The sequence below is a fragment of the Stylophora pistillata genome, chromosome 7, assembly GCF_964205215.1.
Source record: "Stylophora pistillata chromosome 7, jaStyPist1.2, whole genome shotgun sequence".
NCBI lineage: Eukaryota > Metazoa > Cnidaria > Anthozoa > Scleractinia > Pocilloporidae > Stylophora > Stylophora pistillata.
Window position 1 is genome coordinate 17,494,395 of NC_142525.1, and position 71,600 is coordinate 17,565,994.

Consider the following 71,600-nt stretch of genomic DNA (forward strand, 5'->3'; position numbering starts at 1 on the left):
GTCATCATCAGAGTCAAGTGAGTGATTGTTGTCAGTAGAATGTTCTTATTCCAGTTCGTGTGAAATGATCGGTTGGTTTTGCCGTGATGTTATTGGCTGTAAGACTCAAGTGACGTAAGTCGTTCGTGATTGGTCTGTTTCGGTCTGTCGGTAAAGCTAGGTTGTTCTTTTTCGGTCGTAAACGTAAACTCAACAGTAAACTACTGACACTCAAGAAAACGAACGCCTTTGACAACCAACGGTACTATCGACTGAGGTGCTCGGTACCACAGCCACCGAAACTCTACGGTTTGCCGAAACTACACAAACCTGGTTTCCCGATGCGACCTATTGTTTCTTTCTGTGGCTCTCCCACATACCAACTATCCAAGTACCTGACGACAATACTACAACCGCTAACCGACAAATCCAGACATAAACTACAATCCACTGAAGACTTCATTAACGCTACCAAGACTGTTCAGATACCTGACGACTACAAACTAGTGTCATTTGATGTGAAATCACTGTTCACAAGTATTCCACTTCAATTAGCATTACAATGCACTGAGACTGCAATCCGAAAATCTACCGAACCACTACCGCTACCGACAGACGACATCATGGACTTGCTAAACATTTGCCTAACGTCTACTTACTTTCAGTACAACGGTAAACACTACAAACAGTTACACGGCACTGCCATGGGGTCTCCAGTTTCTGTTGTTATAGCAGAAATTGTGATGCAGAACATCGAGGAACGCGCCCTTTCGACTTGCCGACAAACGATACCGCTTTGGTTACGTTACGTTGACGACACATTCACCGCCGTTCGACACGACGAAATTGACGCATTCCACAACCACCTTAACGAACAAAACACTGACATACAGTTTACCAGAGAAGTCGAAGAAAATGGCAAACTTCCTTTTCTAGACTGCCTGGTAAGCCACAACGACAACTCATTACGAACGACAGTTTACAGGAAACCGACACACACCGACAGATTACTAGACGAGTCATCCTACAACCCTACATCACACAAAGCCACAACTATCAGAACTCTAACACGACGCGCACAACTAGTATGTGACTCGACAGACAGCTTATCCGACGAGAACAAATACCTTCACCGTGTTTTTACGAAGAACAACTACAACAACGACTTCATCCGACGAAACACTCACCGACCCACTACCACTACCGAAACAAACGACACCGCAACCCCTACGACTACAGCAACCATACCGTACATAAAAGGTATGTCTGAAAACATCTCGCGCATCTTACTACCCTTCAATATCCGCGTCGCCCACAAACCCATCACCACACTACGTCAGTTAATAACCAACGTTAAAGACAAAGACGAACCGAGGAACAGACAGGGAACGATTTATAAGATCAATTGTTCCGACTGCCAAGCCTCCTACATCGGTGAGACTGGCAGAAACCTCACAACAAGACTGACTGAACACAGACGGGCGACGAGGAAAGGTGATGTCAGCAATCACATTGCTGAACACCATCGACTTACCAACCACAACATTGACTGGGACTCTGCGCAATGCCTAACCTACAGCACTGACTATTTTCAACGACTGACTCTGGAAAGCTGGTTTACTAACTTAGAACAGACTTCCCTAAACAGATGTCAACAACTACCCGCCCCATACAAACGACTCATTCACGACATAAACATCACAAACGACCGAAAAAGAACAACCTAGCTTTACCGACAGACCGAAACAGACCAATCACGAACGACTTACGTCACTTGAGTCTTACAGCCAATAACATCACGGCAAAACCAACCGATCATTTCACACGAACTGGAATAAGAACATTCTACTGACAACAATCACTCACTTGACTCTGATGATGACTTCCGCACAGGTTGTCGAAACGTCAGTCACTGCCACCGACAACAGTCCTTCTCAGGACTACACTCACCCGGACGATCAGACTACACCTTCACAAGTTATCGAAATGTTTGCCACCCAAAAGAACCCGAATGATTTCGGGCGACAATTACGAGTGTAATTAGGGGAAGATCTTTCCTAAACTGAACAGTTATCTAGCGAGTAGATGATAAAGAAAACAGAGGGATTTTTTAATTGTATGAAGACAGAGGCTTCACCGAAACATTTTTATTCACGTAATAGTAAAGGTAACTTAAAAGACTTTCAAGCAAACGTTGAAACATTTTTTTTTGAAAAGTATCTGTCATGATCTGACATCTGTCAATAGGAGAGGGGGAAAAAGCGCATGTACAAGAACGACTTAAATGACCTCCGCGACTATCTTCTCCCATTAAAAAAATGCCAACACCTACCAAAATGTACCCCGCATGTCAGCTAAGACAGTCAAAAATAAAGTTAACACAGCCTGGAAGAAGATCTGCCTACAAAATACCACAAAATATCCAACAACGCTTCCTTGCGTCAAACACAGACCTGCCCAGATTCTGCCATCTAGTCAAGACCCACAAAGCAGGCTCCGATATTAAAATACGACCTATCGTATCCAAAATCAATGGACCCACCCAACGCATTTCTTGGCTTCTTGCCAACGCCCTCAAACCGATGCTAAAAAAATGTCCCAACCCATTTAGAAAGCGTTCTCCAACTCATTAGATGTATCCAAGCCGGCGATCTCACCACAAACGAAGCGCTACCATGTCTATGCAGCCTCGATGTGGTATCCCTATACACCACGATACCAATACAAGAAGCCATCACCAACGCTACAGATAGAATCCAGAACCCAACACTCCGCCTCTCCAAACAAGACATCTCAGACCTACTCCAAGTCACGTGTAATTCTCCCTCAGAGATCGAGTTTTTCGCAAAAGAGAAGGGGGGTTCTAACATTTCAGGTATACTGGCCATCCTGTTCATGGACAAACTAGAAACCATCGCCCTCGCCTCACACCTAATGATAAGCCCTTACAAGAAATATGTTGACGACATTTACCTCCAAACAACCAATGAAGAAACAGCACACCAATTTCACCATATAATAAGCAATGTACACCCTAATTTGAAAAACCAGAAACAACACCTAGTGGCATGTCATTATCATTACTCGATTTGAAAGTCACCATGTCCAAGGATGGCAACAGCTCTTTCGAATTCTACAGAAAACCATCCAAGAAACCACTATTCGTCTACCATCAATCAGCTGTCGCCACCAAATCCAAGCTCAACTTCATCCGTAACGAACGAAAACGCATCGAGGACAGATGCTCCTCGCATATATCTGCAAAACAACACCTAAACACATTCGACGACATCCTTCGCCTTAACGGTTACCCAGAGAACAGTCTAGAACAATCAAAACGCTCACAACACCCCCAAAGAAACTCTCAACCTGTCAATACAAAATGGTCAAGCCTCAAGATCCTGTTCATTTCTGAGGAACTCAATTACAAGATCACTAACATCTTTAGAAAAGAAAACATCCCGGTACGCATTTCCCACAAATCCTACACGCTCAGACAAGCCTTATCCCACACCCCTAAAGTGCGCAAATGCACCAGAAACAAATGCCCCATCTCTAACACCGGACTATGTTTACGGTTAAATGCGGTATACCGGCTCACATGTGACGAGCCCAAAGAACGTCTGCGAAGGAGGCTAGTTTGCATGTTGCCATGTCTAGTTTAACTTTTTTGCGGAAGTTTTTCTCGTTTTTTTTTTAATGAAAAAGGCTGAAGTCACTCACAAGATAATTTTTTTTCGCGAGGCATTTGTTTGCCGACGTCACCAGCGTGCACAATGGAAAATTGAAGCACGCTCGCGCTATTGAATTTGATTGCACGAATTTACAAGTTATGTTATAAAAATTCTTTACAGTAAAATTGCTAGTATAGAGTTTCATACCGAGTAAGTTGTTTAGACAACAAAAAAGACCGTCAAAGGAAAATGACAGCTTTATTTTGAAACCGTGGAAGAGGAACAAACAACCCCGAGATCTTTTTTTATTTCCATACGCCATCTAAAATGTCCGGGACTTTTAAAAACTAAAAACCTATCTCCCTGTCCAAACATTCCCAATTTTAGGACTAATTATCAACCGTCTGGCTGGTGTGTACTGAAAAAAACAGTCCTCACCTCAGAATCTGTCGATAGTGGGGGCTATTCTCTCAGTTCACGGGCACAGATTCTTCCAGCAATGACAGTATTGAACCACCTAAATTGTTTCCTGAAGCTACAGCTTATTTAATCGATGCCTATTTAAACATCTTGCCAATGATTCTGAGTTCACACTTAGCTCTTAGTCTCTCTCCTCACCTAGGATAACAAACACCCACATCCCATCAACACTTATGTAAATACTTTTTATCCTCTTTTGTAGAGGCCGTGCAAGCTGTAGATGTGCTGTTGATCGTCGTTGTCAAGCTGTCGATATTTCTAAACTTTTTTTTTTTCGGTTACACTGCCCAAACAGGACATCCTACGAGTCTAGGTGCAGCTATTGGTGCTGGGGCTATCAGTGTCAACAAAGTACATTGTTTCTTCTAAGTCGCAATTCACAGCTATGACACAGACAATGCACGGAAGGATAAACCCTGATTTGACCCTATCTAGTTGTTAATACTTGTGGGAAACGACAGACGAAACTTTAACGTTTTAATACCAAAACTACATTGTGTCATGGAACAAAACAAAAAGAGCAAAAACATCGCACTGATTTTCTTACGTGCTTTGTTTAAAGGATTCCTTTTAACTATCTTTCCCTTACTGCAATTTTCATTAGTTACTATAAGAGGTCGTCAATATTTGCGTACAAATTGTTGTCGTATTCTTCCATATTGACGTAAGTCTGCAAGACAAACAAAAAATGTGGATGAAATATTCCGATGAAACAAATGTCGATGATGTTGTAGACAAAATGTGTTTCTTTAAAGAGCGGAACGGCATTTGACATATAACTGACAAAGGAAAGCATGTAATACCCATCTTTTTCTTTTTTATCTTAAAGCAGTCCGATACAATAACATAGAGATAGAAGGTTATAGTATTATTACATAACAAACTTACCGTCTCGTTTTGTATCAACTTTTTGAGGGTGTCTGCAAGATTGGAGAATGTTGGTCGAAGGTTTGGATCCTCTTGCCAACACTGGAACATGATCTGGTAACTAGAGATATATCTTCAGTTATATTAACAACATTAACTAACAGCACTATAAAAACTATCAAAGAAATGTTATTGCTATCAAGACCCCAATTTTTTTTCATTTAGAATCTCGAACTCTTCAACCTGTTTCTTTTCCTTTATCTTGGTCGGTAGTGGATATATTCAAAGACTTAACCGATAACTTTTGAGAACTTGGTCTTGGCCAGGATGGCGATCAAATGAATGAGTTTCCAGTAACCGGAACCTTGCGTTTGCGGAGAGATTTCTGGGATCGACCGTCGGGGTAAACATTGCGGCCCGCTAGTAAGAAATGTTTGGCGAAAGGCAGTTTCGGTGTTCAAAAAAACCATTTTTGAGAGAGATCAACGCTTTTTCGCCGGAGTTTTATCATAGAAGGATTAAGATAATTTTATTACAAGGTAGGTATAAGTTTAGGTGGGAATAACCCCGAAATATATTATAAAATAAACCGATAAACTTTTCTCCTTGCAAAAGGCGGGTCTGTTGTGAAATCGTCATCGCGTAATGTCTCTACTCATCATCGTAGAAGAAAAGGTTCAGTGTTAAGCCGAATATCAACGCTGGTTCGTTCTCCTACGTAACAAAAAATAAGCAACGTAGGTGTTAAATAACTTTAATGTATCACGATAATATTTAATGCTCAAACACACCATTTCAATCTCGTGCCATTTCGAGCTAGCTGTTTCAGCGCTCGTTTGTTTTACAACGCCAAGAAAATGGCTAGAGGTACACTTAACACAATAAAACAAAACTGAAAAGGCTTTCCATAACAATTATTTCTAAGTAGAGTAGGTATAAATGAGTCGCTTAAGGAGCGATGCACAACTGAATATATGTCTTCAGTTTCTGCCGGAGATCCCGTGATCTTGCCATTTCAGACAGATCCTCCAGGGAGCTCGAGGAGAAGTGACAGCTCAAAAACGGTTGGATTTTGCTCAAACTAACTATCGCTTGACCCAGGGGTTTCTTCGTGTTTTTCATCGCTTATTCCATCGTTTCAAAAAGCAACAGCTCGGTTAAAAAACATTCCCATCACGCTAACAACGACTCTCTCCCTTGAGGAGCTATATTTTCAGACGTCGCAAGTTGTACATTTAATAAGTCGACAAGTATGAAGACAAGTTCTACATAAAAAATATAACAGATAGGACTTAAATGAGTTGTTTCGTAGCGATGTATGGCTAATTTTGTGACAAGTCAAGACCATTACGCGATGACGATTTCACAATAGATCTTACGCAAAGAGAGAAGTTTACCGGTATCATATTCTATAACATATTACGGGGTAATTCCCACCAAAACTTACACCTAACTTGCACTAGAATTATCCTAATCCATCTATGATAAAACTGCGGCGAAAAAGCGTTCATCTCTCTCAACAATCGTGTTTTTTGAACATCGAAACTGCTTTTCGTTTTTCTTTCTAGCGGGCTGCAATGTTTGCCCCCGTGGCGATACCAGAGATCTTTGCGCACACGCGAGGATTCGGTCGCTAATAACTCATTTATTGAACCTTTTATGTTTTATGATGCGCCACTTAAATATCAGGTGGCAATCCCTTTCCAAATCGCTAAGAGCTTTGTTCAATGTGAACTCAAAACAAGGAATACTCAGACGATAACGTGATATGCAATGGCGACTAAGTAAGACTTCTCACTATTACCAATTAAAATCTGCGGTAAACAGACACCATCTGGAATAGGGAAGTGTTCCTCACAAGGTTGGAAATGTCGAAATGTTGTTTATCAGATGGCCGCGAGTATCACACATTATTTTTTTCTCAGTTCGTGAGCGGGCGGTATTCTACAAATCGTGCAATCTGATTGGTTGCTCGAGGTAAGTCTTTGGAGATTAATCGTCGTTGGAAATAAACAATACTTTACGTAAGATCTCTGAGTGTTTTCTTTTTTACGAGAAGATCGTCCCATAGTCATTTAACTCGTGCGTGTTTGTCATACCAATGCTGTTATTTATTCAAACGCGTACGCTTTTTTCCTCATCAATTGACAGGTGTCACATCCTGACAGTTACTTATGAAAAAAATGTTTCAAATTTTACTCAGAAGCCTTTTAAGTTACCTTTACAAATAAAAATGTTTCGGTGAAAGCTTTCTCTTTAATTTGGATAATGTCTGTTTTCTTCATCATCCACTCGCTAACAAATTGTTGAGTTTATGGAGGATTTTACCGTAATTAAACTCGTAATTGTGGCCCTAAATCATTTGGGTTCTTATGGCAATCATTTTTTTTAATGTATTAGAAAAAAGTAAAAATGTTATTGACCAGCATAGGTCGGTCCTTATTGGGAAAAACTGTGCCCGCTGTCTTGAGTACCGTCCGAGGCCTATCCAAGACCTTGGGCACAGTTTTTCCCAATACGGACAGACCTATGCTGGTCAATAACATATATATAGTATATCGCTATTAGAAGTTTTCTTTTCAAGATCTCATTCTTTGTTGTTTAAATGCATAAAAAAATGGTAAAAAGCCTGACAACATTTTCAAAGACAAATTCGAAAACACTCACAGTTGTTCATCTACATGTTTTGGTTTCTGCATGCGGTATCCCTTCTGAAGTTTGTCTGCAATTTCACGTCCTTTAATCCCTGGGTACGGTGATCCGCCTATGAAAATCATAACAAAGCAATTTCAAATTGCGATGTTGGGGCAGAGAGTCAAAATTTAAGGGCTACCAAGAGACTAATCTCTTGGAGCCACTCCAATGAAAAAACGTTGTTCTTGTTCTCTCTCGGTTCCGAGTTTCTGTCTCGTAAAATACACTTTGTTGATTATTTCTACACAATACAGTTTCAAGTAAGAACTTGACCTGTTGTTTTCGCAATGTATCGTTTAAGCGACAGTATTTATCGGATTGGGCTCCGGAAGAAATTCTTGAGAAGACTGGATCGAAACTGAAAGGTAGAGGAAGCGAGAGAATAACCTCACTTTCGAGTTAAATGACGTCTTTCTCTCCTCTTGATCCAGCTCCCTCGATGTGAATGTATTATATTCTGGTAAAGGCAAAACTTTTAATGGAAGGAGGAGATCTAGATAAACAAAACTATTTAAAAAACGGTTAATGTGGTACCAATATTGGGAGATGTAAAAATCGAAATCTAACGAATAGAAAGAGAACAAAACTTAATCTTGTAGCACTTTGCTTTGCTCTGTAAACAAAAGAAAAAAAAAAAAAAAGGAAAGGAAAACCGGACTTGAACCAACCTATAGTGAATATCTCATATAGAACAACACCAAAACTCCACCTGGATATAAAGACACATTTGTAAGAATAAGGTAATTTTAGTAAATCCTGCTTTCTAATATTCATTGCCTCTCTCACTAGCTGATGTACATAAAATATGTGTACTTACAACATAAAAGTTATTAATGAAGGTGGATACCCCCCGACAGAAAAACGCATAAAATATTTTGTGGAGTTCCAGATTATAAGGTACTTAATTGCACCAAGCTCAGCTATTCTAATTGCTCCTAGGAGCGTCCTATTATGTAACTGACAACAGCCAATTCGAACGAATGTGTCAACCACTTAAGTGTGCGGTTGTGGTCACCAAATATGGCGGCCAGAGGTTTCATTAGAATGATTCTTGTCTAAGTGATATCATAGCTTATCATTTTCCAAAGGCAATATTTACACGTCACTTTGAGTCGTATATGTCCCGTAAAGCAACCCTTCATATGCTGTCCACTTTACTGGTAGGCGACCCTACACAAAGCAAAACACAGCAATGGTTACTTAAGAATTACAAAAAATTATAAATTAATTATTACAGAATCAAGGAAGAATTATAGAAGAGAATTAAAGTCCTGCTGGTGTTTAGTAATTGGTACTTGACAATGATTCCTATAAGGCTACACATTAATTTTGGAAAACCTTCAGCCGATTTCAGTTAAGAGAAAACTAAAGTATTGGCTATTTAAACTTCTAATAAGTATTGCCTGTGCTCTTTCTATTTCATAGGCTTTTAAAACCTTCCTCACCCCGCTACGCCTGGTGTAGATATCATCCTGGCCAACATTCCTCGCCATTCCAAAATCTGTCACTTTACAGCCTTCTCCTTCACCAACAAGAACATTTCTGGCCGCTAAGTCACGATGAATGATCTAAGCAGAAACTACAAGATTACTTACTTATCCGTTATTCACTCCTTTAAGAGTACCAAAAATAATGAGTTGGGCCTGGCTTTTTATCGCAACACGAAATAAAAAAAAAGTTGGGAAGATGGCTTAGTGACCAGGCATCTTATACTTAAGAGGCAAACTGTCTCTCACGGAGTTCCTCCGCAATCACCACATTACAACTCGATGACAAATTCCTTTACTCGTAAGTTGTGCGGGGTGCGACTGGACTGTTCTGTTTCCCAGATCTGAAAACCCACATAAAAGGCAGCTATAGTGGGATTTACAATTGCTGTTTATAAAACGCAGCCTACACAGTTTTTTCCTCACCTTCTTTGAAGATAGGTATTTCATTCCATCCGCAATCTGCCACGCAAATCGCACCAGTTGTTCTGAGGTAAGGTTCGTCTCAGGTTTAACATCCGGGTCTTTAAAATATGTGTCATTTAGGCCACGACTCTTTCTCAGGTAACCCAACAGATCACCATAAGGTATGTGCTCAATCAAAACAAGTAAAGGATCTACAAAGAAAAGGTGTAGTGTACCCTTATTTATTCATCTTTTTAAACGTGAGCTTATTTTTTAGTTTCTTTTTCCAGATCCATGTCAGTATCTGAGTAGCTGTGCACCCATCCCTCTCCTAACCCAACAACAGTCAACTGATAACAAGTTAAGATTAATTTTGGGTTAGGGAGGGGTAGGTGCACAGTTGTTCAAATACTGGCATAGACCCCATGTTTCTTACCAGAGTTGGTGATGCATCCCATCAGTTTAATAACATGAGGATGGGGCTTTAGTTTCTTCATTAATTCAAGCTCTGACAGGAGATCCTTTCTGTCTGATTCTGGAGCATTTTCTTCACAAAAAGACGCAAAGTATTCTACGATCACTGCTTAGCAATAGATAACAGCAGAAAGAAATTGCAAAATCTATTTTTTTTTTCAATTACTTTTATGGCTGCTATACTTTAAAAAAACTAATCAATCACTGCACTTTGGAATTCTTTGCATGATTCTAAAACTGGCGTGGATACTACGTTGGAGAATGGCTACTTTTTTTCTGAAACAACTTGAGCGGCAACAATAAGTAGAATAATGAAAGATAAGAATCGTTTAAATAGCCGTGCCTCAAATTGCACTGCGAAAAAGCACGACAAACACACACCTTGGGAAAAAAATGACTTTATAACATCAATTTGAAATCACTAGTGATCCTTCCAATCTGATTTTCTCTCATTGGTGCGATTTATTCACGAATTACACCATTTTAGTTCTAAATCGCATCTTTTTCCTAGCCAATGAGAAACCTTTACTAATACACAACCATCAATCAGATTTCAAGGCTTGTTTAAAGTAACCGATCAAGTTAAAGGAAAATGAAAGACAAATTTTCACCAACCAGCTCAGTACTGGGTCAATAAAATCTTCATAAGTGCTAAAAAATCATGTGTTTGGTGGATTCAATAATAGAGTGCCAATTGAATTTCGTGTTGTGCAAGTTTAGTCTGAAATTATGTGATTTCAAATGAAACTGGCACTGACTCACGTTCAATTTTGAAATCACTCATATGATTTCAGACCCAAATTGCACTCCGCTCGGTTCAATTACCAATTTAATTTCGCGTACCTTTTAGCATTTTTACTGCTACAGTTATCTGTCCTTCTGTTCCATTGATATTTAAAAAAGCTACCGCCTTTGCAACCTGGGAAAAAGCACCCTTTCCAATCATTTCCATTATGTGAACTTGTTCCCGTCTTATTTCCCAGATTCGAGATTTTGTTGCTTGATTAAGCGGCATGTACTCCGAGGAAACCAGAATTTGCTCGTAAGTTGGGTTTCCAGAGCTCTGTGACTGCAAAGTGGGAGACCGCTCATCATTTAACATCAAATCTACCCCAACGTTTGTACATCTTGTGTGCTGATTTTCTTGTGGACATTCTTGAACCTGAAAGACGTTGCGATAAAAACTTCGATATTACCATGTTTCGAGGAGCAAATATTTCTTATAACTGGTACTGTAAAACGAATTTCGCCTAATGTAATTTCCAACAGATAATGTTCAAAGACGGTGCAAATCAATCAACAAGAACCTTTCTGTTTCAATAACCCATTAACTTAGTCAAACCTAAAGGAATACTGGGCTTTTATCATCAAAAACAACAGCGTTCGACTATACTCATATGGAAGCAAGATAGATGTGTTGATAATCAAAGCTCACCACTGCACAAGTTTTTTAAAAATACCCAATTATGTTTGAAAAGTGTTATTTGACCAGGACCGCACGGTACCGGATAAATACATTTATTGCAGCAACTGATAACTACGACGAATTACAACAGAGTACTCTTGGCCATCGATCATCTGTGAAAGAACAGCACCGAGGGCAACATCCGAAGCATCTGCTGAGACAACGGTGAGTGCACGAGTCGAAGTGCACCATGATAGGAGGAGATGCAATCTTCCATTTAAGGGTGGCAAACGCTGCCGATTGTGCCTCTGCCCAAACATAAGGAACATCCTTGCGAAGAACAGGCGAAGAGGATCAGCAAGTTGGACGTAATTTGGGACAAACTCAGGAAAGAAGTCAGTTCCATCGTATTCTTGGGTTTAGGAAGATCTAAAATGGCCTTTACATTTGACTTTAGAGGGCGTACTCCAACCACAGACACGCTGTAGCCGAAGAAATCCACTTCAGTTGCATAGAAAACACATTTACCAGTGTTCCGAGACAGATGATGTTCATTAAGAAGAGAGAGAATTTCATTAAGACGTTCATCATGCTGCTCAAAGTCTTTGCAGAGGACAATTAAATCATGAATGATACTAAAAGCACCTTTAACACCTGACAAGATGGACGAAAGAATCTTTTGGAACGCACTCGGAGCGGATGACAGACCATACGACATGCGCTTGTATTGTAACACACCATCGTGAGTGATGAATGCAGTTAGGTGTTTGCTATCCTCATGTAAAAGAATTTGCAGATAGCTCTTACGCAGGTTCAACTTGGAGAAGATGGTGGAAAGCAAAACTCTGTCATAAGTTCTTCCTGTAAAGAGAGAGGGTATTTGTCAGGAATGAGGGCTTTGTTAAAATCCCGCAAGTTAACACAACGACAAAATTCCTTGGAGGGGCGGCGTGCAACTACCAGATTTCTGATCAACGGTGATTAGTAACTCTTCGATAGCATCAATCTCCTCCAGGTCTCGAAGTTCCTTCGAAACTTCTTCGCATAACGTCAGGGGTAGACGCCACCGCTTCTGTGTAACTGGTTTTACTGTGGTGTCTAAATAAGGACAGTGATTATACCGATAACTTTACCGAACTCTCAAAATGCTTCGGGAAACCTTGAAGCTAGTAAGACGGATTGAAATGGCACTCCGTTATGGGTGACTTGGAACCCGAGTCTGTTGAAAAGATCGATTCCCATAAGAGTGGTTACGCGCGAGGTAACATAACGAAAAACTCTCCACGCGTTGTTTGTAGTGTTGTGAGGTGAATTGGAAGTTGTTGTTTTGAGACTTTTCTAGTTAAGCCTTTTGTTTTGTTCAGCTTTGCCTTTTGCGCCTACGCGTTGTTTTGGTAGATTTATATTTTTTTGGCTCAGCTCACGGATTTCCTTGTTACCGTGTTAGACATTTAGACATTTACACAGTTTTAGAGGTGGTCGTGTTTGCGTTGGTAAAGATGACCTTGAGTTCTACCCACACTGAAGTTCCTGTTGGTGTGCGCAATTCCTGTGCGCAGCTGTTAGCGTTCAATTGGTTCGTGTGCGCAATTCCTGTGCGCAGCTGTTAGCGTTCAATTGGTTCCTTGGCGCTCGACAGGTGCTTCGGTGAGGGCCAACCAGTTTCCCCCTTTTTGCAAAATAAAGGGATACACTACAAAAACTCTCACGGTCAGCTAACCCAAAAATGTCTGTGATATTTGAATTTAGTAACGTGGGCACTCCTCGCTGAGTAGTAGAAGAAGAAAAGATCTGAAGAGTTGTAGTAGGAGAGAGTAAAAAAAGAGAAGAGTCCAGGGTCTCAGTACATCTCGTTAAAAACTAAGCGAGTGGTAAAACCCCCAACAGCTGTGCTGTACTGACAACTTTACCACCCCGAGAACCTCAATTTCCTCGTTGTTGTAACAGACCAGACGCTGACTTAAGACTGTCAAGCTTTTGTGAGGAAAAGTGTTCCATGAACAGCCACTCATTGATGATAGACACCTTTGCACCCAAATCAATCAGGAGATCCAACTCCACATCCTGGATGTTGACCTGGCAAAACTTGTACCCCGATTCGTGTATCTCACTTCAGAGGCTAAATACCGTTTCGGACTCCTTCACGTCCTTCTTGGGATCTTGAGCAACTTGTTTCACTGCAGCTGGTTTTGAACGACACCATTTCGCAAAATAATTTGCTTTACCACAAAATCGACACTGCACCGCACGGGCGGGACAGGCCTTGTCATGCATGTCATGTAGATCACAACCACAATTTGTGCTCCGTTTTTCTGAAGAGCAGCCACTACGCTCTGAAGATGGCTTAGCTGCTAAAAGGGGATAGCGTTTCGTTTCTCCGTGAGCACGGAGAGGTTTCCGCGTGACGTATTGAACTTGGCACGGTTGCAATGAGCTTCCAACATGGCCGTTTCCACTTGAAGAGCGAGCTGAATTGCACGATCCACTGTTAGGGAGTCCGGTTCCAATAGCAGACGTTCTCGGATCCGGTTCACGCATGTCTTCTCAATCAATTGATCTCGTATTATTTCCTCACAAAGGCCTCCAAAATCGCAGAGCGTTGCGAGTTCTCTTAACGGCGCGACGAACTGTATCACCGATTCGCCAGCTTGTTGCCTTATTTGGTGAAACTTATACCAAGACTATCTTTGGGCCCGAAATTTCGGTGGCGGGCGGCATATTTAGCCAAAAAATTACAAGACAACCTACGACATAAACCCTATACACAAAAGTTCCGTAATCGGTGCACGCCTCGCCTCAACTTACGTCTCGACATTAGCATGCGTAATTACGTTGTCACAAGTATTTGACGAGTACATGACATTTTCACAAGTTTGCCACACCCTTCCTCGTGTGTTACATGAATATTTGTATTTTGAAGAATTGTTGCATGCAGTATGAAAAGGAGGTTAACGCAATGTTAAACAAATCTTTCCTCACTATCGAACTATATTACCTGGATTTCAATTCGGTCTTCTCGGCGATGATGCCGCAGGTTCCTAAAATTTGAACATAAGAACAGAGTTAACTCTGATAAGAATACCTGGTAAGGCGAGACAAATCTGGATTTCAGTTGCTAATGAAAGTGAGACCCAGAAAGTTCATTCATTTTTCACCGCTGCATGATACCAGAACTATTATGGAAAATGGTGTTCAATTCAAATTATATTAGGGACTGGTTGACGAAGTATCTGCAAAGTAAAGCCAGAAACCGAAAGGCAATTTGAAGATGTAATTATCATAAGCATGCTTGTATAAATTATATAAACCAAGACCACAAGGAAATGAGCAGCCAGGGTTACTGGCGATTGCTGCCAGGTGTCAGAACAGTAGCTAATACTGTACTTACCCAAGGTAACCACCAACTTCACTGTATTTTTTCCTACCACCTTAAAAATTCCGAAAAACTGGAAGTTATCCAATCAAAGGATCAATCAAGTGACCATACATATGGTAACAGTAATGGCAATGTAAGATAAAAGAGGATGTGCACCTTTGGTGCATGTTGTGGTTTGATGCATAAAAATTAAACAGCCTTATAGATTTTTGTCATACACAAATAAATTGTTTTGCTTACCTTTTGAAGCACCCCCACCTTTATTCTTCCTACAGTAAATAGAGGACACTACAATAATGATGAGGACTACAAGAACAAATGCAATGCATCCTCCAATGATACCCCACAATTCGCTTTGTGTCAAGCCTGAGAAGGGAGCATTATTTGAAGGTTGATCTGGTTCTTCTGACGTTGTTGAAAAAAGGGAGACAGGTGGTGGAGTAGCTGTTGAAAAAAGGGAGGCGGGTGGTGGAGTAGCTGTGGAGAGAACATTTTAATTTCATCAAAACTGAAACAATTTTTTGCTGAAGAAAAGGTGGTAGGGAGGTTTTTGTTGTAAATGTACACAGCACATTGAACATGGTGCAGCAGACCATCCTTAACAAGATTTAAGACTCCTGTTGATGGTCTCACCAGAGTACCCCGGCCTTTGAAAACTTACAAGAAAAACAAGGCTTCCACTACTATTTAGCAAAATATACATGTAGATATCCAATATGACTGGTATCAAAAGCATTACGCTTCTAATCAATCAGTACAAGATTCTACTGTATATTTTTTCACTAAAAATAACCATTACTTTAAGAACTGAACATGGCCCCCTGGGCAATTGCTGATGTACATTGTGGTAATAAAGAAATGACTGGTATTCTTTTCCTGAATACCAGTCATTTTTAAATTAGTAATTGTTACCTATAATATGTGAGAGTACAGAAACACAGCTGATTTTGAATAAGAAAACAGTTTCCAGTCTAATCAATACTTGCCAAAAGTTTTCCAATTCCAAGCCATCTAAAAGCAAGGACTAAAAAATTAGTTCTCTCACTCTTAAGAAGTACATGCATGGTAACTTTATTTTAACAAAACTAAATCTTGAAACAGTACAGAGAAATTTTGTAGCTTTCCATAAACATGACAAAATAAAATCTACTTGTGAAGCAGACCAGGCCTTACTTATATTCAAATCAAGTTTACAGTTAACTGTGAATGCCCCAAGCTTTCCATCTTTGATGTCATCTTCCAGTGGTTTCAAAGGGTCAGTAACAGATTTTCCAAACTTCATCTCAACTTCAGCAACAACACTACCAGATCTATTATAGTAAAAAAAGGAATACTTTCCTCACTTTCTGAAATAACCAAAGAGTACTGGTATGTTGTACTCAATTAATTCTACATTCTTCTTTCAAACAAAAAAAAGGCATTAAAATATGCATACACTGAGCATTCTAAAATTAATTACCTGAAAGCAACAAGATCTATACTGTACATTTTTTTCCCGGGATTTTTAGCATAAACCTTGGAGATCTTAAATACAAGAAAGAAAGTTACTTTATTTTACATGGAACAAAAATGCTTAAACGGCACAAATTATTCAAAAGTATACCTTTTACATGTATGCAGAACACCAAAATATCATTGGTCTGCTTGTCTGTGAGCAAATTTTAGCTTGCTTCAACTTCACTTGGTGTAAAATTTAAATTGTTAAATTTCAAGTATGGCACACCACCATTGGTCCTGAAAACACATTATTTTATAGCCATGTTTAAATGATTCACTCCCCCAAACTAAACTGTACAACTTCAGCGCGGTTTAAATGTGTACCCACATTTTGTGGGTCGATTTAGTATTCATATATGCACTCTATTGTTTTTCTAATTGAATATTCATTAAGGCCTGGCTAAACTAGTAAACTTTGTTGCAGAAACATTTTTGCGGAGGCAAATGTTTCCCAGTTTAGCTGCGCGGGAAACATATGTTGCGAAAACAAATTTTGCTCCTCGGAAACAAAATTTTGTATTTACCGGCATATAAAAACATTCTTGTTTCCTGGACACAAATTTTGCGTCCGAACCATGTTTCCCAGATTAGCCACCATGAAAACAATGTTGATTAGTTTCCAGTGCCGCTCGCACATTGAAAAATGTTTCATTGCAAAAGCGAGCAGACAACAATTAAAATGGCTGATTGCGAAGAAATTCAAGCTGGTCACGCTCAAAGAAAGGGAAAGGGAAGGGAAAGGAATTGGAAAGATGAAGAAATTTAAATGCTAATTACGCTGTATGAGGAAAGGCCTTTTCTCTGGGACGTGGGTCATAAGGACTACTTGAACAGGGACAGTAAGGAGGTGGCATATTCGCAAATCGATCTACTGATTACAGAAAAATATATCAGCCGGGAGGATTACAAGAGCAAGTGGAAAACTATCAGGTCACAATTTATGAGGGAACAGGCCCTGGAAAGAAAAAAGAAGTCCAGTCAACAAACAAGCGATGTGTACTACTCTCTTGGAAGTGGTACAAGATGCTGAAGTTCCTTATTATTGTGCGGAATGCCACAGAGGGCTTTGATACAATGAAAATGTGAACATTCTATGATCCCCAGACCTCCTCGAAGTCAGTTTATTCATACACGCATGCGTAGCTTATTTGTTTTCCGAAACAATGTTTGCTCGTTTAGCCACTGGGGCGGCAAAACATTTTGTTTGTTTCCCGCTAATTTAGCCACCCCGGGAAACATAACAGGAATCAATGTTTCCACAACAAAGTTTCCTAGCTTAGCCAGGCCCTTATTTACGGCACGAACAATTTCCGAAAACGTAGCGAGCTTGCACGATCGCAAGTGCTTTGATGTTAGGTGCGATATATTTCTTTTGTTTCCAGTTTCACGTTCGAATGATGTTTTGACACACTATTGTTTCGTTAAAATTAACTTTATAATTAAAATAAAGTGGAAAGGCGGAACTTATATCACGCTAAAAGTGTAAGATGATGATGCCATAGCCATTTCGTCGAACCGCGATTGACACCTCCAAGTCTGCTTTGAAAATTGCACATTTTTAAACGTCCATTCTCTGTAAACTAATAAAAATGTTTCGCTACTGAAGAACAGTTCCCACTAAAAAAAGATCTCTCTCTCTTTTGTACATTGGAAAGCTTACTGAAGTTTCCATTGTTGCTAAAGAAACCTCATACATAAGAAGTAAACCGATTGGCGTTTGCGAATCGGAACATAGCGTTTCAAACTAACAGGTGGAACATTTCAGCATTATTGAAGCCGATACGACACTGCCCTTTAAGGTTTGAGCTAACATCGGCGACGCACTAATGAATTGAATAAAGCGTAGGTACTTGACTATCCTCTAAGAGGGGGTGAATAGGCTGACGGATCGGCGGATTCTGAGAGTTATTTTGCCCGGATTTGGGATTTAGAGCGAAATTTTAACGGATTTGCGGATCCTGAAATTGCAATGGTTCGCGGTTTCATCGATTTTTTAGGTCCGGATTTTGGATTTTGCTTGTGAGGAAGTTCGGATCGTGGATCTGAACGATCGTCAGGAATGCGTTGTTTCTGAGTATGTGTATTTATTTGTCACGGACGAGACTCTCTGCATGTCACACATCAGGGAAATAGTAACGCACTGGGACGTCTGGTGTGTTCTCGCCGCTATCCGTGACACTGTATCCCACTGATTGCGATTCGCTCGATAGGAAAGCCACGGTCTCTGGCGCTGTTATTATCCAGTTTTCTGGGGAGTTTTTCACAGAAGATATTTGGTAAGTGATCTGAAGTACATTTTCAAAGCAGTGTTTGCCGACCTTTGAACGAAACCCCGTGATACATGCTGGTATATTGTAGAAGAGGTCACTGGTTGAAGAGACTGAGACGGGAAGTTCAAACAAGAAGTCGAAACCTGCAGAAGGCTCTGACGTTGACAACTCAGATAGAGAAATAGAGTAACTGATAAACCATTGTCTTCCAGTCAAACGATACTAAAATACACGTGTGAGGGACACGTACACCACATCATTTATATTACTGAGGAAAAAAAAGTAATAGCGTCAAACAGTTGGTTTGTACACCTAGTAAATAGACAGGAATAGAGTTCGTCTTTTGTTCCGGCCATGGTTTTTCACTAATGGACCCTACTGAATTTTTATGTATTTTTTTATGACATGGACTTCATTCCAGTCACCCTGTTCTGATTAACCATAACTATCTTATAAGGTAAATTGAACCATTGTTGTAACAGCTTAATATGTTATTAAAATTCTGAATTTAATTACTTGTTTTGTGCTGCAAAAATCCGATTATAGAAACGTGACGGAAAGTGACGCTTGTTGGAGTGTCGAGGGTGAGGAGAGTGAGAAGTCAACAGAGAATGATGGTCAAGATAGTAATAGCGAGTGACAACGAAGAGAGTAACAGCGAGTAGGGACGAAAGGAAGTTGAAAGTCAAGAGGGCCCCAGGGACATTGATAGTGACTTTGACGAAGATGACAATACCTCCTTGTTCTATGGCGTAGAAATGGCCGATCCTGTGTGCGTTAAACTGAAAGACCTGATTCGCAGAGGAAAAATTGACAGAACCCGAATTCTCTACAAATTTTTGAACGATGTAGTAGAAACTCATTACAATCCTTTGCACCAGTACGACAAAGATGTCATCGAATTTTTTAACACGGTTACTTACTTAGGAGGAAGGAAGGTTGCATGCTTTATTAGAGATCCCATGAACCGCAGTGAGGGAAGAGGGAGTCACTTTGATCCTGCCAACGAACAGCAAATGAATCTTGGAGGTCCTTCTTATAAGACGTGCCTTAAACACCAAGCTGGTTATACCAATGAGCCATGAGTGTGGAAGCCACTTTCGTTAGGACAAATCGTGCGCATGCAGACATTTCCTGCTGTTTCTACCGTGGATACAAGTTATTTGACTGTGTATCCTTGCTGCCTAGCAAACGATGGCACAGCTATTAAACCGGCCATTGAATTTGATGAGCGATGTAAAGAAAATGTCAGTTTAACATTGATTATGTAAGAAGAAACCCTAAGCCAAGTGCAGATTTTTTAAAGGAAAACCTGGTCACCGAAGCAATAGTCTCTTCTGTCACAAGCATTGAGAATAAGTGTAGCCTACCCTGTGCTGTTGAGTACTCCACGAAGTCTGGGAAAACGGCCGAGCTATTCCACAATGTGTTGATGGAACAGGTGAAGATCTTAAAAACTTGTGAATATTGCTAAAGTCGGGCTTCGTCATCAAAGAGCACACTTGGAAAATGCTTCAAACATTGCCAAAGCTTTTCTCAGACCTGCTTTGATATAAAGGACGTGTGCGGTGAATGCAAAGAGAAAGGTCAAGTAAGCCGCCATCCATCTCTACGTGCTTGTACGACTTGCCTTGACCAGAAAGAAAAGTGTGTCAAGCGAGCGATTTTTGTTGCCACGGCAGACTGCGAGACAGGCAACAAGGGCGCTTTTGAAGTGATTTTTGAAATCTCTCTTTTAACTGTACTACCTGACTGTGTGCACATGGGAAAAAGTTTGAAAGCGTCATTCAGCAACTGGGGGCTCAAGCTGAACAATGAGCGTAGCAACAGTGATTTGCTTCGCACTCTACGAAACCGCTCTACTTTCGATACTATGTCTGAAGTGACAAAGCTTATACCACGGATTGACCATGCAAAGAATAAGGACCGCCAAGACCCTTCGGCAGTCTTAACATTACGCAGTGATGGATTAACTTCTTTCCTGTCAAGCGTTGGTTATGTCTGCCACACTCTAATTCCAGAGCTTGATAAATTCACCGACAACAATCGCCTGGGAGTGTACCCGTCTCCAATAAGGGTCTCCATTGCAAACTTTGGATGGCTTCTATTTCTTTCATGGGACAGCAAATTGGCTCCCTCCACTCTTTACCGCGCCCGTCTACATACCGTCCTGTCGACAAAATATCTATTATCAAGAAAAATCTTGCTTCAACTCAAGTACACTGCGAGAGCAATGTCGCGTTTCTGAACTCGTTGAATGGTCGTGTCTTAATCGTCGAACTTGAGGACAATCATGTGTACCTTAATTCAAGCAAGATAACATCAGTTAAATGCTTACAGACTCTGAAATAACGCTTTGGTTTGCCATTTACTGGAACACTTGCCGAGGTGCGCAAAGAAGCAAGGAATATCTTAAGAGGAAAGAGGCAGAATATGCATCACTTGGACATGACAAACACCGAGTAAACTTCATGGACAAGGCTATCGAAGCGCACAATCAGGCGATTGCATTAGTCGATAGAGAGCTTATGTTCCTAGCATACTCACATTCTAAGAAAATACATAGTGCACAGCTCAAGTATGACGGATATGGGGTATGTGCGATATATGTCCAACGCATCATTGGCTATGGGGACGATTGGGATTCTGTTGTCAGCCTTTGTGTGAACAACAACAAGGTGTTTGTGCCACACAATGAAGGCATAACACTAATAGAACTCGCCTCCTGTAAAGGCCAAGTCGTTTACAGATCACAAAACACACGATACACCGTTGCGCCATTTCAGAGAGGAATCCTTTTCACAGATCAAGAAGAAGCAAGTCTCTTCAAAATTGATGAAGAGGGAAGGGTTCAGATATTTGCTGCAACCAAAGTTGAAGAAAGTCAAGATGGTCCCCTCTTGGAATGCCAGTTCAAGCAACCAGTTAGTGTTTGTGTTGAGTTTGACTCCGCCGTATATATTTGCGACGCTCAATCAAATTCGTTGAAAATAATCACGCCTCTCTCCGAAATAGCGAGTTCTTTAAAGTCCGTTAACAAGCTTTACGATGCTTTCTCTGTGCAGACTGCACAAAGGACAGTGTCCTCCACTAAGAACTTTACCAGAGGGAACAGAAAAGGTCAAGGAATGCAAACAAATACTCGCTGAGTATGAAAAGTCAGTTCGCTCTGTAACAGGATGCTCTTGAGATGACACTGAATGGACCCCAAGGCACGGTGTCTGCCGTAACTGTGAGGTCGGTCGATATGCTACACTGGGAATTGGACAGAATGAAGTCACTGTTTTACTCTGTTTCTTTTGATGCCACTAACCTCCTAAGCTGCATGACCCTTGACCTTGAACACCTGGACTCTACCAGCCACATCAAACATCCGCTGCTACCAAAAAAAACGAATACTGTAGGGACCTTAGAAACGCAATAAAAGAGAGTACGAACGGCTCTCGTCTTCGACAGTGTATTATTGCACCAGTGAAAAGAGCTCCTGGTACACTAACCCAGAACATGAAATCCCCTTAGCTACACTTCCCTCTATTCCACAACTCCCAGTAGCTAAACTCTCAGAAAAGGCAATGGAAGAAATGCGTAATTACGCCTTAACGTATGGAGCTGCTGTTCGGCAAAGAACAAACCGTCTGGAAACAACAAAGGCTAGATATGGAACGATGCCGAAAATTATTTACCCGAGACAGCTTCAGATATCTGAAGACAGAGTCGACTTGGCCTTGTCTGAAGGTTCGGAGTCTTCTGAAGTAAACGAGAACGAAGAGGAACTTGAAACAGGCGAGAGCTACCCCGAGAATGTGGAGGAGGTCCCAGAATACGACTCAAGTACAGACGAAGACGAGGAACCGGAAGATGGAGATTCAAGTATTTCTGACCTTGAAAGACGGTCCACTTTCCTATTAGGAGCCACGACACGCTTTGGACGACAAGTCAGGATCAACAACAGATTTCTAATGTAAAGGTAGATCATTTTAGTTGGCAGTTAAAAATCCTATAAAAAGTCTTAGACCGTATTTTAATCAAAAACTCTGTGAGCCAACTCGTGAATTGGATAAGCCAATGTAATTTGCGTCGTCAATAGAAAGGGGTGTTTGATTTCCATACTAAGGTATGAATCGTTAGACTGGTTAATGAGCATTATGAGGAATATGATGTGAAACTAAATTAGGCCTCAAAGACAGAAAATATGGCCTGATTAGGATTTGGTGCAAGACAGTCACTGTTCCAGATTTTACAGTAAAGGTTTGTGGAATGAAAGTTCAAAAGGGTGCTGTTTTGTTTATCAAAAAGTATTGTTCCAATATTGAGCTCAGTATTTACTTGCGATGCAAGCATAGGGATAGGCATGTAAAAGCTTATACCCTGGATGGAACGCACGAACATAAGGATAAGCATATATGTATAAGATTATCAAAACGTTTCCTTCTTTTTATGCTTATACTGTCTAGTTAAGAATTGGTTGGCATAAGCGTAAGGATAAACATAAGCGAAAGTCTTGCAGACAATCAGCAAGCAGTATACTGCTTATACCAACCATGTCCCTATTTAAGGTAACATCGACTGAGCGCTTGTGCTCATGTTTACGTCGCAGCTGAGCCCACCTGCACATTAGCTTGTTATGTTTATGCCTATGCTTGTGTTGCATCTGAGTACTACCCTTGAAGCCTGTTTCGCACTTCTCAGATAACTATTAGCACAAGGATGAAAAAACAAGTACAAGGATGTTCAAACCATTCTAAATTTTGTTTTTCGGAATTCTTATTGTTAGTCAGTGGATACTCAAAACAAGGATTTTTTCCTTATTTTGAGAGTCAATTCCTTGAAATGTAAGGACCAAGATTTCTACTTTTAAGAATTTTATACTCCCCAATGAAAGTTCCTCAGTTTAAGAATAGCACCATTAAAAATAAGATTTACATTCCTTGTTTTAAGAATTATGACTTTGAACTCTCATTTTAAGGGTATTTCCACTATTGAATAAATATCTCAAATCCTTGCTTTTAGCAAGTATTCATTCTATGTAGAAAGGTTCTTCTTCCAACTAGATTTACGATAAATGCTTGCCAAAATTTCAGAAATACCTGTGGAATTGTGCTTGTCAAATTCCCAAGGAAATATGACTAAATATAATTTGAAAAACGTTTTTACATTAATGTTTCTTTCAACAGACTCAATATCTGTGATTCTTCATGAAACAAGAGCACAGTTTTGAGTGTTCCTAGTTTACCCTAAACATAAAGCATTAAGAATATCCTTGTTGCATCTAATTCACAAAAATTTTTATTTCAAATGACAATCAAAGTGGTTGTCAAAATAAATCATAAATTTATAACTTCCAGAAGTATAAGCATGAGATGTAAACTGCTACCAATTGTAATCTTTATTTACAATCATGTGATTATTATATAAAAAATTACTGAACCAGAGTAAAGAATCTCAAACTAAATACAAACCACTAGTTGACAGAGGTAATTATAGTCATACACCAGCAAGGATATTCATCCTTTTAAAGGGATTGTTGTTGTGACTGTCAACTTATTATTGTTTTAATCTTTAATATGATTCAAAAGAAAAGTTGCTGTATCAATTTCTTGAAGAACATGTCCTAAGTGTAGAGCCTCTACGACAAGCATTTAGGTACAGGCAAATCTGTAGCAAGATTTTTGACAAAGAGAAAGAGTAATCTTCAGTATGATTCAAAGGAAAGGTTACTATACCTATTCCTTGAGAAATTTGTGTTTGTCATGAAGCCACTATATACTGTTTATTTTAGTATTGGTAAATCTGCATGAAGACTTTTATTGAATAGTTAAAATTTCAGCATATTAAGTTAACATGTAGCTGTGCCATTTCTTGAAGAATTGGTGTTAGGTATAAAGCCATGTCACTTTGCTGTTAATTTGATATACATCAAATGAAGTGAGGTGTAACTTAAGTCTTGCTTCAAAATAAAACTTGCTGCTGTGCATGTATCTTTAGTTCAAAATAATGTAAAACATTTTAAAGAAAGCACAATCTGGGTTTATTATTCAGATTAAAAGTTGTTGAGTTTGTAGTATGGCCTGGCTAACCTGTGTTACATGCACAAAATATTGATAGAAAGAACCACTTCATGGAGTTAAGATCCTTGTCTCAAGGACATAGGGATGATGTATTATCTAACAATCTTTCAGAAGTAACCGCTCTCTTTTGAGATCTTTACTTACTCATTTTGAAAAAAATAGGTCTTACTATGAGAAACTTTAGTCACCTTAAAGTACTTTCAAGATTATCATTGGCTTCTTTTTCGCCCCAACACTATTCTTAGCAACAAAGGTCGCCATTTCGTTTGTTTATCACACGCCAAAAACTATCAAATACATTCAAAAGCCTAAAATAGAAATAAGTTTATAGGAATCGACCAAATGAGCGAGCGCCATTCATCACATATCATACCTACAACTCGTTCTTGTGCACGTGCAATTCACGAGTTAAAAATTGCCTAGCTAACACACAACAGCTCAAGGTGCGTTTTTCACCTTTTTACGTGACAATTAGCGAACGGATTCGGATTTAACAATTTTTTTTAACGGATTGACGGATTTGGTTATCAAATCGTAGCGGATCGGCGGATTTGCATACCCCTATTCGGGGGTGAATAAACAAAATTCCATCTAAAATCCATTAATTTAATTAATCCTTGAATTTAAATTTCGCTTTCAGGTATTCATAGGCAAATCAAATAGCGGCAAACTGTTATAATTTTCATCAGAAATCCGTTTCTCTGCTTTATCTCAACCAAAACTTTCGTTTAAGGGCTTGTCTTAAAGCTTTTAAAACGCTTCTCAACACTAAACCGAAAGTGAAATCGTTATCTTAGCGCGAGGCGTTCTGTTGCAGAAAAACACAAGGTGATATTTTTGGTAAACGCGAATCAAATATAAACAAAAGGATATTAATTTGATGCCACGCAATTAGCCCGCATTGTTAAAGCCTTTTGAAAATGAATAATAGCTTCTCCGCCAAAAAGTCGCAAGTTCTTCCATCAACAGCCTCCTTACTCTCATTGGACAAAGGCCGAACGGGGGCAATCACTCCTGGAAATGCAGTTTATGAGCCCTCGCTGTAAAAATTCCAGCGGCTACCCCATTTCAGAAAGACACATTTAAACCATCGTGAAGTTGTAATGCTTTGCAATGAATTCAAAGCTATTAGAAACTAATCTCCAAATATCAATGCATGTGAATGGGAGACGAGATATTCACCAAACCACCCAAAGGTCTATTCTTCGTGACCGTGGTTCAGAATTACAATTCAAAAGTAATTTTTCCAATTACTCTTACAAAGATTTGTATTTGGCAGCTACCTAATTAAATGAATTAAAAGGAGGCTCTGTCAGCCCAAGCCATATTGGATAAGGGGAATTAAACAATTAATACATGTTTCTGTATCTAAACATCAAAAAATTTACAAATTACCCCTGTATGACAAAAACAAAACATGTACTGGTAAATGTAAAAACAAGTTTCTTAACCTGCCATGGTCACCCATTGTACTCATTCTTGGCAAAATACTTACTTCTGATAACACATTTGCCTGCAATATTTTGAACTCAACTGACTGTTGGTTATTCAAGGCTGACTTCCAAGTTTCACTCCTTAATATTATTCCAACTGTCTTTATATCACAATCATTACCTACAGTATAAAAAAGAGAGTAAAATAAGTATAAAAAAGTATCCTTTTTCTAATTTATTTTGACAATCAAATTAAGTCCATTGCTTTATCTGTTATTTTCCAAAAATTTCAGTCAAATCTTGAAATGTATACAGGTTATTGGGAAAAAAGTACTTTTGCAAAGAAAACAATAAACCATAAAGTTGGTGTAATCTCCTTAAGGCTTGAATTAAATAAAAAAACTTTCCAAGGCAAAAAGCATCATGCAGGATATCCAATTTCAGCTCAGCTTTGTTTCTTTCTCGAGTCTGAAAGCAGTAGTTTTCAAAAATACAGTGTGGCAAAGTTCATTTTATCATGAAACTAAGCCACAGATACATGTACATTAAAGTGCACTTGCCAGTCAACTGATGATTGTTCACATCTAAGAAAATTTTTCATGCACAGAAATGTCTTTGCTCAAAATTTATCACCGAACCAATCATTTTAATCAAAACTTGACACCCAAATAAAAAATAAAGTCCATTTTGAGCCCTGTAAGGGTCAGTGCGTAGCTAGTGAGAAAGCACTAGGTCCCACTTTTCACAAAATGGTCTCACAAAAACAGACACCACAATCATCTGTATTAAATTCCCATCTGGTCAGGCATTGTAAAACAAATGCATGTATAAACTGTGATGTCTAAAAAAATTAAAACAGAAATGAAAACCTTCTTTTAGATATCTCAATATGAAAACTATAGAAGGAAAATAATTATGTCTTTGTAGTGTTTAATCCACACCACATTGTTTTGTCTGCAGTTTACGTATGAATCAAAATACAAGTAGAGTTGTTTCTGTAACAATACATGTACATAGAGTAAAACTTTGCAATTGCATTGCTGTATTCAGAACAACTTTGATGATACAGGAAAGACTGCTTACATCTAATGCTAGCTACACTGACACTTGTGGCATTATGTCCATATCCATTACTGGCTGTACATCTGTATGATCCTACATCCTTCAACTCCACATTGGTGAAATGAAGCTTGTAACCCGTTACATTAAATTCTTCTGCTGGTGTACCATCTTTTGTCCAAGTTATCTTTGGGAAAGGGTCACCAGATGCATTGCAGGTCAGAGTGTAGTTTTCTCCAATGGTAAGCAAAGGTGTTGGTGTGGGTGGGACAGTTATTTCTGGAGGCACTGGGAAATAACATTTGGAGATATGTGTTTAGATTGTGTGAAAATATCACAGTTATTACATTGTGTACCATGTTAGATACACTTCTGGGAAACTGCTATCTCAAAGGCAATGTAACTATTAAGAGAATGTTGTGAATAAAATAAAGAGACAAAGATTAGCCATCTAATGACTGCTGAGGAAAATACTTGTTAACGATAATAATATAATTACACTGATACATGCATACATATATTAAGATGTTAAGAGAGAGATGCTTGGAACCATGTGGTTAATGCCCTAGCTGAACTTGGCTCAAGAAGTCCAACGCTAAAGCCCTAAATGGGTCAATGAATCATAAACTTGAACAGGACCATTTACCCTTGCAGTGTCTCTCTCCATCCAAGATTGTAAAATAATAAGCACAAGAAGACCTGAAAAATACTGGGCTAATCCTACAACACTGTGGCATCCTCTCCCAGGGGTTAGCAAGTTTCCTTGACAATCCTCAGTGAGAATCTCTCAGGAAGTAAATACACATGACCTTCCTGACTTCCTTTAATACAATTGCAACATCTTTGTTTCACACAGCAGCCCGAGTGTGGGTTATCGTGGGTTAAACATGATGTGAATATATTAAAACTTACTACATCAAAAGGAAAACACAGCCTGTTATAATCATAGATTTCAATAAACGAAAAAGACATTCAAACTATTCAAGTCAACAATTGCATACCGTACCTCACAGTCGGCTATGAAAAATTATAAAAGATCGTTTTTAGAAGCCAATAAATACTTTAATGTTGTAAGAAGTAAACGAACCGTTCAGACATAATATTCAATGCTAGATGACTCATGCAAAACTGACATAATTATGTGGTAGTAACGAACAAACAATACAGACCGCTCGGCTAGTATGAAATATTAAACAATGACGATTTCGAGAGTCATTTACGAAGTAGAAACTGTGGATCAGAGACAACACCTTAGTGAACAATAAAGCCTTAAAATCAGGTTGAAAGGTTAAAAGGAGTTTTTCTCAACGTCAATTGGTGCAAAAGTTAGAGGAAAATCGTGCACATACTCTTTACATGTATATTGGTTGCACAATGTACATTTACATAACCAACCCAAGCTTGAGCTGAATTATCAATCTTCATCAAAGTAAAACAACTTCAAGCGACAGAAAACTAAACTGTCACATAACGATCAATTCACCAGAATTCCAGCCATTCCTAGCGTGCGTGAAAAAAAGGTTACAACGAACACGGCTGAAAAGAAACAATCCTTTTGAAACACTGAAAGTGCAACTGCGTTCAATCGAAACCGTGTCGTCAAACGGTACAACGGATAAGCTTACCGTTCCCTGCAATGAAAGTTCAATAAAATCATTTACTGAGAGAGACAGCTTTAGGTATAAAATTTTCTTCAAGATATTTCTAAAACAGGCATGATACTATTAGACACAAATATGGGTTAGTGCGTACATGAATTGACAAGACGCAAAAAAATGTACGACAAAACGAAGTGTATTAAAGCAACTCATGAAACAGCATTACTTACCAACCACATCAATAGTAACTGTATCTCGTGCTACCTCAACTGCTTGAGAATTCAGCAGAGTAATAGTGTAGGAGTATTCCTCATTTCTCTCTACGTTCTTCAGTGTTAGTGTCGCTGGGAGTGAAGCCTTGAACTCACTCGTGGAGCCCGGATGGAACGCGTTCCCATTTGTTCTGATTGCTATTTGTTTAAGATCTTCACCAGGTTTCCTTCTCCAAAACTGAACGAAATAGTTATTTGGTGCATCAGATAACTCCCATGCAAGACTGACTTGCGCGCTGTTTTCTCCTAAAACCACAATGGTAGGATTGGAAGGAGGTGTTCTGCTAATTCTAAATGACTCTGGAAAAGAAGACAGACAAAATTAAACTACATTTCAACACATCACACGTAACTTTAACGTTTCGAGGTTCATTCGTGAGAAAATTTAAGGATGTGTTTGGGTATGCTGAATTCTTTTAGGATAGTCGAGGATTTAATCTTAAATATATAGCAAACCAAGATAACATTTCTGTATATAAATATTCTTCACTCGATCTACAAACCTGACTTCGAGGAACAGAGTAGAAGCGTCGCTAAAACCCATCGAAAAACCTCAGATGTAAAAAGCTTCATCATCCTCTCACGAACCGTAATTGATTTAGAGGTTCTCTCTTCCAAAATTCTACAAAAGAAACATTCAAGGAACGTCCGTTGTATCTTTGATGAATGATATCAGGGTGATGCTATATCAAAGGCGCTCGTCGAGGGTCGAACACACAAATTTATAGTACAGCGGTTAAATATAAAAGATGTCATGTAAGCTGTACCACTTATTCCCAACGAAAAGTTCAAACCCGAAATGTGTAAGATCGCACTGAACTAAGTAAACAAAAACTAATACAAATGTTTTCAGTGTGTTTGCGCTAATTTACAAGGTTGTCAATGCGCTAATAAACCTAACAGTAACGTTTGAATTTTAGACGGTAGCTTCATCTCTTAAAAAGTAAAGTTTGAGAGAGATTCTCCTTGGAGCGTTAAGTCAATTTTGTTAGTAGTGTAGTACGAAAAACTTGTCAACACTGAAACATCTAATGATTTGTAAAATAACGAACAAGATTTTCAGGAATTGTACACAGCCTAGCCTAGTCTTAAGTCAGTCCCACACTAGGAAGAATCTTCTCCAATATCAATTGACGTCACCAATCTGCAACGATTTTGTAAAATTAACTAAAATCTAGAATTAGGGTTCTAGATTTGCCATTCACCTTTCTCTTTTCTGTATAGTTTTAGATATGCTTTAACTTATCAGATTATTAGACTTTGAATCTGTTCAGATTTGACTCCGTTATTTATAGTTTTCCAGACGCTTTGACAAAAAAAAAAGGAGTAGATGTGAGTACTGGTTTTTAACAGAACAATTTTCAAGGTTTTCCTCAAGGAACTCAATCTCCGATTTGTTTAAAGACGATTGAATAGTCGCCGCCATGATTACGCATTTTAGCGTCTCACTGAAAAACTGAAATGAATAAAGGCTGATAGTTTCGAAAGAAACTGTTTGGGGCTGCGTCGGTGGGAGTAACGAAATAATTTCGATATATCAACAAAGTTGAAATGGTAAATTGGCCACCGTAATGATTACAAAAGCTGACGTTTCGAGCGTTAGCCCTTCGTCGGAGCGAATAGAGGAATTGTGGGTTGTGTGTGCTTTTAAAGGCAGAAAATGGAGCTACGTTATTGGTGGGTGCATGGCAACGAGAAAAACATGAATAAATTAGTGGAATGAAAAGCGTTCATTGATCCCTGTGGGATTGAGACTGCCGGTTTGAAAGATGAGCTTTTGTTCAAGATTTTTACGGCTTTCCGTGCCACCTAAGTGCAAGGAAAGACCGCAGATTGCCATATGTTGCTTAGAATGATTAGGTAAATTAAAATGTCTAGCGACTGGTTTAGATGTGTCCTTGTCATTCCTTTCCACGTCTCGAAAGGAAGACAAGCACTATCTCTTCGCAGCCTCCGCTCATTTCATTCAAACGCGACAAAAACTTAGGCAATTTTTTGGTCAGAAGTTCTTTTCAGACTAATGAGCAACCAGGCACTTTTAAATGCGCTCGTGCGCGATGCAAAACGTGTCCTTTCATTCACAACACTGATAAAATATCGGGACCTAAACGATCCATTAAGATCACCGATCACTTCACGTGCACCTCCGCTAATGTAATCTATTGCATAACTTGCACTTATTGCAAAAAGATATACATCGGCGAAACGGGCAGAAGACTAAGTGACCGATTCCGAGAACACCTTCGAGACGTGGAAAGGAATGACAAGGACACATCTAAACCAGTCGCTAGACATTTTAATTTTAAAAACGGATGCGATTTGTGCGACCTCGCCAAGTAAACTTCAATCCTACAGAAATATTTGTGATCTACTCCGAACACTTCTCGGAGGACTATTTCGAGAGATCTGTGTACTTTGAAGGATCTAGGCGAAGAATTCTGTCTGCCGGGTTCAGTGCCTACCGTTCAAGAGAAGGGACAAGAAAAACCGTCCTTAGTGCGATCTCGACGCCGGAAAGCGAGACCTACGAACCTCCACAGATTTTGTCACCTCTCCATATGAGCTGATCATATCCACCTTAAAAAACTCTCTGGCAGAATACCTTACACAAAGGAAAGTACTCGGTGAACATTGTAAATAAGAATGAAGAAATAACCGAATTGAGGATTGAGATTCCTGACCTCAAAGAGCTCACTTTTATACAAGATATCAAAAGTATAATTGTGTGCTCTGATTCTAAAAGAAGCTAGCTTAAATATCAGCGACAGCAGAACAAACAGCTTAAAACACAGAGCGTAAAACACTTTAAAATGTAGGTTAGAAAGATTGGCAAGACGGAAGTCGTGATGTGGACGTTCCATCCTCGGAGACCCAGGGGCTGTGAGTCGATTTCAAGTCAAGGGCAGAGGAGCCCCTGGGGACATTGTCTTACAAGACTAGTTCCAAACGGTCGCACGTATTCTGGCATCTGATTGGTGCCAGAAAGTCTTTGTGTTTTTCTACCCAATCAGAGTGAAGTGTCCTTTCCTGTGTTTTAACACGCACATATACAACAAGCTCTGTTGCTCGCTGTTTGTTTTGGGCCGTGCGACGAAGCTTTGCCCGACGTGAAAAGTTTCAGTCTCAGCACACAATGTAAGAGAAATCGATCAGATTGTCCGCAAAATCTTACCGGAAATTATACCGAATACTTTCGCAGGTATCACAAGAGAACGAGTTTAAAAGTTTGCGAGGTTCGTATAAAACATAATGGTTGCAAGCATTGATATGTCGCTTTAAACGTTAGATGAGATGTAGGCCTAAATCTTTCAAGATTTTTTGTATTATTTGCTGTAACTGAAACTTTTCCAATCCCGTGAAGCTATTTCGTAGCACGGGCCACGCAGGTATGTCGAGCAACTGGCGCTTACGCAACTTTTTGTGCACGCCCGGCCAAAATCTAATCTAATCTTCGCTTGAAAAAAAAGAAAAGCTATACGTGGAAACTTTTCTTTATTAGATGTGGGTAGATAACCCTGTACTAAGGTGACATTTACAGTAAAGCAAGCCCGCCCTTTCCATGCAATATTTCTTGGTCTTTGGTTTTGTTTTCCTCAATGAAAGCAGCATCGATTCCCTATAAGTAAGTAACTTTATTTAGCCACATATCGCATATGAGCGAATAGCTCGTTTAAATGCAAATGTGCCATAAAAATTTGACATAATTTACATATATAAGTAATAAGTAATAGGTAAGAAATAAAAATTAATTATCTAGAATGAATAATTGCTATTTGTGACTAGACTATTTGTTTACAAAACAAACAGCTGCAGTCATACGATGAGGACAACCGTATGTCTTGCAAATTTTTCCTAAATATAGAAAGGGATTCCGACATCCTTATTTTGTCTGTCAGATTGTTCCATTGTTTGCTAGCCTGGTACGTAAAAGAATGTTGCATATAAGATGAGGTTGGTCTTGGAAGAACAACCTTAAGATGGCCACGTAGGCTGTAACCATTACTTCGCAGAGAAAACAATTCCTGAATGTAGTTCGGTGTCTGGTTATGAATACTTTTATATACAAGTATAAGTGCTTGTTCTATGCGTCGATGTTCTAAACTTTTAATATTTGCAGTTTTCAATAACTCTTCGTAAGCAGTCGACTTAGAATAATTGAGAAGAGTCCTCAGAGCGAATGCATTGGTTGACTCCAGTTTCGCAGACAGACCCTTACTTAGACCTATAAACAGTGGTGATGCATATTCGAAGTGAGGGAGAATGAAAGCTTTGTACAATTTAATCATCACATCTGAGGGTATAAATTTACGAATGCGACGGAGAATTGAAACTTTTGTATTCACTTTCCGGCAAACTTCTTTAATGTGTACGTTGAAAGAGAGTGAATTGTCGATGACTACTCCAAGAAGCTTCATATGTGTAACGTAATCCAGTTCATTACTGTCAATAACAAAGGGCGTTGGTAAAGTTGCTCTGTTGAAAACTATGGATTGAGATTTACTATGATTGATCGCCAGAAAGTTCTCACAAAACCAGGAAGCGAGTAGACCAACGTTGTTTTGTAGATTTATTTGCAAGGTAGATGGACAGAGGTTTGAAGAGTACCCAGTAGTGTCATCAGCATAAAATCTTAGAGAGCACGAAATATCTGAAAAATTCACATCGTTCATGTATATATTGAAGAGAAGGGGGCCCAAGATTGAGCCTTGAGGAACTCCACACCTCACAATTTGCCAATCCGACAAAACACCGTCAGTCTTGACATGTTGCTTACGGTCAGTCAAGTAAGAACGTAGAAGTTGTAAGGCGTCTTTAGTTACACCATAAGCTGACAGTTTTGCAAGAAGCAAATCATGATTGATAGAGTCAAATGCTTTGGAGAGATCTATGGTAATTGCTGCAGAGTGTTCGCTGAAGTCTAATTTTTTCCTAATGTCTTCGAATGTCTTGAGAAGGGCTGTCGTACACGAGTGTCCTTTCAAGAAACCAGACAAATTCCCGCTGAGAAAGTCAAGAGAAAACTCATATAACTGATCAAAGATAACTCTTTCCGCTACCTTTGAAACAGCCGATAATACAGATACAGGACGATAATTAGATTTTAAAGTCTCAGTTCCTTTTTTATAGATCGGGGAGACAATAGAGGTTTTCCAATCTGTAGGCCAGGAGCCTATCATCAAATGTAGGCCTATCATCAAATGTATTTAACTTGGTCTTCAACAATCGACAAAAGAGGTGAAATGACAATGACCAAGGGACTAGAAGAGAATCCGTGGCCTTTCGAGCTCAAGAATTTGAACACTTAACGCAGCAGTTGAAAGATTAAACTTTCTCCAAACCCCTTCGGTAACTGTCCGAAAACATATCTCCTTTCCATGATGTTCTCGATGATTAGTCTTTGTTTAGATTTTAATTAGCTAACCGGAAACACAGCTAAGCTTTCTTTAAGTGCTTGCTGGAGGTCGTCCACGTACTTAAGGTTCTCTGCAACTTTGGCCATATTGTAAAGACTTTACTACAAAGCAACGATTAGAATTTGGCGCGCACAGAAAGCTACGCAAGTGTAGGCGCCAGTTGCTTGACATACCTGCGTGGCCCGTGCTACGAAATAACTTCAAGGAATTGGGAAAAGTTTCAGTCTCAACAAATTGTACAAAAAATCTAAAAAGATTTAAGCTTACATCTCATCTAACGTTTAAAGCGACATATCAATGCCTGCAACCATTGTGATATACGAACCTCGCAAACTTTTTAACACGTTCTCTTGTGATACCTACGAAAGTATTCCGTATAATTTCCGGTAAGATTTCGCGGACAATCTGATCGATTTCTCTTACGTTGTGTGCTAAGACTGAAACTTTTCACGTCGGGCAAAGCTTCGTCGCACGGCCCAAACAAACATAGCGAGCAACAGAGCTTGTAGTATATGTGCGTGTTAAAACACACGAAAGGACACTTCACTCTGATTGGGCAGAAAAGCACAAAGATTTTCTGGCACCAATCAGATGCCAGAACGACTGCGACCGTTTGGAACGAGTCTTGTAAGACAATGTCCTCAGGGGCTCCTCTGCCCTTAACTTGAAATCGACTCACAGCCCCTGGGTCTCCGAGGATGTGGACCTGCCTAACTACAAATTAAATACAATCACAACAAAATATATAATAAAAATTGGAAAAACAGAGTGAAATTACTTCTTAAATACAATTCTAATTAGATAAGTTGAATACAAAACAATATTAAATCTACAATTAAAAATACAGAAAGTCATCGTGTTTCATTGAAACACAGCAGGAACCTTTGGAAAAATTTATGCTGTTGAGAAGATGCTTGTTAGCCTTAAGCTTAATCTTAAACAATCTCAAGTTAGCACATTCCTTGACATGATGGGGAAGAAGATTCCATACCAAGGTGGCCCTGCGTTTAAAAGAAGACGTGCCAATTTCAGATCTTGGTCTTGGCACTTCTAAATTTTGGGAATTTCTTAAGCTGTAATTCGTTTTTGCCTTAGAAATTAAAATATTTAGTTCCTCCTTATTTAAGCTATGATAGGATTGATAGGTCAGAACCAGCAGTCTTTTAACATAATACGAAGAAATGGAATTCCATTGCCTCAATTTCTTGACCTCATCAGCTGGAGTGGTCATAGGTAGCTTGCAAACAATCCTAATTGCTCTCATATGAATACGTTCAATATCCTCCATAAGTGATGGGGAAGCAGAACCCCAAACAAAGATATTATTTACAACTTTAGGGATAATTGAATTGAAATAAATAGATTCCAAGATGGACTGAGGCAGGAATTTGATTCTCTTCAAAACAGCCAATTTCTTGTTAAATAAAATACAAACATTCCTAATATGATCTGCCAAGATAACTTATTGTCTATAGTTAAGCCAAGACACTTAGATGAAGACTTGAGCTCGATGGTCTTGGTGCCATATCTTAAAGCTGGCAGAGGACCTATAAAGGTGGATCTACGTACGTGTAGATATTATTATTGCTTCAGTCTTTGACTCATGTGCAATTACTCTGTTGGCTGTGCACCATACGTGTAGCTGGGATAGGATACATCGAAGTGAAGAGATGATCATGTCTGTATCCCTACCAATGATATAAACTGTGGTGTCATCAGCAAACATATAGAGGTCACTATAAGATATGGATTCAGGCAAGTCATTAACATATATTGAGAATAATTTAGGCCCCAGGATGGACCCTTGGGGCACTCCATACTTCACAGGTTGTTGTAGGGCAGATTTCTTTCCAGATATCTGGACTAACTGATTTCGGTTAGACAAATAATTGGCAAGCCAAGAAAACAGATACCCCGTGTCACTCCCGACTCCCTTAGGAGTCCGAGATTTGCCGGTCACATGACTTTTGGCTGGAATCGCGATGTGCTCGGGTTTGCGGATGTTTTTTTAGTTTTTTATCCATTGAAAAGAGTTTTAAAAAGGGCGTTATTGCGTCTTTCGTTGGCTTAAGCGAACGGTTCGGTGAGTTAATATTTGTTTTTTTTTGCGTTCAGGCAGGTATTTGGAGTTTGATGCCTTCTTTGTTTGTTATTTTCAGAAAACCTTTCACTTTCACTTTCACTTTCATTGACCGAGGCCGTGCGGCCAATATATGAGCTCGAGTTTTCGGCGTTCGTTTGAGACAAATAAACACAGTACTACGGTACCAACAGTTTTGGAACCTAGCACTTCGTTTTGTCGGCTGGAAATTATAATTTGTGTCAACATGTCTACCCATTGATGTCCCGAGGCGGGAAAAGGAGCTCGATTGAAAATATATTCAAGAAGAAGGAGAAATGATGAGAGGACCGCGCCGAAAAGGCCGAGCAGTTGAAGCGATCAAAAGCTGGATTAAGTGGAGCACTGAAGAAGCTGAGAGATAAAATTTGGCCTTCATTGATCGAAGATAAAAGGGATTTGACGTCGGCGGATTTGGCTGCAAAACTTGCATCTTATGACGTGACGTGGAGGAAATTTGTGGATGCTCACGAGTGTTTTATGGAAATAGTGGAGTTAGAACCTGAAAAACGGAGAGCTCAGGTTATGTACGACGAGGAATTGGCGAAGAAAATGGAATTGGGCGGCGTCGTAAAACGATTCCGCCGCTTGCCTGGATCAGAATCCATGTTTAGCTTAAGGTCTGTGAGACAACTCGAGATCGAAGCTGAAAGGAAGAGCGCTAAAACCGTGAGTACCGCATCGAAATCTAGTCATGTTAGTAGCAGCAGCAGTATTGAGGCTCGAAGAGAGCAGATGGCCTTAGCCAAACTTAATGTGGAGCATTTGAAAAGAAAATAAGAGCTTGAGCGCAAATTAACTGAGCTTAATTTTGCACGAGAATTAATGGAGGCTGAAATGGAAGCCGAAAGAGCCTATATAAGCTTTAGTGCGCTCGATCAAGAAAACGGGGCTGGAAAAGTTGAGGGAACCAGCTCAATTGTTAAAAAAGAAAAGGAACCACCAGCTTTGAAGCTAGTAGGCCATGAAGAAAATGTTATAGAGCAGTCTGATGTGAAATTGGAAATGAAGTCTCCAAAACAAGATAATAGTCCAGAGCCAGCTTCCTATGAATCTATTTTGGAATTACCAATCGCAAAAAGGAGTAAGCAACCAGTAGCGCATCCGCAAGAAGATATTATCGCCGTGTCTGAAACTGAAAGGGATTGTGATCTACCGCTCTCAACCCAGAACATTCAGCGACAAGAAAGGTCAGAGCAAGCGCAAATGACGGCTTGTTAGGATACTGGGGAAAAGAGAGTTAAGACCTTGTGCCGAGTCATGAACACCCCTAAGATAGAATACATGCACTTTGATGGAGATCCAATTAACTAGTATCATTTATGCGGCATTTTGAAACTTCTTTAGAAGATGATGCTGACAATTCTAGGAACCTGCAGTTTCTTATCCGACATTGCACAAGCAAGGCCAGAGAAGCCATTGAAAGTTGTGTCAACTTGCCAGTTTCAGAGGGTTACGAGTCTGCAAAGAAAACCCTGAAGGAAACTTCGGTCTGCCTCATGTCATCGCAAAGGTTCATGTGAAGAAATTGGAACATTTGCCACCATTAAAGGTCAGCACTGGATCAATATTGTTGGAGTTTGCAGGGCATCTCGAGATGGTAGAAAGGACCCTCAGGGGAATGGGACCCGAATTTGTCAGTGACCTGAACCACACCAACACCCTGATGTAGCTGAACAGGAAGCTACCTTACTTTATGAGAGGAAAGTGGACAGAATGTGCTGGCAGAATTATTGAGTCTGGACGACGACCAAAGTTCAGTGATTTTTTGACGTTTGTTAAGGAGAGAGCAAAGCTTGTGAATAACGAGTTTGGAGAAGATCTTGTCCTAAGTTCCTCAAGGTAGAAGAAATGAATTAACGAGAGATGGGGAAGGTCTATCCCGAAGATAAATTCGTTCACAACCAAAGCTGAGCTTGGCCAAATTAGAAACCCAGATGGTACAAGAAAAGCATTCGGTCCCAGCCGCAAGTGTCCAGCTTGCTAAGGGCAGCATGGACTTTGGAAGTGTAAAAAGTTTAAGAAGTTGTCCAATGGAAATAGAGAAAAATTGGCATTGAACAAGAGGCTTTGTTTCAAGTGTCTTAATGGAGGACATTTCAAGGACCGTTGTCCCAACGAAACCTTCAAGTGCCGGGTACAAGGCTGTGCTGAAGATCACAATACTCTGTTACACCCCAACCCCGATAAACGAGTGGAAAGAACGAGTGCTTCAAACATTGGTTTCCATGGTTCTCCTCAGAACACAAGAGATGGTCATCAGCAGAATAATACCCCTACAAGTCAATCAATTAAGTGGAACCGAAAGATTAAATCAAGAGCAACAGAGTGCTAGTGGATCTTCTATGACTGCAGCAACTGGGGCCGACGAGAGGCGTGTTTGCTTGGGTGTCCTTCCTGTTCAAGTAAAGGCGAAGGGAGGGGCACGAATTATGGAAACCTATGCGCTGCTGGAGAGTGGTAGCGAAGTAACCTTGTGCAAGGAGCAGCTTTTCAGTGAACTTGGGACACGTGGCTCAAAATGTAGCTATGAACTACAGGGAGTAACAGGACTCAGGAAGATTGAGGGACATGTAGTAGATGTTGTTGTAATGTCAGATGGCAAAGTGTCGGAAGAGCTATTGAATGTCAGGACCGTTGAGCAAATACCAGTGGCAGTCAGTTGCATTCCGCGAAAGGAAGATATCTCGAACTGGTTCCATTTAAGAGACATTGACTTACAACAATTAAGTCAGTCTGATGTCGGTTTGATAATTGGCCTTAAAGAGAAGCCTACCTTGTTTATCCCATTGGAGTGCAGATCTGGAAAGAGTGGTGAACCAGTGGCAGTACTATATTCACTAGGTTGGACAGTCATGGGTCCATTGAGCGATGTCGGAGACAGTAACGATTGTTCAGTTAACTTTCTTCGTCTTGGCAAAAGGGAGTTTTATATTGATGAACCAGTTGAAGAGTTTGAAGTGCATCGTTTGCATGGAAGAGAAGGTGTTGATAGACAGAGAGTGATGAATGAAGCCTAAGAATTAAGGGCAGGCGAGGCAGTGGATGGAAAGTTGCTGTATGAAGATTCGGTGACAAAACGACAAATAGAAGATGAGGTCCTACAGGAGCAGCTTGAGAAACTCTGGAAGACTGACTTTAGAGACTCTGTTGTGAGCTCGAGCATAAGCCCTTCAATTGAGGATAAGAAAGTGCTAGAGAAGATGGAACGGTCAATAAAAATGGTCGATGGGCATTACCAGGTAGCATTGCCATGGCGTACAGACCCACCTTGTTTTCCAAATAACAGGTCAATGGTTGAGCGTCGAGCTACACTGCAGAGGAAGCGTATTCTCAGGGACCAAGACTTATTTTCCAAATACAACATGACCATGAATGAATATATTGAACAAGGCCATGCAGAGAGGGTACCGACCGATGAATTACGCCCAGTTGACCGCCCATTATGGTATTTACCCCACCACCCGGTAATGCATCCTGAGAAGGTTCGGGTTGTATTTGATTGCGCAGCTCAGTTTGCACAGACCTCATTAAACAAACAATTGTTGCAAGGTCCAGATTTGACCAATCGTATTGTAGGAGTGTTGAGCCGTTTTCGCCAAGAAACTTTTGGCCTCACGGCCGACATACAATCAATGTTTCATCAAGTGAGAGTAGAGCCGAAAGACTGTGATGCATTAAGATTTTGTGGTGGCCGGGTGAAGATTTGTCAGCGGAGCTATTTAAGTACCGAATGGTGAAGCACATATTTGGAGCGACATCATCACCAAGTGTGGTGAACCTCTGTTTGAAGAAAACAGCAATGATGGGGGAACAGCAGGATTCAGGAATTGCAAATTTTATCGACAGGAATATGTACGTTGACGATCTCATGAAGTCGACTGAAACAGCAGAGGATGCTATTTCATTGGCAAAAGAAATTAGTAAACAACTCAACAAAGGCGGTTTTCATATAACAAAATGGTGCAGTAACGACAGAAGAGTCATAGCTGCTGTACCAGAGTCAGAGAGAGCTACAACAGTGGTAAACTTGGAGCTGGAACAGCTACTAACGCAGAGTGCTCTGGGAATGAGGCGGAATATTGAAGAAGATAAATTTGTGTGGGAAATCTCGGATAAACTTATGAGTGCAACGTCCAAATAAACCAGTAACAAGAAGGAATATAGTGTCTGTCGTGTATTCCTTGCTCGATCCATTGGGCTTTATTGCACCCTATATCATGAAGGCAAAGCTGATACTTCAGATTTTAAGCAGAATGAAGATTGGATGGGATGAACCGCTTGAAGAAAATGAAAATGAACAGTGGACGAGGTGGCTGGATGACCTTGGCAAATTAAGAAAAGTAACGGTTGACCGATGTCTCAAACCCAAAGGATTAGCACAGGTCAAAGAGATCCAGCTTCACCTATTTTCACATTCCTCACGACAAGGTTATTCAGCTGCTGCATACTTCCGTGTGAAGGACGTTGATGGAAGATTGCACTGTTCATTTGTCATGGGCAAGGCCCGGTTGGCTCCAATCAGAGAAATTTCCAGACCTAGACTTGAGTTGACTGCAGCAGGTATATCTGTAAAACTCAGCCACGTGATCCGGGATGAGTTGGATCTAACTGTGAACAAGGTTATTTACTGGACAGACTCCGCCTCAGTACTGAGGTGTATTAACAACGTAACCAAGATATTTCATACCTTTGAGTCAAACCGTTTGACATTCATACAGGATGGATCTACACCCAGCAATGGCGTTATGTGAACAGAGAATACAACCCAGCAGATGATGGATCTAAAAGGCTTAAACTGGATGTCTTGGTCAAGAACGACCGCTGGCTGACAGGTCCTAAGTTCTTAGGGGAGGAAGAAGAATGCTGGCCGGCATGGTCGAGATCCCAGTCCTTAAAGATGAAGATCCAGAAGTTAGAAGGGATAATCAAATCTATGTAGCATCAGCGCGTCGCGATGTTATGGAAGAGCTTATGATGTACTATTCTTCTTGGTGGAAACTCAAGGTAGCAGTATCATGGTTGCTGCGCTACAAACGATAGCTTAAGAACAAGATGGTACAGCGCAGAAAAGGGTCTTCAACCAAGCAAGAGTTTGAAAGGAAAGGTAATCACCTTATGCTTGAAGAGCTTCGTGAGGCAGAGCATGAAATTCTACGCTGTGTTCAAATGAGAAATTTCCCCGAAGTAATTGCCCTTCAGTCTGAAGAAGATCCAAGATTGGTGAAGAGATTAATGAAGAAAATGGGAGTTTCAAGAATATCAATGCCCGTAGTTTCGTTGGAAACGGGAATACGGGGGCGAGAGTCGGTGAGAGCTTGCGCTGTCTGAAGACAGGGAGGATAGACCCAGTCAAAGGAAACCATATTTTGGAGAACTTCAAAATACCTTGGCTTGACATGACCACACTTAATGTGGTACCACTTATTGCATTGGTCACAATTTATAGCTCGGTGATTCCGCGCAACAGTCTTGGAGCAAACGGAACATTTGTCACTCATGACAGGACCAGGTTTAGAGGAAACATCACCACTTACGAGGAGACGAGTCTGCTGAAAACAGCTATCAGAATTTACATAGTAGTGAATCCTTGAGTGTAGGAAACATCTTCCACGAGTAACTGTAACAAAATGGCGGACTTGTATCCACGGCGAGGATTGCTTGTAATGTGTTGAAGTTGCACCACTGGAAACATCAAACTTTGCATGATGAAATGGTGGAGCCCTCAGGAAGCAAGAAAAGGTGTTTTCTTCCCTAAAAAGCAGAGGGTACGCAGCTAGAAGCCACAAAAAGAGAGAGCGGTAAAATGCACAACTGGACGCCATGGCTGACCGCTGACCCTGTATGTATGTATGTATGTATGTATGTATGTATGTATGTATGTATGTATGTACTCTGTTCCTCGAAGTCAGGTTAGTAGATCGAGTGAAGAATATTTATATATAGAAATGTTATCTTGGTTTGCTATTTGAGATTAAATCCTCGACTATCTTAAAAGAATTCAGCATACCGAACACATCCTTAAATTTTCTCACGAATGAAACTCGAAGCGTTAAAGTTACGTGTGATGTGTTGAAATGTAGTTTAATTTTGTCTGTCTTCTTTTCCAGAGTCATTTAAAATTAGCAGAACACCTCCTTCCAGTCCTACCATTGTGGTTTTAGGAGAGAACGGCGCGCAAGTCAGTCTTGAATGGGAGTTATCTGATGCACCAAATAACTATTTCGTTCAGTTTTGGAGAAAGAAAACTAGTGATAATCTTAAACAAATAACATCAAGCACAAGTGGGGATGCGTTAAATCCGAGCTCCACGAGTGAGTTCAAGGCCTCACCCCCAGCGACACTAACACTGAAGAACGTAGAGCGAAATGAGGAATACTCCTACACTATTACTCTGCTGAATTCTGATGCAGTTGAGGTAGCACGAGATCATGGATCAGTGGATGAAGCAGAATGTAATTCACCATCTGCTGTGATTTCGTCATCAGAAACATCCTAGAAATGAATAAATAACACTGCAAATATTCAAATTGGTCTACAATTTACACTCCTACATATAGTAAGAGATCTGTTTTAAATTAAAAAGTGCATGTTAAGTCGTTGTTAGAAAAGAGGACGTATTAATTATATAAGCTTCAGCCCAACCTAAAAGAAAATAATAAGGAATAAAAAAAATACTTCTTTCATTGTGATTCGTCACAACTCATGAACAAAACAGTTTCCTGTATATTTTTGAAAAAAAAACCAGTCTTTCGAATTAGAAATATCTTGGTTGCTACAGACATCAGTTTTCCTTTACTGTTTTGAAAATGCCAACTTCCCATTACTCAAAATAAAATTCCATGACTTCTTCCCTGATCTTTTCCTGACACGTGGTACACCCGAATATATATAATTTATAGAGTACATGCTAGAAGAACTTAAAATGATTGTACAAAAACAGAATCGAAAAATTTTTTAGTAGATGCAAAATTAAGACTCACCAGCAAAGCATCTAAAAAGGGTCTAGGTTGCAACGCCTGCTGAGAAGGATTTTCGAAAATTATCATCTTGACCAGTCGAGGTGGTGACTGTAGTACTTAAATCAGATGTCTTCTTTGATCCCCTACGTCTAATCTTCTTTGTCATAAACTGGGAAAAATTGCACCGGTCTCTTCTTTTATTCCTCTTGCTTAATTCATTTTCGTGAACGGCGAAAGGTGGTGTGTTATTATTATCCGCCATTTTGTGGAATGCTGCTACATGGGCGTGTTAAGAAAGATTTGACATGACAACGTAGCTTATATTCCGCTTGCGGAATAAGATTCTAAGAATTTACCCCTGTTTACCGTTTTTCACATGCTGGTCACGTCCATTCTGTTTATTCTAAACCGTTTATTCTAAACCGTTTATTCTAAACCGTTTATTCTAAACCGATTATTCTAAACCGTTTATTTTGCTTGTATTTTTGAAGATAACGGCTGACTCTGTAAGAAGCCAGATTTGCGGACAAAGCACGTGAGAGTTTGTTCTCGCTTCTTGCTCATTTAGAATATTGCCTTCTGGTTATATTTTCTTCTTCGAGAGTGATTTTCGCCACACGCATTGCTACTTGTTAATAACAGCGGGGAACAAAATCAATGCAACACATGAGTAGCAAAATGGAAGGCTTCAGGGCACACAATAATAGTGTGACATATCCCTTACATGTATTATAACATGATGTAGAGTAACAAACAATCACTAAAGCCTGGTAGATTCTAATAGCAATGGTGATTTCTAAAGTCGCTAAACATCCGCGTAAATAGTATGAATTAGAGACAAACAATACCAATTACTATTCTTAAACAACGCAGTGCTGTATGCACTGAAGTTTACTGACACAACACCTAATTGAACACTTTTTATAATGCAACAAAATTGCGCTGTAGATTATCAAGAGGTCCTTCTTTAGGTGAATTAGTGCGAAAGCATGAACAGAATCGCGCATGTATCAACAACATCGCTCCACTGTCAGAACAGATTTACATAACCTTACTGCTGGTCGGATTATCATTTTCATCAGCGATTAAAGCGGCACAATCAAATGTACTGAAATGTAACACAACGATCAGAATCCAGTCCTTCCTAGTATCACATGAAATACTGACTACATCAGTTGCGGCTAAAGGCAACGAGACGAAGAAGCGGCTGTAACTGTGTTCAATGGAAACCGTGTCATTGAGACAGTAGAGTCCCTAAATTCCCTAAAATAAATTAAACCCTTGAACAGCCAGTGAGGAACTCTATTAGAGCATAGTTAATCGAGATTAGAGTGAGTAGCAGAAACTCCGCTTTTGGGCTTAGCTGAATCTATATAATAATTTGAGTCACTGGGTGCATTACAAGATCCGGCGCACACTGCAATCAGTGAAAAAGAATAATGCCTTATTTCACTCAAAGAGAGAGATAGCTGTTGAATAAGATTACATTGTGACCTTTCTGAAAAGGGCACGATACAATTAGACACAACTACGTTACCGGCGTACGCAGTAACCAAATCACAAGAAATGAATTACGGGACAAAGTGTATCAAAGCAACTCATGAAACAGCATCACTTACCAACCACATCAACAGTAACCATATCTCGCGCTTTCTCAACTGCATTAGAATCCAGCAGAATAATAGCGTAGGTGTATTACACTAGATTTGTTTCTAACCTTAACTTCCGTAGGCCTCTAATACATAATAATTATGGAGCTTTTACTTTTACTTTCATTGCATCGAAAATATGGGAGACTATTCCACTGCATCTAAAAAAATTATGTTATTTTCGCTTCTCCAAACAATTCAAGCTATATCTGCTAACTTCACAATCTACTTCTTAGAATGCATTGATTTAGTCTACTTTAGTTTCTTTGTTCTTAGTCTTTGTTCTTTTGATTCAAGATATAAAAAAATTAATTCTCCTTCTTTTAACTTAATTAAATTTTTATTTATTTATTTACTTATTTACTCACTTCTCTATTCTCTTTGTTTACAATACTAATTGTGTTTAAATACCTTGGTTAGTGTAAATATAGAATTAAAGTAAGTCTTGTGTAAATGTTAACATACACCAGTTAGATACAATGAATATATGAAGATTTTCGCTATTACATAAATAGCGCTTTCTACTGCGAGGATCGTGCATCATATGTATACACCAGTTAATTATACGTGACAGTGGCCAACTCGAAAGCTATGCTACTTTTGGTCACTGTGCACATTTTACTTTTGATTGTTGATGTAATTTACTGTTTTTTTTATATTCTGACTTTTATAATCTGTAGTAACCTCTTGAAATAGTGCGAATAAAGAGTTTCCTGATTCCTGATACAGCCTATTCCTCATCTCTCTGTACGTTTTTCAGTATTAGCGTTGCAGGGAGTAAGGCCTCGAACTCACTTGTGGAACTCGGCTTGAACGCATTCCCATTCATGCTTGATGCTATTTGTTTAAGATCTTCACCGGGTTTCCTTCTCCAAAATTGGACGAAATACTCATTTGGTGCATCAGTTTACAGCCACTCAAGTTTGATTCGTGCGCTGTTCTCTCCCACAACCACAATAGTAGCATTGTAAGGAGGTGTTCTACTGATTCTGAATGACACTGAAGAAGGAAAACAGAAACCATTAAACTACATTTTAACACATCATACGCAACTTTAAAAATTTCGAATTTCGTTCGTCAGAAAATTTAGGGTTGTGTTTAGGTCTGTCGAATTATTGTAGAGCTTTATCTCAAATCGAAACCAAAACATCTCAATATTCTCGACTGTATATACATTACCTGCCTTCTGAATAGTGGAACAGAATAAAAGCGTGGCTATGAACCATCGAAGAACACTAGTAAGATAAAGATCCATTATCATTTCACAATCCAAAAATTTTTACATATTCCCTTTTCGAAATTAATCGAAAGAAACATTTAAGGAACACCCGTTGTATACTTGATGGGACGAAACGCCAAACAGAAACTGTCGATCGAGCCCAGTCTTCTGCCCGACTTACCTTTACCACGTACCAAAGAGAATTGCACTTGAAATGATATACAGTCAACGCTGTCGTAAGCAGACAGCCTCGCCTCTGTCCGCCTACGAGGATTATTCCAAAGGGCAGACGCGAAAGAGAAATAGAGGAGATGTCCACTTACTGAAGAAACAAAAGGAAAATAGACCATGACGCACGTGGCCATAACGTGACGTTGCAAATTTTATGTCCGACTCTCGTTAATGTCAAATGAACGTCAATATCAAATGACAGCTTGTAATCTCGCAAACAAATGGAGATTTGACAAAACTGCTCTCTTGCTCTGTCAAAGGTCATATATTTGTTAGTTTGCAAATTTAAGACAAGTTTCGATGCTAAGTGTCAATTAATATGCCTGGAGTGTCCACGTACGAGGGAGAATAAACCACAACCATCATTCACTTTATACCGTTGAAAATGGGGGATATTGACCTCCACTTCAGCGAATAGATCTTAACATATCAAACATAGCGATCAAACATAGGATGGACAGGTGAATTACTAAATGTGACTCTTAAGATATTCTGGGAAAAATCTTGATCCAATTTCATGGCAAGTGTACCGAGAATAAATGCAGGGTTAGTGATATGTGGGTAGTGGCTAGACCTTGCTTGGAGCCGGTCTAGAAAAGGAAAAATAAGGCGCTTCCTTCCCTCCACTAGCCTTGGTGGACACCTTGGGCAAGTGTTAGCACACCCTTAGCCTTCCTTAACCAGAGTTACGGTCCCACTGCCTTGTGGTAGCTAGGAATAGCTAAAGGCTAAGTGAGCAAACCCCGACAGAAAAACCGGAGTGGAGCCCCGTACGGCAGTTTTGACGCTATATCATTTTCTGGCAACTCCTGCAGTCGACCTGGTCCCGAACGTACTGGCCCTGCCTTTCCTTCGGACTCTACCAGCAAGACCGAGAGGGGGATTCTGGGACTTGGGCAAACTAGTGTCTCCATATCAACCGCCCAGGCAAGCGCATGGAGAGGCAACTTCAGCATGCCCTACGGCTTCGCCTGGCATGGAAACAAACCGGGGAGTGGCAGTCACCGGTTCTGAGTCATGGCTTGATTGGCGTAGAGCCAGACGCCAGGGGTCATTCCTGACAGTGGGAGGGGCTTTTTAGCCCCATTGGATAGCTACCGACCCCTTAAACTGGGCAGCCCCCAGTCAATGAAGTGTTTTCCCGCCACTGCCCGCCTGTCTTGCTGGGGTGAGCAGGACTTAAGTCTGGAAACAGTCTGACAAGTGGGCTGCGACTTATTCACCTAAGAATCAAGGATCTATTAGAAGAAGACCAGCTCTCACACTTGGGAGCTGGAACGTCCGAACGATGCTGACCGGACTTATCAAGGACATACGCGACATTGATGGGGCACGCAAAACAGCTGTCATCAGCAGTGAATTGGTTAGGCTCAAAGTTGATATCGCTGCTTTACAGGAAACGCGCATAGCTGGTTGCGGAAGCCTAACGGAAAAGGAATACACATTTTTCTGGCAGGGTAGAGATGAAGATGAGCCTAGAATACATGGAGTTGGTTTTGCTGTCAGCAACAAGCTAGTACAGATGGTGGAGCCGGGCTCAACCAAGTCTGAGCGCATCATGCACATAAAACTCAATACCGATCTAGATCCCACCAATTTGCTTTCTGTCTACGCTCCAACCCTGACCTCGAGTACTGATGCCAAGGATACCTTTTACAGCCAATTGGATGATGCTATCAAACATATCCCAAACAACAAAGTGCTGATTCTCCTCGGCGATTTCAATGCTAGAGTGGGCAACGATCAAGGCTCCTGGCCTGATTGTCTTGGTCACTCTGGTGTAGGTAAATGCAATGAAAATGGTCAACGCCTTCTGGAGCTTTGCACCTATCATCACCTCTGTACTACAAACACATTCTTTGGTGTGAAGCTGTGCCATTGGTTCTCGTGGATGCACCCCAGATCCAAAAACTGGCACCAACTCGACTTCATCATCTCAAGACGGGAACACCTTAATAACATTCGTACTGCAAGGGCATACCACAGTGCTGATTGTGACACTGATCACTCCCTTGTCTGCACGAAGATCCAGTTACGTCCAAAGAAGTTCCATCGTGTCAAACAATCTGCTACACTTCGCATTAATGCTTCTGCCACCGCCATCCCTGAAAATGTCTCTATATTCAACGACATCCTGAGCTCGAAACTCGGAGACTGCCTGGAACTTAACACAGAGGACCACTGGAGCCATATCAAGGACACCACCCTTGCTGCAGTATTAAAAGCCTTTGGCAAGATTGTACGCAAAAGCCAGGATTGGTTCCATGCAAACATCGCGACTCTTCAGCCGCTCATCGGAGCAAAGAGGAATGCCCTGCAGAACCACCAGTGTAATCCATCACCCAGCTCTTTGGAAGCACTTCGGGAGGCCAGGCGTCGTGCGAATGAAAAATGTAAGATCTGTGCTAACAACTTTTGGATGAATCTCTGTGCTGAAATCCAGTCAGCGGCTGACACAGGAAATTCTAGGGGCATGTTTGAGGGTATCAAGAAGGCGATTGGACCTACTCAAAACATCAACTGGTGAAATCATTACAGATAAATCAAGACTGATGGAGTGCTGGGTGGAATACTATAGCTAGCTCTATGGTAGATCGAGCTCTGTCTTACCCTCTGTCCTTGACTGCATTGAAAGGCTTCCCATCATGTTTGAACTAGATGAGGCCCCCACCAAGGAAGATCTCTTAAAGGCAATCAATCACATATCGTCCGGAAAGGCCCCTGGGCTTGACGGTATCCCGGCTGAAGTCTTCAAATGCAGTGGAAACCAATTGCTCGACAATCTCCACCAGCTACTCTGCAAATGCTGGGAAGAGGGATACGTTCCACAGGAGATGAGGGATTCTATTATCTCAATCCTCTACAAGACCAAAGGAGACCGCAGTGATCGTAACAATTACCGTGGCATCTCACTTCTGTGCATTGCTGGAAAGCTGTTTGCCCGAGTAGCATTATACCGCCTTCAAAAGATTGCTGAAAGGGTGTACCCTGAATCCCAGTGTGGTTTCCGCCCTAATCGGTGGACTGTGGACATGATTTTCTCTTTGAGACAACTCCAAGAGAAGTGCAAAGAGCAACAACAGCCACTCTACATTGCATTCATCGACTTGACAAAGGCGTTTGACCTTGTTAGGAGAGACGGCCTTTTCAAGATTCTGCCCTTACTTGGCTGTCCTCCTGAACTCCTGAGCTTCATCAAATCTTTCCATGATGGATCTCGGGGTACAGTGCAGTATGATGGAAACAGGTCTGAGGCATTCGATATAAACAGCGGCGTAAAACAAGGATGTGTGCTAGCCCCAACTCTCTTCAACATCTTCTTTTCAGTTTTACTGAATCATGCTTTCAAGTCCTCTGAAGAAGGTATCCCGATACGATCTCGTTCTGATGGCAAACTCTTCAAGCGTAAGGTAGCCATCCGTCACCTTCTCTTTGCCGATGATGTTGCCCTCGTTGCTCACAGCGCTGAAAAACTCCAACACCTCCTCAATCAGTTTTCGGACGCATGTGAGGCCTTCAGACTTACAGTCAGCCTAAAGAAGACGAAAGTCATGTGTCAGGACAATGCAGCCACACCCACCGTAACGATCAAAGATTACACCTTGGAAGCCGTCACACAGTTTACCTATCTCGGCCCCACCACCTCAAACAACAACTGCCTTGAAATGGAGATTGGAAGGAGAATTGGCAAGGCTGCAACCAACATGGCTAAGCTGTCTGCCCGTGTCTGGGAGAACAAGAAGCTAACTACCCAAACTAAAGTTGCTGTGTATCGTGCCTGCATCGTGAGCACCTTATTGTTTGGTAGCGAGTCTTGGACTACCTACGCTAGTCAGGAGAAGCGCTTAAACATCTTCCATATGAGATGTCTTCGTCGCATCCTCTCCATCTCATGGACAGATAAGGCCTCTAACAATGAGGTACTTGCAAGAGCCAATATCCCCTCGATGTTTACCCTGATAAGATAGCGTAGATTGAGGTGGCTCGGTCATATGTACCGGATGGAGGATGGGCGAATCCCTAAGGATCTACTGTATGGCGAGTTGGAATCTGGTTCGAGGCCTATTAGCAGACCTAAGCTGCGTTTCAAGGACGTATGCAAGAGAGATATGCTCGTCACTGGCCTGCCAACAGATAACTGAGAGCTACATGCTGCAGATTGGAGTGATTGGAGGTCTGTGTGCAGTCTGGCACTCCAGGCGGGAGAGGAAAGGCTGAAAGCTGAAGCCGATGATAGAAGAGCTAAGAGAAAAGCATCAATGAACAAAGCAACGTGTGTTCCAGTGGCATGTGTCTTCGTGTGCAGTGGATGCGGCCGTGTCTGCCGTTCTAGAATTGGGCATTTTAGCCACGAGAGAAAGTGTTTGTCGCAATTGCGCTAGTCATGGACATGGTCCGATGACTGCCTACTCCTACTGCCTACTAGTGATATGTGTTACTGCGAACCTCTGTCCCAGCAAGATATTTGCAAGTGTAGTGCGATAAACATAATATCCAGTGGAAGAGTTAAATTCATCACACTTGGTTTCGTTTCGTTTCGTTTCATTCGTTCAATATTTAGAAAAGGAGATTTACAACGTAGAAAAACTCTAGATCCGCTTTTCTTTCTTACTTTTCCCCAGTTCGACTTGGGAGCCCGAGACTGAATATTCCACAAACACTTAGTTAGATTTACCGAACACGAATAATTGATTTCGCGTGGTTGTGTTTAATTCTAAGACCGAACTTATTTAAAGTTTTGGCGGCTAACTCTTGATTAAGTCAATACCGAGACCAAGAAAGACGCGGTCACTAAAATTTCTAATTAAGAGTTTTACATTAAGTCATTTAGACCACCCAAAGTCCAAAGGACTCAAAGGAAAAAAGATAGATTCCTTTTCCAGAAACCGTGAAAGAGAAACGAAACCAATACTTACATCTTGAAGTTTCATACGAAAAATATCCTGGGCTTTGAAAAACGTCAAACTTTTTCTCATTGTCCAAACATGCCCAATTATTGGACTAATTATCACATGTCTGGCTGGTTTGCTCTGAAAAAAAATAGTTCTCATTTAAGAATCAATCGATACTAGGGGCTATTCACTTAGTTTACGGTCCTAGATTTTTCTAGCAAAGGCGACATTGAACCACCTGAAATGTTGCGTACCTAAAGCCACAGGTTAGGTAATCGATACGTTAAAATAGACGAATGCTTCTGATTTCACACTTGGTTCTCAACTTGGCTAACAGATCGCCGTATCTCCTGAACACTTTATAGTGTTGAATGCACTCCTTGTTTCGTTTATAGAAGCCATCCCCCATTTTTATAGCACAAGGCCGTGCACCAGGCAAAGCTGTCGATATTTTGGTTACTATCTAGCACCTGGGCATGGCATTTGAACATGATTTTGGCCTAGGGGGGGCTGGAACCAAACTTCAAAAGTTAGAATTCCTAAGGGGAGGCAATGTTGAAGCTTTCAATTGATCGATGCATCATTTTTTTCTTCTAGCATGATACTTTCAGTATCCCTCCACCTAACGATGTCATCTGTTTGATAATAATCACCGAGAAAAATCGTGCCACAGTGTCTTCTTTCACTCACGACTGAGTCTAATGATGTTCCGTTAAAAATAGTTACCAAAGGGGTTTTCAATGGGGTGGGGGTGAGTCCTCCTACAGTTGTATCTCTGCTTCTCAGTGAAACACTCTTCCAAGGTAACATATTCTATATTTATCTAATGAACAAGTTTTTTAAAAGTGTTATTCCCTATCACAATCGACTCTATTAGCCCTTCTATTACAATATACACTATTACAATATACATGAGATCCCCGCTGCTAAGTTAACAAGTTTCACAGCAATGACTAACTGATAAGAAATGTTATCATATAAACAAGTTTGTTAAAAAACGCTTTTCATCGATATTCGTGGCTAAGATGGGAACAAGATGGAAATAATTTTAGCCTTGCGTGACAAAGGCTTGAGTGTGTCACATCTACACACAGCTTCCCGTCTTCAACGTCTTCGGCAAACAACATTTGAACTGCCGTTATAAATGATTGAATTGTCCTCTTTCAAGTCCACAATGAAGCACAAGTCTACCCCAGAACTTTCTTAAGACTTAGAGGTGTTCGAATACCCAAAGAAAAATAGACACCCTCCGCTAGCTTAGTTAAGGAATGTGTTATTGTAAGTAATTCCGCCCTGGGAAATGGATGGGAATTTAAAACGAAAGCAGGGATAAAAACCAATCTCCCGTGGTTAGCTATGCAAGGCTAGCTTACTGTATTGATCTCCTGATCGATCACGGTGCTAACTTCTAAAATGTGCTTGGAAATCCGGATTTAACCACTGGGTGCCTAATTAGATTATGTCGTGACGTAAATGACGATGTTGCGATTTTCACAAAGTTCAGCCTGGTTTTCCCGTGCTGAAATAAAAAGCCCCAAATCAATATTTATATCCTCGAAAACAACATTGTTTCCACTTATCATGAGCTTCACCTGAACCGATTCTGAGTTATACCGCATGGTGAAAATGATAATTGAAAATGTGCTACAAAATGCGATATTTAGATTTTGAAATATTGGTGATTTTTAAAAGCGTTCCGTGATGTCAAAATTAAATGAAACGGCCCCGTTTTAGACTTAAGCCATACCTCAATCCCTCTCATTCAAATTTGTCAAATTGATACGAGCTCGCTTTCTTTTGCGCTTTTCATGAGCAAAGTTCATTTACCTGTACTCGGGGCACGGATTTCCGCCATTTTACGGTTACCGACGCGCGTTCCAGTTTTGGTGAATTTCCTAGGATAAAGCAGCAAGTCTGGGAAAAAAAACCATGCCACGTTTCTAAGGTATCTCTGGGCAAAATATGGAGGTTTTCAATTTCTCGATCATGTGCCACATTTTTCGATTTTCAATCGGTCAATTCAAACATTCGCTTTTAACAAGCTTATTTATTTGATCTAATCAGCTAAAACTTCACATTTTACTTTGGGAAAGTGGTAAACCAAACTTAATAGCATCTTCTGTGCATTTTGGAAATTAACTTTCTTCTATGGCGTTTTACAACGGCTTTCTCAGAAGCAATGAAAAAACGAAAGGCGGCTGTTTTGAAATTCATCTCGGATTATAGCGAGATATGACGTAATCCTCGACCAGTCAGAGCACGAGAACCTCCCGTAGTAATCACCTGAGCAATCATACTAAAAAACGTAATATTTTCTTCCGCTAGTTACCCACTTTGTGGAATATGCATCGGAAAAATTACTACTTTGTCACTGAAAGCGGGGGATATTGATCCGCACTTCTGCGAATAATTGCCAATGGCTAGTGATAAATCATAGGATGGACGGGTGAAGTACTATAGATGGCCATTTGATGACCCGTTGAAGATGTTCTACCAAAAGTCGAGAGTTAATTCAAAGCATTTGTTGATAAATAAAGTTGGAGTTTGTAATTGTTACTGCGATCATGTTCTCCATCAAGATACTTACAAGTGTAGTGAAATAAACACAATATCCAGTCGAAGAAGGAAAGTAGTCATCAGACTTGGTTGCCCTTGGTTTTGTTTCATTCAACATTAAATGAACGAAATCCACCCCGCACGAAACGTCTGAGATCCGTAACGTATAATCTTAACGATTATATTTCTCCAGTCCGACTGTGGAGCCCGAGACTGAATATTCCATACATATATTTAAAAGAACCGAACACAAATATTTCAGTTCACGTGGTTGTGTTGAATTCAGACCGAACTGATCTATTTTCTCCGGCGGCAAAATCTAGACTGGCTCAATGCCGAAACCAAGTAGGACGCCGTTACTCCTGGAGGCAAAGTTCAAGACTGGACCAAGAGATAGACTTACTATTGACAATGAAAGCTGCAGAAGGACTTAAACACATACGAGAGGATACTCCTGTGGTAGACGTTCAATGAAATTGCGAGGTCTGTCCTCCAATTGAGCAAAAGTGAGAACAGAAAGTGTGTGTGTATGTGTGTGTGTATGTGTAGTGTGTGTGTGTGTGTAGTGTGTGTGTGTGTGTGTGTGTGTAGTGTGTGTGTGTGTGTGTGTGTGTGTGTGTGTGTGTGTGTGTGTGGATGACAGCAAATTTCATAATAAGAAATGGTCGAAGAAAAGAAAAGATAACTTGTAAAATTGTCTTAATTCAAATTTACTTTTTATTTCGTTTATCTCATTTGTCTGTTTCATACTTTTCTAGGTAATTTTATATTCACAGTAGGATTTTCACACCGGTCTTTCCACTTGGAAATATTAACTGACGGATTCGTCTATTCAGCTTCTCAGTGTATATTATTCATTGAAGTTAATCCAAAGAAATTCTTTACTATAAAATTTATATACCAAGAAAGTTATTTAGACCATCAAAAGGACTCAAAGGAAATCGACAACCTCAGTTTACAACCGAGAAAGAGAAAAGAAACGAACCCCGACATCTTGAAGTCTTCAGTTTCCAGTTGCATATAAAAAAACATCCTAGACTTTTACAAACTCTTAACCTCTTTCACTGTCCAAAGATGCTAAGTTTCGGACTGATTATCAACTGTCTAGCGGGTGTGCAGTGAAGGAAACAGGTCTCATGTAAGTGTAAGGATCAGTCGATACGGTGGAGGCTATTCACTCAGTTCATGGTCCTTTATTCTTCTAGGAAAGGCAAAACTAAAGCCATAACTTGGTCAATCGATACCTACATAAACGTCTTATAATATTTCTAAGTTGGCGTACAACAACTAACGCGAGACTTATCTCTACTTCATGTCGTTCCATTGAGGAAGAATATCAAGCCCTCTCCTGTTACAAAAGACTTGGGGGTCTGGATCGACTCTGCTGTAACCTTTGAAGACCACGTATCTAAACTGTCCTCGAGCTGTCTGTATAACCTACGTCGTATCAATAGAATTAAACATCTTTTGGACAACTATGTTCACAGGCACGTGTTACACGAAAGTGTCAATGGGTTTAATCTATACTGAATGAATTTTTGGCTCAAAATTTTTAATAAATGTAAAGAGATTTTATTGCAAAATTTTCACTTATTGGGGGGAGCTCCGCTTTTAGACTTGGCTAAATCTATGTATTATATTAGGACAGAATAGCCTCGTATAGGGGAGCCGTAATAAAGTGTATAATTGTATCGTACTTAATTGAGTTCAGAATTAGGTCTCACTAAAATAACCGGCGAGACCAACATATCCCCTAAACACTTAAGTGAATGAATTCCTTATAATCTTACCCTGGTGACAAATAAAGGTGATACATACATGTAACATAAGTCAACTTTATTGTTTGCCGGTAAGAGCAGAGCCGCATCAAGGGGGAAACAGAGGCGCAGAGGCAGAATAAATAAATGGCCCGCTGCACCGATGCGGCCTGCGGGTAGGGACGGGTGGGAGAAAGCAACTTGTGAACAGTACAAAGGCGAACTAAAATTGATAAACAACAACAAACATATGAAACATATGTGTGAACTGCGGTTATGAGACGTATATGAGAACGATCCTTCGCAGTAAAGCACTATTTGAGCAATAGTGAAAATCAGACCTGAAAAAAATTTCAGGCCTGTACGGGATTCGAACCACTGACCTCTGCGATACTAGTGCAGCGCTCTACCAATTGAGCTAACAAGCCAACTGGGAGCAGGCCATCAAATTAATTCGATATAAACCCGTCTCATAACCATCTCATAACCGCAGTTCACACATATGTTTCATATGTTTGTTGTTGTTTGATTTATCATCTACGGGTTTATATCGAATTAATTTGATGGCCTGCTCCCAGTTGGCTTGTTAGCTCAATTGGTAGAGCGCTGCACTAGTATCGCAGAGGTCAGTGGTTCGAATCCCGTACAGGCCTCAAATTTTTTTCAGGTCTGATTTTCACTATTGCTCAAATAGTGCTTTACTGCGAAGGATCGTTCTCATATACGTAAAATTGATAAATTGGATAAACGTCTTTCAAGTATAGTCAATCAGTAACCATCTGGCACTTGATATTATAATGGCATTAGACAGAGTCCAATACCTCACATAATTCTACGCTGGTGATAAATAAAGGTGATACATACATGTAATGTAAGTCAACTTTATTGTTTGCCGGTAAGAGTAGAGCCGCATCAAGTGGGGAGAAGAAGCACAGAGGCCGAATAAATATAGGGCCCGCTCCCCCGATGCGGCCGCCCAAACCGCCAGACATATGGATGGAGAAGGGAAGAGTCAGGTGCAGGATGAAGGCGAGAAGATGGGGATGGGCCACGGACAAACGACGTGCTAAAGGCTGGTCAATGTACAGGAGCACGGCGTCGGAAGACCAGTCGCCTGGAAGGCTGATGAGTTCAACAGGCGCATCACAATGGAAGGCGAAGGTTGCTCCTCCACGACAAAAGCTATGAACAGAGTAGTGAGAGGCCTTGAGCCCAGCGATGCTCAAAGATTTGCGTAATGTAGTAGTAGTAAAAGTTGAGTGTGTGATGGGTGTAGCTAAGTCCCCACAAAAGTGCAGAAAGGCGGGCGAGGATGGTGGAGCGGGAAATAGGCGCAAGTGTCGTTCGTAGGCCTGTACTGGGCACAACGGATGATTACAGGGGAGGCGGACTACCGGTATGAGTAGCTGTCGCTCATTGAACTGGATTGTTTTGGACCAAGTCACGCAAATGACTAAGCCCCACGGACGAACGATAATATCCTTACGTAACAGAGTTTTAGAAGGGTCGTAATCTTTGGTGGATTTCCGAACCAGGTTAGACTTACGGGAAAAAGAGTAAAAGCCAATTCGCATCGCCGCCCAGAATCCTGAATCTCTGTGGGCCGTAAGCGTAGGACGGAGGCGGAGAAGGATCGCTGGAGTAATGGGTAGTTTTTGTTCGTGTGTGTCACCCAAAATGTGGCGGAGACCGCGAACGATTAGTTTGACAGCAAAAGCATCCTGAAAGGTGACATTGTGACCAAGGTGTAGATGAAGGAGGTTGATAGCTGGTAGGTAATTCATTATCGTTGGATATTTGCAGTAAAAAGACAAATGGACGAGGAAGCGAATGACAGTTTTGGATGAGGCTGGGATAGGGGCCAGTCCAAACTCCGAACAGAAACTCTCCCCTGGGAACGGCGGGTAGCCAAGGTTGAGTACAAAGGCGAACTAAAATTGATATATCGGATAAATGTCTTTCAAGCATAGTCAATCATTAACCATCTGGCGCTTCGTATTATAATGGCATTGGACAGAGTCCAATACCTCACCTTTCATTTGTGGAGGCCAGTCCGCATTCTTGTGGCACACTGCTGTGTACCAGGAAAAGCTGTCCATATTTTGGTTAGATTGGCCATACAGGACACCTTACAAACCGGAGTGCTACCTATATGTCGAAATGAGGCTGGCAATGTGGTGGAGTTTGAACGCAGATTAGACTTTATCTAGTTGGGAACACTTGTGGGAAACGGCAATTGAAGCTATCGACTTCTATTACGAAACTACATCGTGTAGGTAGGGTAGGTCCACGTTTGTACCGGAGATTCGAAACAGAACGAAAAAATAATTGCACATTGCATTATTTAAAAGTTTAAATTTAATAATACTTTGTTATGCTAATACAGGTAAATAAAACTACAGAAAATACAAAAAGCGCATGACTAGTCAATAATTGGGGGAAACTAAATTCCCATACAAAGAATATTCTCCAATATTAAATGTACTAAAATTTAAGAAGTAAGATTTAAATGCGGCTCAAAACTAAATTAATTAAATTGCATACTAAAATTGACACTAAAAATTAAGAAGTACAATTTAAATAAGGCCCGAAGCTAACCTAATTAAATTGGATACCGATAAATCACGAGTTTCACCTGATTTGAAATTGACGCAAATGATCTAATAGATAGGACTTAATTAACGAAGGTGCATGCATCACGTTCGGTGGAATACTTTTCCAGTCTGTTATGTAGCGATTGAGAAATGAAAATTTAAAGTAATTTGTACGTCTCTCTTTAGGTCTTATCTTTAAAATCATAGTTCCTACGCGTTTTCGCCAATACATTAAAATAAAAAAAAACATACGAGGATCTATGTCACAGTGTCCGAAAATAATCTTGTACGTCTGCACTAAGCAGATAAACTTCCTTCGTAACTCAAGCGAAGGCCATTTCAGGACCCCAAATTATGTGTACTTCTATTTCCAAGCGAATGTCCTCAAGACCAAGTTAACCATATCTTAAAAATACTTTAAATGTACTTATGGATATGTCTCCACAACTCGAATGATTTTTTTACGTGCCCTGTTTTTAGACGCATCCTCTCTAACTAGTTCCCTTATACAATTAGACGATTTTCCTATCCTGTTACTCAAATAGGTCGTCAACATTCGCGTACAAATTGTTATCGTATTCCTTCAAATTCACGTAAGTCTAAAACAAAAGAAAAGAAGACTTCAATAAAGTTATTCAACATTAACATGTGGCATATTATGTTATTTAAGTGGGAATGAAATAGCATTTGACGTAACTGACAAAAGAAAGCATGAATAACCTTCTTTGACCCTAAAGCACTATCAGTAACTTAAAGAGAGAAGTTTGGCATGTTATTACATATGGAACAGACTTACGTTCATGTTTTGCATCAATTTTTTCAAGGTGTCTTCAAGTTGGGAGAATGTCGGTCGGTTGTTTGGTTTCTCTTCCCAACACTGGAACATGATCTGGTAACTAGAGATATCTCAGTTATATCAACAACACAGTAACTAACATCATAAGAAAAAATAACCTCAGGAAATACTTTGGCAATTAAAAATCAATGACACAGATTTTTTTCTTCATTGAGTATCTCAAACTCGTCAGCTCGTTTCTTTGTCGGTATTGGATATATTAAAAGACTTGCCACAAGTAACATCAAATACTCAGGCGATAACATTAGATGCAATGGTGACTAAGTAAAACTTCACTTCATCGACCGACCTGTGGTAAACGGACACCATCTAGGCTAATAAAAGAGTTCCATAAGAGGTTGGAAGTGTCGGTTTATCTGATCGCGGGTAATATGACGTAGTGTTTCCCTATTAGAGGTGTCCACTTTTGGGCGATTTTCACAGTTGTTTAAATGCGTCAACAAAATGGAGAAAAGAATCTGAAAATATCGAAAAAAGACAAAATAAAGAGCACTTACAGTTGTTCATCAACATGTTTTGGTTTTGGCATACGGTATCCCTTCTGAAGTTTGCCTGCAATTTCTCGGCCATTAATCCCTGGGTACGGTGATCCACCTGGAAAAATCATAAATAAGTAATTTCAAGTCGCGATGCAAGGGCAACGCCCCAAATTTAAGGACCACTGCAATGAAAAAAATTTCTTTTCGTTCTCTCTTAAGGCCCAGTTTCTCTCTCGCAAAATGCAGCTTATCAATCATTTCGACACAGTTTCAGACAATAAGTCGAACTGTTACACTCGCAATTTTTCGTTTGAAGGCTGTCTTTATCGGTCTACGTTTAAGACGAGTTTCTTAAGAAGGCTGGATCGAGAAAAAGAGAGAGTAATCTTACTTTCGAGTTAACTCCTAAGTAAATGACGTCACGTTCTCTTCTTGATCCATCTCCCTCAATATAACTCGACAGGAAAATACATTGTATTTTGGTAAAGGCAACGCTTCTACCGAAGAGATCACGACAATAAAAAAAAAACTATTTCAAAATTGGTGTATGTGGTACCAATATGCTGGAATGTAAAGTTGAAATCTAGCCAAGAGAAAGAGAACAAAATAATTTTTTCATTGTTGTAGCAGTCTATAGTACTCTACAAAAGAAAAAAAAATAGAAAAGAAGAGAAAACAGAGGAGCACCAACCTACAGTAAATATCTCATAAAGAACAACACCAAAACTCCATCTGGACGTAAAAACAGATTTGTGAGATTAATATCATCGCCTCTATAAAATATTTGTACATTTATTTTGTAAATATAAAAAAAATAAATGGCTATGAATACATCCCGATACAAAGTGAGTGAGTGAGGCCTAATACATTTCGTGGAGTCCCAAATCAACATTTATCTCAATCGCACTAGTTCCCCCAAGCGTGTCCTATTGTAAAACACACAACAGGTAATTAGAACTAATGTGTCAACTACTCTAATGTCCGGCTGTGGTCACTAAACATAGCTGCCAGAAGTTGCATCATGAAAAGTTTCGTCCATGTGATACAAAATCTCCCTGAGAGAATATTTACACGTCACTTTGGGTCGTATATGTCCCGTAAAGTAGCCCTTCGTATGCTGTCCACTTCGCTGGTAGACGACCCTAAAAAGGAATACAGTGCATGGTTACTTGAGAGTTACAGAAAAATGATAATCTATGACCATAGAATCAAAGAGGAACTCTAAAGAAGAATTTTAGTGTAGGTGTTTAGCAATTGGTACCTCACAATAACATTTATTTTACGCTACGAAAAATAAGTGGAAACCATTTTTAACAAACTTTATAACAATGTATTGGCTAATTAAACTTATAATAAGTATTTCCTGTGCTCTTTTCAATTCATAGAGGTTTTTAAGAACCTTTCTCACCCCACTGTGTATGGTGTAGATATCATCCTGGTGAACTTTCCTGGCCATTCCAAAATCTGTCACCTTACACTCTTCTCCTTCTCCAACAAGAACATTTCTGGCCGCCAAGTCACGATGGATGATCTGAGCGGAAACTAGAGGGTTACTTATTTATAACTGATTGAAAAGAACCAAAAACTGGGTTGGAGCTGGCTTGTTATTGAAAGATGAAACAAAACAAATTGAAATTATACCATCTTATTGACCGAACACTCCAGGCTTAGGTGACAACCTATGTTACTAAATGTCTCCACAATGTCCACACGACAATTCATCCCAAATTCATTTACTGGCACGTTGTGGGGGTGCCACTTGAATTTTCGGCTCTCCATGTCTATAAAATCTTTTAAAACAGGAAGTTCGGATAAGTGGGGAAAGAGTTCGGGCAAAGCAAATGAAAAGAATAAGCGAGACTATGGTAACCTTTATAGACGCAGAACCTACAAAATTCTTTACCCACCTTGTTGGACGAGAGGTACCTCATTCCATCAGCAATTTGGCAGGAAAATCGCACCAGTTGTTCCGCGGTAAGGTTCGTCTCAGGTTCAACATCCGGGTCTTTAAAATATGTGTCATTCAGACCGCGACTCTTTCTTAGGTAACCCAACAGATCACCGTAAGGTATGTACTCAATCAGAACAAGTAAAGGATCTACAAAGGGTACATATAATCTACATTTTTTTCATTCATCTTTTAGAATATAAAGTTATTCTTGAAGATTCAGTTTTCTTACCAGAGTTGGTGACGCATCCATTAGTTTGATGACATGAGGATGAGGCTTTAGTATCTTCATTACCTCAAGTTCTGACAGGAGATCCTTTCTGTCTGATTCAGGAGCATTTTCTATTACAGAAGGACCAAAGCATTTTCCATGTTTACGATTTGGCACTAATAACTATAGAAAGAAACTTTAAAACCTTTTTTTTCAATTCATTTAATTGTAGCTGTGCGTTAAATAGCGCATGAAATTGCTCCACTAAGTAACTTTTTCCTTTGTTATAAAATTGCCTGTTATGAATGAAATAACTTCAGTGGCAACATCACATAGCGTATTGGAAGATACGAATCGCTGGCAATAGCCGTGCTTCAAGATGCCCTACAAGACGAGCACCTTGGATATGTATATATTAAGAAGGACGGTAAATTTGGGCTTGCTGAAGAAATAGAGAAGGACGTTTATCGTCTCGCCGCGATTGTGGTACAAAGGAAAAATTTTGAGTCTTCATGAGGAATCGACCCTCAGACGATCCAATTCCGCGCTCCAGTGCTCTATCACTGCACCACAGAGGCTCTATGCTGAGCAAGGACGTTACGATGTTGGTCTTTACAGAGTCTCTGTAAAGAGACTCTGAGATTCCTCAAAGAAACTCGCGTGCCTTTTTTTCTTTGTTCCACGCTCGAATGACAAGACGAAAAATACCTTTCCCTACCTTCGATATATTTTTCACCGGCGAAATTCGGCAATTCATCAGAGCAAACATCAACCACCCATATCCCCGTGTCATCTTACTGAATCACGTACTTTTTAGCATTTTTACTGCTACAGTTATCTGTTCTTCTGTTCCATTGGTATTTAAAAAAGCTATTGCCTTTGCAACCTGGGAGAAAGCACCCTTTCCAATCATTTTTATAATGTGTACTTGTTCCCGTCTTATTTCCCAGTTTCGAAGTTTTGTCGATTGATCAAGCGGCATGTAGTCCGAGGAGACCAGAGTTTGCTCGTGAAGTGTGTTTGCTGACTGCAAAGAGGGAGACTGATCATAATCTGACAGCAAATATCCCTGAACATTTGTACATTCTGTGAGCTGCACTTCCATTGGTGTTTCTTGAACCTGAAAGATTGCAATATGATCTCAATCGTATCATGTTTGGAGGAGCGATGTCGCTGCAAAGTGGCAAACTGCTTATGACGCTTATCTTTTAACAGCAAATCTCTGCGTATTTGTACATCCTATCAATTGAAGCTCTAATTGTGGTTCTTGACCCTGAAAGATGTTGCAAATATTGCTAAGGCATCATCTGTTTCGGGAAGCGAACATTTTTCATAAAGTGTCTTCTAAAATGAATTTTTGCCGTAAGTCATTTCAAACAAATAATTTCCAAATACATTGCAAATCAATCAGCACAAACTATTTTTGATTTAGTCACACATCCACTCAGTGGACTAATAGGCTGTTTTCTTAAAAGAAAAACGGCTTTCACGGATGGTTTGACTGAAACCATAGGTCATTCGGGTGGATGTGCTGGTCATCAGGGCTCACTAGTGCACAAGTTCTTTTTTTAATTAAACACTACTGTACTAAATAGTTTGTTTATTGCAGTAACTGATAAATATAATGAACGAAGTATTAGTCAAGAAAGAGTTCAATGGTGCCCTCATGTGTCACATTAAATTTCGAATTATAGTTGCATGTAGCATGAAAAGAAGATTAACGCAGTTTTGAATTTCATCACCTGGATATCAATCCGGTCTTCTCGGCAATGATACTTCAGATTACTAAAACGTAAACATGAAAATACCTGGTAAAGAGAGGCAAATCTCAATTTTTGCTGCTTATGAAAATGAGGGTCACAAAGGAAGTGCATAAATTTTTCACTTCTGCAGTTTAAGATGCCATAATTTTGTATGGACAATAGTCTACCATCCAAATTTCAGAAAGAACTAGATGATACAGTAAGTCCAAACTAAAGCCCGAAGCTAGGAGGCGATTAAACGACACGGGACAGGCACAAACCTAGTGAAATTATATGTTCAAGAATGAAAACAAGAGAAACCGCAACTACAATCTTCTGATACATTGAAATTCCTCATGAACAAACTTGTTCAGCATTTGGTTTCCTTTGTTTGAGTCCTCTAAGATTTGGCAACGAAAACTGAGTTTTAACATATCGAAAGGAGATTATTGGAAGAATCTGTTGTAGCCAAGTTTAGTCAAAGTGATAGAGTGACTCACTGATCTTCATGTGAAAAAAGTAATTCAGGAATTCTAGCTGACACAGGCTACTCCTCCCTTCAGTCGTTCTTTTGTAGGCAGTGACTGTCTGTTTATCTTGAGGAATTCAATAACTGATAAGCGAGGCAACATTGCTTTGAAAGCGCTTTAATGAAAGAGAAATATATTTGGCTTGTTGTGAGAAAGACCCCAAATTGACTTAACACTACCTTTTACGTACCCTGTTTGCTTTAATGCACCTGTAAATCCTGTAGGATAAAACAACATATTTACTACCAACGAAGAAGCTGATCCCAAAAGCAGAACTTGACTTCGAATAAAAACGAAACTCAGTTCATAAACAAACTGCTGCAACGAAACGTCGAAACAGATTGGAGGACACTCTCTGATGTGGGACTACATGGTTTTCGTAGCTTACGATAAATGCTGCGCAAGTCTAACCTCATGGGGTCATTCTACCTATCATGATTCTAATTTTTGAATATCTCAGATTTCAAGAATCTTTAGTTGAGCAATGGAAATGTTACTCTTCTTGACAGAGATTATTTTAAAAAAGACCACGAGCTGACATTGCAACTAAACTTGTTTCCAAACTCAAAAATCAAGAAACGGAAGAGCAGTGAGGGTAATCCAAGACGTAATTTCCTTCTGCATCCTCAGAGCCGGCTTGAAACCCTTTCAAATTCAATTTTTTGAACAGTTTTGTCTAAGACTCTTTCAATATTGGATTACAAGCCAATCAACAGAGATTACGGTAGGAGTAAAGAGCAAATTAGATCTGATATCTCACCTTGCTTATTCCTCCCTCTCCAAATGACAAGCACTAACCCAATGATAATCACCACAAGAAGAAAAATGATTGTCAAGTAAATGGCATGATTTCGAAGCATATTTTGGTGTTTTTTCCGATCCTCACTTTGATTTGTAACTTTAGGAAAACCTGCAAGTGTGTAAACATACATACCCAGCTGACATTATATGGCTGAAATGAATGGTATTTAGAGAGGTGTTTATCATGGACACATCGAGAGGGACTAGGGATAAACCCACCTTTTTCTGCGATTCTATTCAGCATTTTTTTACATTCTGTTTTTCAGTGCCAGGATAAAAATTTGATCTTGGTGTGGAATGAACTTTTAATTCAGCAAATCTATTTGAGACCTTCGCCTCTCCTATTCGACTTCTTACAGTTCTGATGCCGAAATTTAAACACTTGATATCATGAAACCCATGAATAAATACTCAACTTAGTACGTAATAACAAAAATTTACTTGGTAGTCCACAATTCAAAGACTGATAGGTATTCGTGTGCAGTATCGTTACATTAAAAAAAATAATACTCGCAAAAACGTGAAGAGAAAGTAGAGGCATAAAATTTTAACTCCTCAACTCCTCATTCAAGCCATTGTCAAGCATTGCATATACATAAAACGTACAATTTCATGCCTAAAATGTTTCTTTTGCGGGTGGACGTTGATAGTGACTTTCTTTTCAAGAACAAAGCTTAACAGAAGGCGAACGGTCGCGTGCAGTTGCCCGAGCATGTACGAGTCTGTTGACCTATAATTCAGTTGGGCTTAGAAAACAAACTTCTTTACGCAAAATTAAATCAATTGCACATTATTCATTATTCACTTCTGCGAATTTTAATTGTTAGCCTCTTTTTTCCTTTGTCTGATCCGGTTTTCATCAGGCACCCTTGATGCACACATATTGGGGATGGACTGTTATTTTGAAATCATAAACTCGATACTAACAAACAAAAAAACAGTTCGTAACTCATCGGCTACTTCGCTTAGCATGCTTTAGTTTTTGATTGAAGATAAGGGGGTTTAAAGACCTTTACAGCCTATATTTCCTAAGGCCTTTGTAAATTTTTGCATTCAAGTAAAATTGATATAGAGCGATTGGCTCTTACCTGAGGCCGTACTTCTTGTCAGGGGAACAGCTGGAAAAGAACACGAAATATTTAAGCATTAATTCACGTGTTGCAAAAAGTAGCAAAAGAAATAAAACATAACATTAAGAAATAAAATAATGTGCAAACGTTTGGACAGAATATCACTCAAGTAAGATTGAATTTCGACTAACAGTTTATTTATTGTCTCTTACCTGTGGTTGCAGCGTTTGTACAGGGAAAAGCTGGAAAAGAGCAAGTAATCATTGGGATATATATGAGTCACTTGCATGGTAAAAGGGAAACAAAATATTCAACTACAAGATCAGAATTTCTCGAAATAATAGTAACTTCGGGATAAAGCAAACTGTGATGGTTAAGGTACATCTATCTTAGAAAGAGAACAGAATTAATGAGATTATCTTACACCTTTACGGTACTCTTTGTTAATGGTACTGATGGAAAAAGTAGTCAGTTTACAGGAATCTAAACAAGTGTTGTCGTGTTAAAGAGAAAGTAACATGCAGGAGTAATAGTGACATATTGGTGAAATACCAGAATTTCTCTTGTGATTACAAGATATCTTCACATTGTCGTCATCGTAACTATCGTGATCACTTTTGACCACGAGTCACTTTCTCTCGATTTGAGGACATTCACAAGTTTGAATTGGCGGGAAACGTTCGTCGCACGAGAGCTTGTTTCATTTTTTATGTCAGAGGTGGAAGAAGATTTCTTCGAGCTTTTTAAATGTGCAAAAGATCCCCTCATTCAGAGACTGAGATGTCTGACACCAACGTAGGTAAATAATAACTGTATAGTAAACAGGACGTTATATCAATGTGCAGTTCTTGATATGAATGTATCATCTACCATTGATATTGTCTCTCATGAGCGAACGAAGCGAGCAAGGGATAGTTGTTATCAAAACTAGAAGATAAAATTGGTATCTTCGCGTGGCGCTTAATATCCTTGAGATACTTGTATATAAGTAACCCACTTGGTTTCCCGGTAGCTGAAGGGAGTTCGAGCTCACGGCCAACTGTGAGTGACCCAAGCTTTCCTTTTAAGATTTCATCTTCCAGTGGTTTTAAAGGGTCTGTGAACTTCAGCCTTAATACAGCAATAGCAGCTGAACTATCAGTTCTACTATAAGAAAAGAAAATACTTGCTTATCAAAGCTCTTTTCGTAACAGAAACCGGTCAACGAATTTTCATCTTGACCATACACATCATCCTCCTCAACATCAATTTTTCAAAACTAAACGCGATGAATATCTCAAGATGTTTGTATACATATTTATCAATAGTTGACTGTAACTAAATCCTGCAATATCAAAGGATTGCAAGATGCAAATTTAATGCTCCAAAGATGACAATTAAGTTTTGACGCCCAGTCAAACGCACGCAACCTGAACGCAACATGTTGCAACATTGCTGGATAATGTTTAACCAATGGTAAACACCACAGCGTACACTATTGAGTTATGGATGCACGCGGGAGGTTGCTAAGCACGAAAGAAGCGTAAGAGTCGCGCGAGGCGATAGCCGAGAGCGACTATAGCTTCTTGAGTGCTTAGCAAACCTCCCAAGTGCATCTGTAACTCAATAGTGTACACTGTGGCGTTTACCATTTGTTTTATAACATAACATTGATACATTGTAGCGAGAATTTCCTTTCATTTAACAAATCTTACATGACCGGAAAAAACAAGCGGGCGGAAAACTAGTCTTTGCATTAGCTCACGTCAGCAGCGTACACCCATGGGCAAATGGGGGACGCTGAATTGACCAATCAGAGCGAGCGCTTTACTTTGGTTATGTTGTAATAAGAGATGTTGTGAAACAGCCTCTCAAATGCGTGCAACATCTTGCAATATCAAAAAATGTTACAACAAAAATATGACCACTTTCGAACTTCATCCAACACCATCTAACATATTGCAACATGTTTCATCCTGTTGCACCAGGATGGCAAAAAGTGTTCAACACATTGCATGCAACAATGTTGCAAGATTATAAAGTGAAATAATGCGTGCGATTGGTCGGCCTTAAGACATTTAAATTAAAAAAAGTCTAACATATGCATGCATTGAGCAGTCTTAGCTTGACATTTACCTGAAACTAAGGAGACTAACTGTGTACAGTTGTTTTCCAGGATTTTTGGTGAAGATAGAGGAAATCTGAATACAAGAAAAAATGCTGAAATGCACAATTCAAATTTGTACGCAGAGCAAAAACACTATGCACTCATCCACTCGTCTGAGACGATAATTTTTGGCTCGTTGGATCAAAACTTGTAAAACACTTCCCTCGCAAGATGAGCCCTGGATGTTTCAAGTTCTCAAATTTCTTATCTTTAATTACTCCCCCAATCTATCGTTGTAATAAATTCAGGCTATCACGATCTGATCTCTAATTCTCATGAAACATGAGTTGAGGATTGGACACAAATCAAGCAACCAAACTTTATGCTATATATGACCCTAGGACACAATTGTCACTTAAGTGCACAAGCATCAATTTTCAACCGTGGAAACCATTATCTCTCCTCACTTAACTTTGCTTAACTTTCTAATCCAAGAAATTCAAAAGAACTCTCAGAATCGAATTTTAAGCCAGAAAAGTATCAGGTGTACAAGCCCCCATAGGTTTGCCAGATAGATAATTGCACTTCAAGAGCATACGAATGCTTTTTAGTTATAATCAAACTCACACATCTGAGCTTTTGTAGAGTTGTACACCACAAAGGCTTCAAAACCACAAATTTAACGTAACACACAAAATACACAACTCTCGCCACTCTCAAAGTTCCCGGATGCTTATGTGACCACTGTTCCGACATACCACAGTTGTTCACGACATTCCATTAACTCAAGAACTGAACACTCCTCACTCAATGTTCAATGAAGAGCAGAGCCATGAAAAACAATTTCTTCAGCTAGTCTTTTAAAGGTTAGTGCAACAAATAAAAGGAGGCTAAGTCAGTTCAGGCAGTACTGGACGAGAGGTACATATATCTTATTAGACGTTTTGTTGTATAGTATCGCTGAGTATTTTTACGAGTCGTGCCGCATTTTGACGAGCCCGTAGGACGAGTCAAAATACAAATAACGAGTAAAAATACTCAGCGATACTATACAACAAAATGTCTAATAAGTTATTTATTATCCAACACGCCAAACTGTTATTTCGGTGAGGGCGAATTTCGTGGATATTTATTTAAGGGGAGTAGGTGACAGAAGTATGCGATGCGGAACGGAATTTGCGCGTTGTTGTGTCGTTGTTTCTATTTTCTTCCTTAAATGAAGAAATTTTCTGGTCGTCAAGCTGTTTTCCTTCGTTCGATTCATCTAATGAACTTGGACCTATATTTGCCAGCCATTCTGACTCTTCGTCGTCGGAAATAGGATTCAAATTGTCCGCCATTTTTGTTTTTGTTTTTCGTAACTACAATCCAATTCTTCGCTTGCGCGATGCGAGAAAACCTGTTTAACCGGTGCTACAATAGATAAGTACAAATACCGCGTGATATTCGTACTCGTCTATGGCGTTATTTGTACTCGTCTAGGTATAGTTGGATAATAAATATGTCTTATTAGACGTTTTGTTGTGTAGTATCGCTGAGTAATATACGAGTTGTGCCGTAAATTGACGAGCCCGTAGGGCGAGTCAAAATACAAATAACGAGTAAAAATACTCAGCGATACTACACAACAAAACGTCTAATAAGTTATTTATTATCCAACACGCCAAACTGTTATTTCAGTGCGGGCGAATTTCGCGGATATGTATTTACGGGGAATGCGTGACAGAAGTATGGGAAGCGGAACGGAATTGGCGCGTTGTTGAGTTGCTGTTTCTATTTGCTTCATTGAATGAAGAAATTATCTGGTCGTCAAGCAGTTTTTCTTCGTTCGATTCATCTAATGAACCTGGATCTATATTTGCCAGCCATTCTGACTCTTCGTCGTCGGAAATATGATTCAAATTGTCCGCCACTTGTTTTCTTTTTTTTTTTTGGTAACTACAATCCAATTCTTTGCTTGCGCGATGCGAGAAAACCTGTTTAACCAGTACTCTACAATAGACGAGTACAAATACCGCGTGATATTTGTACTCGTCTATGGCGTTATTTGTACTCGTCTAGGTGTAGTTGGATTATAATAAAGGTTATTTTACGTTCAAAATTTAGAAATTTCTAAATTACCACGGTATGACGAGAAGTATGAACAAAAAAGCTTGTTTGCCCAGATATGGTCACCAAATGTAACTACTAGATGCTGCAGGATACTTACTTCCGATAACAGCTTCGACTCCAAAGTTTTAAACTCAACTCCCGATCTGTTATTCAAGGCTGACCTCCAGACTTCATTCTTTAATGTTACTCCCACCATCCTAATTTCACAATCATCACCTACAGTATGATTACATCAGAAAAATTAACACTTGTTCGTTTAACAGTCATTATTTTATACCGAGTAGCACCGTTATTGACAAACTGTGAGGTCAAGATGGCTGAATATTGGCCGAGTTCTTTTTTGCGGTTTGATGGACTGAGACGAATTCAGGGTCTGATTTAAAACTACTGATTTGAAATCTTCTCAATGTTCTTCCAAGTGAAACAGAGGAAACACAAAGGAACACGTATTTTTAATGTTGTGGTAAGTCCACGTCATTACGTTGTTGTGTAATTTCAGCATGAATTCAAATAAAGTGGCATCTGCTACTATAAAACGTGTAGTAATCACAGAAACAGCTTTGAAAGTAGAGATCAGACTACTAACATCTTATGCCAACGATGCTGATAGCGGTTGCATCATCTCCATATCCATTCCTAGCTGTACATCTGTATGATCCTACATCCTCTAAATTCACGTTGTTTAAATGAAGGTGGTGACCTGTTACTTTAAACTTGTCCTCGGGAATACCATCTTTTGTCCAAGTAATATTTGGTAGAGGGTCACCAGATGCGTTACAGGTCAGAAAGTGGTTTTCTCCAATGGTAAGTAAAGAGCTTGCTTCCGGTAGATCAGATATTTCTGGAGGCACTGTGAAATAACAATTTAAGATAAATTCTTTGTGTATGGATTGTCAACGTACACGAAGGAATTGCTCCCCAAAGGCCCTGTGAATCGTAAGAGAATATCGCTAAATGGTCGGGGAAGGTAACGCTTAGTCTATTAATAATACATCCATACATATAGTGGGATGTTCATCGAGAAAAGCATGCGCCTATGTAGTAAGTACGCTAGCCTTTGTATGAAAATGTCCACAATCAAGCTCTAACTGGGTCACACTACATGATATTCTTGAGCGAATAAACTTTCCAAGTAGACGACAATAGCGGAATGTTTCTCCATGCAGTCAGTCATAGGTCACTGCAGCAATAAGTGACTGAACCGATTTTGAAGAGAAAGACAATAGGAACATGGAAATTTACAAACACTGGCATATAGCTCGCATAATTATCTCCTAACATCACCATGTGTCTCGAATGCGAGTCCGAGTTCGATTTGAACGAGCGGCTAGAAA

At 39.9% G+C, this 71,600-nt stretch overlaps 5 protein-coding genes across 6 annotated transcripts in view; 3 read left to right on the forward strand and 2 right to left on the reverse strand.

Moving 5' to 3' along the window:
- Positions 1 to 3,894: 3,894 nt before the first annotated feature.
- On the reverse strand, positions 3,895 to 29,750 carry LOC111342378 (uncharacterized). 2 transcript variants are annotated; one of them, XM_088727731.1, is made up of 18 exons: positions 29,542 to 29,750; positions 28,997 to 29,338; positions 27,193 to 27,456; positions 26,172 to 26,290; positions 16,301 to 16,365; positions 16,015 to 16,151; positions 15,082 to 15,318; positions 14,854 to 14,893; positions 14,461 to 14,503; positions 10,904 to 11,222; positions 10,023 to 10,133; positions 9,608 to 9,798; positions 9,140 to 9,262; positions 8,794 to 8,864; positions 8,363 to 8,403; positions 7,668 to 7,764; positions 5,022 to 5,121; positions 3,895 to 4,803 (listed from the first exon to the last, which is right to left on the reverse strand). In XM_088727731.1, exons 1-18 carry the CDS (start codon positions 29,612 to 29,614, stop codon positions 4,741 to 4,743), a joined length of 2,436 nt encoding a protein of 811 aa, XP_088583857.1. In that variant the 5' UTR covers positions 29,615 to 29,750; the 3' UTR covers positions 3,895 to 4,740. The 2 variants fall into 2 exon arrangements, with proteins under 2 accessions (XP_088583857.1, XP_088583858.1); XM_088727732.1 differs by lacking the exon at positions 29,542 to 29,750 and adding an exon at positions 27,815 to 28,799 and having other exon boundaries at positions 28,997 to 29,102.
- A 10,554-nt stretch (positions 29,751 to 40,304) lies between these two features.
- On the forward strand, positions 40,305 to 40,715 carry LOC111342377 (uncharacterized). Its single transcript, XM_022949449.1, has one exon. The coding sequence runs from the start codon at positions 40,305 to 40,307 to the stop codon at positions 40,713 to 40,715; it is 411 nt and encodes a 136-aa protein (XP_022805184.1).
- Positions 40,716 to 40,791: 76 nt separating this feature from the next.
- LOC148726921 (uncharacterized) lies at positions 40,792 to 41,513 on the forward strand. Its single transcript, XM_088726404.1, has 2 exons — positions 40,792 to 41,134; positions 41,293 to 41,513. Exons 1-2 carry the CDS (start codon positions 40,792 to 40,794, stop codon positions 41,511 to 41,513), a joined length of 564 nt encoding a protein of 187 aa, XP_088582530.1.
- A 6,407-nt stretch (positions 41,514 to 47,920) lies between these two features.
- Positions 47,921 to 49,159, forward strand: LOC148726922 (protein CFDP2-like). Its single transcript, XM_088726405.1, has one exon. The coding sequence runs from the start codon at positions 47,921 to 47,923 to the stop codon at positions 49,157 to 49,159; it is 1,239 nt and encodes a 412-aa protein (XP_088582531.1).
- A 6,742-nt stretch (positions 49,160 to 55,901) lies between these two features.
- Positions 55,902 to 71,600, reverse strand: part of LOC111342366 (uncharacterized) — a 19,984-nt gene continuing 4,285 nt past the window's right edge. The window contains exons 3-20 of the mRNA XM_088727773.1: positions 70,853 to 71,116; positions 70,364 to 70,482; positions 68,184 to 68,248; positions 67,066 to 67,214; positions 66,281 to 66,310; positions 66,087 to 66,116; positions 64,958 to 65,107; positions 64,388 to 64,415; positions 63,668 to 63,710; positions 62,736 to 63,045; positions 61,947 to 62,056; positions 61,175 to 61,297; positions 60,838 to 60,908; positions 60,458 to 60,498; positions 59,785 to 59,881; positions 59,228 to 59,327; positions 56,563 to 59,030; positions 55,902 to 56,060 (exon numbers count right to left, since the gene is read on the reverse strand). Coding sequence (XP_088583899.1) covers positions 58,965 to 59,030; positions 59,228 to 59,327; positions 59,785 to 59,881; positions 60,458 to 60,498; positions 60,838 to 60,908; positions 61,175 to 61,297; positions 61,947 to 62,056; positions 62,736 to 63,045; positions 63,668 to 63,710; positions 64,388 to 64,415; positions 64,958 to 65,107; positions 66,087 to 66,116; positions 66,281 to 66,310; positions 67,066 to 67,214; positions 68,184 to 68,248; positions 70,364 to 70,482; positions 70,853 to 71,116 — 1,796 coding nt within the window. The 3' untranslated portion in view covers positions 55,902 to 56,060; positions 56,563 to 58,964. The remainder of the gene's footprint in view (positions 56,061 to 56,562; positions 59,031 to 59,227; positions 59,328 to 59,784; positions 59,882 to 60,457; positions 60,499 to 60,837; positions 60,909 to 61,174; positions 61,298 to 61,946; positions 62,057 to 62,735; positions 63,046 to 63,667; positions 63,711 to 64,387; positions 64,416 to 64,957; positions 65,108 to 66,086; positions 66,117 to 66,280; positions 66,311 to 67,065; positions 67,215 to 68,183; positions 68,249 to 70,363; positions 70,483 to 70,852; positions 71,117 to 71,600) is intronic.

What these genes read in the sequence shown, in the direction of transcription:
- LOC148726922 (XM_088726405.1), top strand. Translation starts at nt 47,921, where the DNA reads ATGCTGACCGGACTTATCAAGGACATACGCGACATTGATGGGGCACGC.
- LOC111342377 (XM_022949449.1), top strand. Translation starts at nt 40,305, where the DNA reads ATGGTGAAGCACATATTTGGAGCGACATCATCACCAAGTGTGGTGAAC.
- LOC111342378 (XM_088727731.1), bottom strand. Translation starts at nt 29,614, where the DNA reads ATGATGAAGCTTTTTACATCTGAGGTTTTTCGATGGGTTTTAGCGACG. An exon ending in AGTTACTATTGATGTGGTTG is followed by an intron (nt 27,457 to 28,996) that starts GTAAGTAATGCT and finishes GTTATTTCCCAG; the next exon opens with TGCCTCCAGAAATAACTGTC. An exon ending in TATACGACTCAAAGTGACGT is followed by an intron (nt 8,404 to 8,793) that starts GTAAATATTGCC and finishes CTTTATATCCAG; the next exon opens with GTGGAGTTTTGGTGTTGTTC.
- LOC148726921 (XM_088726404.1), top strand. Translation starts at nt 40,792, where the DNA reads ATGAAGGCAAAGCTGATACTTCAGATTTTAAGCAGAATGAAGATTGGA. An exon ending in ACTTGAGTTGACTGCAGCAG is followed by an intron (nt 41,135 to 41,292) that starts GTATATCTGTAA and finishes ACATTCATACAG; the next exon opens with GATGGATCTACACCCAGCAA.